The following is a 72089-nucleotide window of genomic DNA, read 5'->3' as shown; positions in this document are numbered from 1 at the left end:
CATGGTGACCAAGCTGGAACAGAACTGCAACTTCTTCCTCAAAATCCCACAGCAGACATTGTTTTTAGAATCTTTCGACTGTGAAAAAATCACTGTGAAGACTTTGAAAATATATTTGCCTCTGCCAGGGATCTTTTTCTAAATAATTGGTCTTAATTTGTCCATTTGTTGGAGAAGAACTCTCTCTGGCTTTCTACAACCCAAGAGAAAGTTATGATCATTATGCAATAGCTATGATCATTGTGCAACAGATCAACAGATTTTTTATTTTTTATTTTTTGGTCTGTCTGGAACATTTAATAATTCAATATTTCTATGACAGTTATAATTAAAGGTGAGAGATAGCCACCAGAATGCTGAAGAGGTTGTATAAATTAAGTAATGTGGACTTCTGAATCAGGATTTCACTTATAGACTCACAGTAAGTATTTGGAAATGTACTAGCAAAGATGTTTGTACTGTGTCTGCTTTGTTTGCAAGGCTTAGTCCAACAGGAACCTTCTGAAACAGCTTTATAATTGGATGAGATGGAATGGAGAACACATAATTAGTGGAACAAACATATAATTTATAGAACACAGAGAGAGTATATCAGAAAACAGCATGCACAAATAATATATCTAACAGCAAAAGGGATCACAGAGTGATAAAGTTTACAAAGTTTTGCCAGATGTAACAGCCGGTAAAGTTTTAATTACTTTTAAAGAGTCAGCACACCTATATGCTGGGGGAAAAAAAAAAAAAAAAGGAAAAAGAAAAAAAAAAAGAGTAATCTTACACACCTGAGTTTTAAAGCTTTTAGTTTAGTACTTCTCAATAACAGGCTCAGCCTATGCTAATCTCATTTTGTTAGTTAAATGCCTCAGGCTTTCACTTAGTCTAAAATTCCAATTAATCTAAAATACCACAAGATAGCATCAGGGTGGGAAAAGTTTGGCAAGGATCTAGTTTAACATACAAGCTGCACACAGTAATGAGTCAGTGGCAATCTTACCAGCTAGATAAAACATGTAAGACTGACAGGCAGACAAATGGAAAATGAGTTGTGGATCTCCTCTTTAGTGCAGTATTACAAATTGCTGATTTAGCTCAGAAAATGGCCAAAACACTTTGCAAATCAGAGAAAAACAGTAACTTGCATGGCAATATATTCAACAAAGAAAAGTGATGATTGTTAATGCGGATATTGGAAGGATACTTGTGGGTGTCTTCTTCCTGCCCCTCTTTCCCATATGTATGCTCCTCCCTGAACTTCTTAGGTGATGTGGAGTCTGGAGGTTGTGGTGAGATTGAGCAGGCCTCTTCAGAAGAAAGTCAAGAAGGCCAGGCCCAGCAGCAAATGGTCGTGGGAATCTGCAGCCAAAGAGAGGACAGGAAAGCCTCCTCCTGTGTTTCCAGTTTGATCAGAATAATCACAGTGGTTCCTGAAATGGAGTGGCTTCCCACAGTCGTCACTCCTACTTTCATCTCCAAAGTCCTTGCTGTTTGGACTCACTAGTGACCTCCATTATGAGTCACTTTCCCTTTTCACAATTTTATACTGCTCTTAGGTACATTTCTGTTGGAGGTGCACCATCTCCTCTTACTTGTGGGCTTGCTTATGTTGGCTTCAAAACTTCTTTTGCAGTTAAGTTGCTTCAGCTTTGTCAGGTAACATAACATGATGCTTTCTGTGTAAAAATTCCCATTTGTTCATTGTTTCAGAATCCTATTTAGTTTGCAGGGAAGATGGCAGGTTGCAAGGAAAGCCAGAAGCTCTCCACATAGTTTGTGGAGTCATAGACAGAAAGCACAATATTTTCTAAAGAGCTGTCGAAGGCTACAGAAAAGCATATCTATAGCCATCTTCACTCTGAAATCAACGGTCAGCATTTTCCATTGTATAATAACATGCATAGGCTAGAAGTACAGATGTTGTCAAAGTATGACTTCTAGTAAAACAACTTTGGAGAAAATGTCCCACAAGTAACCTGGAAGTCTACCTAAACCTTTGAAAGATGATGGGATCTTGAAGTTAGCTGCAGTGACATGTTTAATTCTACAATAATCTGCACTTGAGATTTCAGCAAAAGCTGTTTGACAAGTACAGATAAGCAGGTGAAGGACAGAGACAGAGTTATCCTTTCTGGGTTTTTTTAAACATCTCTAACTGGTGATTAAGAATGTTACAGTGCTTAAAGTACCTTTATAAAGAAGATGAGATTTGTGAAAGTGGCTGCACCATCCACTAATGCCCATCCTAACTGAGAAGTGATCTAGCCTAGTATGTAGCTGGAAATGCTTTGATGTGAGAGAAATATCCAAGAGGATTTGGGGGGATTTTTTTTTTTTTTTTACCAATGTAAGGCGAGATAAATAGCTTTTCTTCTTGCTGTAGCTGTTCTCTGTAATGGAAAGAATTTTTAGTTTGAGCATTTACAGAACTGCTTTTGCTCCGTATCATATAATCTGTTTCCTGTGGGAATAATGGCGGGGGTTGCTAGGACCAGTTTTCTTTGGCAGCTGTGGCTGCAGGAAAGGTGCACCACAACTATGCCTATTGGTCTCCGTTGGAGGGAAGCAGAGCAGTTACATTATCATTGTTGTGCAGCAGCGTTGCCTGGCTGGAGCTGAGCTATCAGGGAATAAATTTTGCAAAGCTGCCAGTTAAAGGGACTTTTCCTCCCGCTGATTGCAGATAGCACTAACATGGAGAAGCAAGGCAAGACAACTGAAAGAGCAGCAGGTTGGCATAAGGTGCTGACTGACACACAGTCTTATTCTTAAATCATAGCCTGTGTCCCTTTCCTGGAAATCTTTCCTTGGGTGGTGAAACAGGAATCATCACTATAAGATGCTCACCAGGACTCCCTTTGGGTCACAGAGCCTAGAATTTTGTGGAAGCTGTGGCCAGGGAAAAATGCTGAAGGATGGCCTACCAAGCATTTTATCGGTCTCAATCTCAGAAAATTATACTGAAAAAAGAATCCTAATTTTCATCTATTTCTGCTAGGATTCACATATTACAATGAGCCCATATTCACATGATATCAACAGATATTAACATGGTATCAAAGAAGTGTCCAAATCATGGCATTCCTCTGGCAAAAACATTGATTCAACTTGGCATACCGTGAACACACCGGATAAACTGGACAGCTTTTAGCTTTCATATAGGTAACTTTCATTTTAAACTCAAATTTGTCCAGGCCCTGTTTTAGCCATCAGAAGCATGCCACACATCAACCTCCTGATTGAGTTGGTTGGAAATTTTTCAAACAGCAAAATACTGTTTTCTCTCTTAGTATAGCCAGTTCAAAACAATGGAGTTCTCTGCTCCTGAGGTCATCCATCTGTATTGCAATTTCCTTATCCTCCTGATGGAAAGAAATGGTAAAACACACAAAAGAAAAGGTCCAAAAAACTCTGGAAGGACTACTTTACAAAATGTGAGACTGAGGCCTTTATAGTAGTTCTTGTGAAATGTAAGATTTTTTCAGGCAGTGCTTCTTTAGGAGGTGTACTGGGAAATGTTAGGGTGACTTCCGTGAGTCAGTAGGAAGGGAATATATCGGTCATAATACACATCCACATCACCTCCAGGACAACTGCAAAGAATACATTTTCAACAGTAAAATAGTGTTGATTAAACAGTGTTGTTTTGTCTGTTAGAAACTATTTTTTTGACTCCAGACAGTTGAATAGTATTCAGCACAAGGTTCCAAATACCGGGCAGTGCCACGCCACTGGGGACCTAGCTCATATTTCATCCTGGTTTTAGCTGTCTGAGCTGACTACATAGTTCTGAACTGATTTAAGTAATTCATTTTGCAAATTTTTTCAAAGGATAATCCATTATTTTTTCTTCTGTGTACAATGTCAAAGGAATGCTCCCCTGCTTCACTAAACAGTTGTATTTGCATAACTGAAATTTGCAAATGAGGCCTCTTGAGATTTTAATAATAGGAACATGATCTAAAAGTAGATGCCATCACATTTTTTAGGTAAAGACATATTTTGAGTCACAATTTCAGATGGAACAGTTGTTTGTTTGTTTGTTTTCTAATAACTTTCATTTAGTCTAAAGGTCTAAAGTCCTTTTAAAAAAATATATATATATATATACTTTCTTATAATTCATCATGAATATCAAAAAGAGCTATGAATAGCTATCACATTTTCTATGACAAGTATACTATCTGAAATGTTCTACTGATCTATGCTGATCCTCTGTTCTTCATAAATTAAATAAAAAAATTTAATTCCTTTCATCACATCCCAGAGAGACAATTGAACTGCTATTAAATTGATTGTCTAAACCTGAAAATTAGGCTTTTAGACAAAAGTCTTTTCTTTATTTTCACTGATATGGAAAACAAGAATTATTTAAGAATTCAAAAATTATTTAAGACTTTTATGTCATCTTTACTTTGTGAATAATGTACTGATAATGAAAAACAAGTTTAGATTTTAAATTATATTGAAAGTTAATGACTCAAAGAAACGTAAAGTAATTAGTATAATCTTTCAAAGGTTATAAAGAAGCACTGCTGTCAGATGGATTTTGTTTGTTAGAACTTGGTTACTTCTAAATGCTTTATTTTAACTGCATAAATAAAATTTCTTTTTAGACAAGGCAAGTCCTGAAGTACTAATCTACCTGCAGTGTAAGTACTTTTTCATTTTCTATGGTATGAAGAAGATACATCAGACAGTATGAAAAGCTAGTTAGATTAGGTCTAAATTAAGATGAGTCATGCCAAGAGAGGATGTCTTCTGTGTTTACATTCTTGCCTCACAGTGACTTGGCTGAGGAACAAGGGCATGTCAGACTGGGAAAGGGAAATGTAACATGTTCAGTTGTGTTCTATGCATTTTTCAGTGGCAGCAACCACTGAGAACTTCCTTTTCTGTGGAACCTCCTAAGCAACCACATTGCACTGGTCCTGCAAACGGACCAGCTGCCAAGAAGGTGGCCAGAACATGGTGGCTCTGGACCAGTTGAAATCACACTGAAGAACTATCTGAAAAGAACCCCAGGTAGCCACTCTTTTGAGGCCTGTACAGCCTCCATGGATGATTAAGGATGGAGGTCACAGTACAGGACTATCCTTTATGCCATGAAATCCCCAAATGAGAATGCCATGTTAGGGGCACAGTATGCCTAGATATCTGTTTGAGTTTGCTGTACAGATAGGGATGAAGTTAAGGCAATGCCCACATCAAAGAACAAGATCTGGCAGTGTACCCTTCTGGTACTCTTTCTACAACTCAAGCTGACCTTACCACCCCTGTGCCTTTATAATCTCCTGATTATCCTGGATGTCAAAGAAAAGAACATCTTTTAAAAAAAAATAAAAATTTAAACCTGAGAATTCTGATTAAATTTTCTGCTCCTCAGGAGTTTCTCAACTAGTCTATCTCTAAATTCAAAGCTAGCTCAGTCTTCTACTTCACTTTCACTTTGAGAAAGCTCTTAGTTTCTGCTGTGTTCTGGTGCAGACTAATGGCCTTTCTAAGCTTTCACTGGAGATAAGATTTTCAGACAAAGCTAGACCTCCTCCCACAATAGTAAAAAGTGAAGGTTTTGTCCTAAAATCACCAATGCAAGGTTGAAACACTAGCATGGCTTGCAAACATATGGCAAGTCCTGGGGGCTTTCAAAATATATTTTTAGAAGAAACATATGCTAATCAAGATATGCTCTACAGAGCCGAAACATCACGATTCACAAGGGAACCCTATTAGACCCAGTTCTGAGTAGTGTTACAACTCCTGAGAAATCAAATAAAGTAGGTGATTTTTTTTTATTTATTTATTTTTAATTGCTTTTGCCTAGTTAAGTCCTATGGGCTTCCAGGAATATTTTTTAGTTCTGTTCCTTTCCATTGCTACTTTGCTGTCACAGAAGATAGATTACCATCTCAGAAAAGAGCAGCAGTACTCTCCTCTCTGCCTTCAATGGACAGGCAGATCATTAATGCTATACTGCAGACTGCCTATGTCCTGCCTTCTGCAAACTAGACAGGCAACTCATCATCTGAAGGTGACTAGACAGGTACAGTCATAAAATACAACTGAATGACAAACCCAAAGGATTTAATGGAATAAAATTAAGTGTTAGTTTGCAGATAATTTGGAGTATCATTCATCAAACTCAATAAAATAATGTCTACCATCTCTGAACAATGATAACTAACTAAAAAAAAAAGTGTAAAAGCAGTATATTAGGATTCATTTTGTTCAGACTCCATTTCAAAAAGATGAATGATTGATAATTTAGTAATGCAACAGCTATTGTATTCCAGTTTATCCAACTTGTGACTGATATATATATATATTCTTTATTAAGAGGATATTTTTAGAAAATGGAAATACAACAGAAGGGAAAAACAGACAGAAAATGTTAGCATTCTGCCAGGCTCTGTACAGACTGTGAGTTTTGTCTTGAACAGAGAAGCCAGGGGGCAAAAGGAGCTGCTGTCAACTTGCACGCTGCATTTAAATCCTAGATCAGCCTCTGTGACAGGAACAAATTCTGAGACACCAAAGCAAATTCACTCCTGGCAAAGTTTCAGAGAACAGCCTCAGGGCACCAGCAGTGATTCACGCCTGCACCTGAACTGTGGATAAGGACATGTGAAAGCTATTAAGGAACAGCCAGTAGTAGGGCGAAGTCAACATGTCTTCACTGTCAGGGGTGAGACCGAACTGACTAACTATCCCTTCCTCATTTACCCTGCAGAGCTCTCTAAGCCCAAACTGAAGCACATTTATGGCTCCTGGTGTTCTCTGTTGCGCTGCAGCAGAGAGGGTTTGATTTGAATGTCCTTCCCATGGCAGGAGGTAGGTAGAGCTGGGCCCTGCTGGCTCGCTGGGCCTCAGGCCAGGAGCACCCAGCTCAGGAATGTGAGTGCTGAAGCCTATGTGGCCTCTGGCAGCGGGAATTTATCACGTACCCATGGACCATTAATCTCATTAATCCAATTCTCTTTAGCACAAACTGAAGAATTCCTCTGTTCTCAGACAGTAAGGTAGCTTTTCTGTACTTGTATGAGGGAATTAACAAGGCCTTCCCCTTTAGAATGATTAGTAAGACATACCTGAAGTATTTTAAGTTTCCACATGGCTACCTCTTCAAATCTGTGTGGGCATTTTTCCATGAAAATAGTCCACAACTGGAATCCAAACTGAAATCTGTTCGCTAATGCTAGCTACTTTTCCTGTGGTTCTCCACATGCTGTGTGTATTGTATCTTTCAATCTAAATCTTGTTTAGATTATAATTTGTATTTACTCTATTTATTTTTGAAAATGTGGACCATAAAGCTTCTTCTTTTTTTTTTTTCCCAACCCAAATAGTGCAGAATAAAACCTCTCTTGTTCATTTTGCTTACTGAGTGTAGAAAATAATAGTTTGCACCTTCCATTGCTGTTCACTTGAGAATTATGTTACAGTGTTATACAAATGCTTTATTGTTCAGTTATTCCAAATAATTTCTCACCAGCATCGATATTGACCTGTGTTGTATTTCATGAGTCTTTGACCTCATGTTCCCACTAGTTTTCACCTCTTATTACCATCTTCTCAGTGCCATTTCTTAGTAGTGTGTATTTCAAAGGGATTATTTCTCTAGTAACTATCAAAAATAAATATTACATGTTCAACCCACTATAAAATGGACCCTGCAATAGTAACATGCTGTAAATATACTAAATTTTCTCTACCCTTTATACTGGTTATTTATCTAATTTGGAGATATTTCGATACAACATATTATTAATAAAATAGCTATTTAAAATAGTTTTAATTAAATTTTCCCATTAAAAATCAATTTAGGTTATATTGCTAATGAAAGCTAATGACAAAAGCATTTAGCTTACACACTTACTAAGACTGTAGCACCTAGAAATGATGTTTTCTACTTCATACTGCATTGAAACTTGAAAAAGAACTTGGATGGGAAACAATAAAACTTGGTGAAATACAACCATATCACAGTGCGTAAGAGCTTTCTGGTTTGGAAAACTTTTCACAAGAATTGGGGGTATAGAAAAGCTACAGTTTGTAAGACGAAAATATCTTTAAAAACAAATACTTCACAAAATGAAATTAATCATAGAATCATAGAATATCCCGAGTTGGAAGGGACCCATAAGGATCATCAAGTCCAACTCCTGGCACCGCACAGGTCTACCCAAAAGTTTAGACCATGTGACTAAGTGCACAGTCCAAACGCTTCTTAAATTCAGACAGGCTTGGTGCAGTGACTACTTCAATGGGGAGCCTGTTCCAGTGTGTGACCACCCTCTCGGTGAAGAACTTCCTGATGTCCAGCCTAAACTTCCTGTACCTCAGCTTAACACCATTCCCGTGGATCCTATCACTGGTGTTTACGGAGAATAGGTCACCTGCCTCTCCACTTCCCTTCACAAGGAAGTTGTAGACTGCGATGAGCTCCCCCCTCAGCCTCCTCTTCTCCAGGCTGAACAGGCCCAGTGACCTCAGCCGCTCCTCATATGTCTTCCCCTCTAGGCCCTTCACCATCTTCGTCACCCTCCTCTGAACACTCTCCAACAGTTTAATGTCCTTTTTGTACTGCGGTGCCCAGAACTGCACACAGTACTCGAGGTGAGGCCGCACCAACACAGAGTAGAGCGGGACAATCACTTCCCTCGACCGACTAGTGATGCCGTGCTTGATGCATTCCAGGATACGGTTGGCCCTCCTGGCTGCCAGGGCACACTGCTGGCTCATATTCAACTTGCTGTCAACCACAACCCCCAGATCCCTCTCTGCGGGGCTGCTCTCCAGCGTCTCGTCGCCCAGTCTGTACGTATAGCCATGGTTGCCCCGTCCCAGGTGCAGGACCTGGCACTTGCTTTTGCTAAACTTCCTGTGGTTGGTGATCACCCAGCTCTCTGTAATAAACACAACTAGTCCACTGAGTATAATTTCTAAACACTCGTGTTTATAGAGGTCAAAGTAATTGTAAAACAGGGCAGAATTCAGCTTTTCTTTTTTTTTTTTTTTCTTTTTTTTCTTTTCTTTGGTTGAATTTTATACTGTTCTAACAGTACTATTTTCCTTACTATTGCTGAGTGTTTGAAGATTTCTGTGGAAGATTTTAGTTACAATACTGTTGAAAGCAAGTTAGCACCATGAGTTGCAGATAACAGAAACTGCTTCCCTGTTTACATGTACATTGAGATAAAGGATGGAGTTTCCTGTGTTAGATTACGTAAAATCCAGTCATTGTTAATCAAAGGAAACGTCTTTCCCTTGTATCTCAGATGAAATCTGATCGAAATATTTCAGAGAACCATTAAGGTTGGACACAGGTTTTGTGACAGTCATTTTGAGAGATTTCCTCAGGGATTCCTGGGAATGTTAGTCTTCAGGAAGTGTCCGCAAAGGCTGCAGAGCTCAGGGCTGGCTGGGCACCTCCTTGCAGCTCCCCACCCCTGGACATTTTCCCTGAGCCCCCTCATCTCTCTCTCTCTCTCTCTCTCTCTCTCAAGTAGTAAAATAAAATAAATGCTCTATTAAGAAACTGCATGTTCTACTTCCCACTCTTATACTGGAACGTCACAGGAAGGGTGAAACACTTCCAGAGTGGTCTGAATATAATCTGACTGACTTTCCAGGAAGTCTTCCACTTGATACAGATGAAAACACAATTCTAAAAACTTTTCTTTCTTTCTCTTTCCTTCCTTCCTTCCTTCCTTCCTTCCTTCCTTCCTTCCTTCCTTCCTTCCTTCCTTCCTTCCTTCCTTCCTTCCTTCCTTCCTTTCTTTCTTTCTTTTTGATTTGGTTACTGCAATCAGAACTTAAATTTGTGGCCATAACAACCTAGGAAAAAAAATCACATGACACTGGTTTTAAGTAGATAATGCATACTTTATGGAACCACAAAATTTCTATGAAGCTCAGATAAGAAATATTATGTACAAGCAGTATAATTATTCACATCCAATACTACAGTCAAACAAGAAATAATGAACTGTGAGGGTAATTCAAAGATGTATATATATTATGAAAAATATCTGTAAGACTGTGGATTGTTTTGGCCAATGAGATAGCTATTGAACAATTTAAATGCATACTACCATTTCCAATTTTATTAGGATTAAAGGATCAATGGTTTTATTTTATTTGTTTTTTATCTGACACCATAATGGCAGGCTTATAGAACATTAAAAAAACAATCAAGCAAGCAAACAAGCAAACAAAACAACAACAACAACAAAACAATTAGGGCCTGCAACAGGAAGCAGCACAAGGGATCTGCAGGAAGAAAATAACTCAATTACTGAAGACAGAATATAACTGTAAATTCTTCACCTTTTCTTAACGAAGAATTTTAAACTTGCTTATTTTTTTCCTTGCCTTGCTTTTCTGCCCATGTTACCTCTTTACCACTAAAAATATTTCTGTTTTGTTATATATTTGTTCTTCAGTTTCTATTCCTTTTTTTTTTTTCCTGAGAAATAACCAAGATCAGTCAGGCTTCCAAAAAGAATTTTGAACCCCTCTCCACATGGTGCATTTTCAGAGTGATATTATTAAAGTAGCTTCCCAATTTACAAAGTTAAAGTTAAAAAATATATTAAATCTCAGATAACTGATGGAAACGGGTTCTTTTGTTTGTTTGACTTTTTTTTTTTTTTTTTTTTTGTGTGTGTGTGAGTCTTTTTCCCCCACCAGAAAGCATCTCCAACAAGGAAAGTGTTCAAGCACATATTGAAATCTAAACACATATTGACTTCCCATAGAGATAAATTGAAAATATTCAGATATATCTGTTTTCTCTAGGTTAACAATTTCAGGAGATGGGCCATAAACACTTGAAAAATTTTATCTTTCACTGATGCCTTAAAAGTCTCAGCTGCATGATTTCGCTGTGATCTGTAAAATTCCCTCAAGTTTCCTGTGCTCACAAGCAATAAATACTCTATATTTTTAGTAGGTTTTACTGTATATAATAATTTAGTGGAAAATTTATATGGCATTCATTTCTCTTTTAGAATTTCTAATAATTCCTAATTTCTAATAATTTCTATTTTCTCTTTCAGCTGTCTGTGTGCATGATGCTGGGCCGGCTTTTGTTCATAGAGAAGTGAATTTCAGAACCCTGCTTGGCATCATCCAGCTACAGCAGTCCTCTATTAATGTTTAAGCACAGCAGGCCAAAGGGAAGATGTCTCTCCAGTATGCGTGACAGATCATGTACTCTCTGCTTAATGGCGGTGCAATAAATGTTCTGCAAATTAGGATGACTAGCAAGTGAGATACATTCCTATGTGCTTGCATGTGGTTTTATTACATGTGTTTTCCATGCTATGTTGTTAGAATATGACATAATTAAGGATGTTCCACTTGCAAGAGGTATGAGAATTAATCTTCCAGATTTATTTGTTACTTAGCAGGGCTTTCCATAAAAGGTATAAGCCACATTTATGTTTTCCCTACATGCTGTACTGCAGAGAAGAACAGTATCTGTTTTCATTATGAATCACTGAATCAGAAGTCAACATCATCTCTGCAACATAAAAGCATAAGATAGGAGTTCTCTTGCTATGTAGGAAGAGAGAGTTGCAGGATCCTGGCAGTATGTAAAGATAGTGATGGCTGGGAAAAAGCTTTTAGGCAAAAGAATTGGGAGGAGAGAGGAGGGAGGGAACCACCTGAGGATCAGCTTATAGAAGTGAACCGGCATTGCTCTAGGTTATTTGAACTATTCCATTCTATTGCAGAAGCAAATGACGACTGTAAAATCATCCAAAAAAGGCACCGCTATCTCAACAGTGGTAGCACTGTTGGGAACAATTTTGAAAGTTAGCACTTCTGAATTTCAATAGGGCATTTCCATAGAAGAAAATATAGTCCTGCACATTGTATAAGTTTTGGACCTTATGACAAAAGCTACTACACAGCTAGGAAAATATTCTAAATAGAACAAGAGGCCAACTATGAAAGTGCTGGCAATGAAAAAACAGGTCATGGCCTTTAAACAGAAGGCCAGCGTAAAATACAAGAGTCCTTTAAAAAGGCAACATGGAAATTTGTGTATCCAAAAGAAATATGTGGAAACATCAGAAATTATCTGGGCAATTTATAGAAGGTAAGTGGTGATTCAATTTGTATCCTGATACCTCAGAATCCAGAGTGAGAAAATCAATTCATAATTTGTCTAATGTAAGTAGGTCAACGTAACCTGGAAACAATTTTATTTGGCAGAAAGAAATCAACCAACATTGTACTGGGGAGAGTTCTGGAGGGGATTGTGTTCTGATTAATGAGAAAACAAGACACTACAACAAACAGAAAATGCTTTGGACCCTGTTCTGGTTTTAATTGCACCAATATGAATAAGACTAACCTTACTAATGAGTTTTCAGATGTGCCATGGTTTTGTCTGGGAAAGAGTTAATTTTCTTTGTAGAGGCTCATACAATGCTGTGTTTTGGATTTTTGATGAAAACTGGTGATAACACCACCAATGTTTTTAGTTGTTGCTCAGCAGTGCTTGCACAAAGCCAAGGACTTTTCTGCTTCTTGTGCTGCCCTGTCAGTGAGGAGGATAGGGGTGCACCAGGAGCTGGGGGTGCACCAGGAGCTGGGACTGGACACAGCCACAACAGCTGGTCCAAACTGACCAAAGGAATGTCCCATAAAACATGGCATCATGCTCAGCAAAAAAGCTGGGGTAAAGAAGGAGGAAGGGGAGGACGCTGAGAGTGATGCCGTTTGTCTTCTCAAGAAACCGATACATGTCATGAGCACTGCTTTCCTGGAAGTGGCTGAACACCTGCCTTCTGATGGGAAGTAGCAAATGGATTTCTTGATTTGCTTTGCTTGCATGCATGGCTTTTGCTTTACCTAGTGAACTGTCTTAATCTCAACCCTTGAGTTCTCGCACTTTTACCTGTCTGGTTCTCTCCCTCATTCCACCTTGGGAGAGTGAGAGAGCACTGTGAGGGAGTGTGGTGCTGAGATGTCTGCTGCATTAAACCACAACAAAATGTAACAGTCAGGTCACAAACAAGACATTCAAACTTCGAATTCACATCCTGGAAGAGATCAGGAGTGAGTAGTAAAAAAAAAAAAAAAAAAAAAAAAAAACACATGATATTCAGAAAAGTCACTGTGGAATTAGGAATTAAAAATAAAGACAGTTTATCGTACCCAAAGGGCATCAGTGAAAGTGAGTTTCCTAACAGGGGAAAAAAAAAAAGTAAAAAAAAAAAAGTCAGATACTATTTTTGCTATTCCCATGCCCACATAATTTATTTCTCACAATTACCTTGTTTATGGCATATTAACTTACAAACATAAAAAAGTGAAAACTAAGGTAAATGTGATTGTAAAGCAAAATTCATTTTATTTATTTATTTATTTATTTAACACTAGAAAGTACTAAAACAGCGTAAAGCAATATAGCTCACAGGATGATTTTTTTAGGCAAAGATAGCTCAAAATCCATAGACAACACAGCTAGAGATTTCATCACTGTACTAAAAAGAGGGAAATTTTAACTGTTATTTTCTGTGGACTCTGAGTTACAGATTGGGAAATAGGATGTGTACAGAGGGTTGTAGGACTTGAGAGGCTTCGCAGTGCAATCTCAAAAAGGACACTCTCCATCTACATAATCCACACGACCCACACAAATCTACCTTTAGTTTTGTGAACTCTGAACAGCCTGTGTGTCACGATCTTGCAGTGTGTTGCCACCATCTACTTTTTCTCCAGCTTCATCAATTATTTTTTTTCACATTTGTTATTTCTGTGAGGTCTTGTATCCTGGCCACATTGCCAAAGGCTACTACACTATAACTTACCCTGTATGAGAATTTCAAAGCATTGTACTCCACAGAAAAGCATGAAAGGGTTCTTCACAATTTTTGGATTAACAAATCAAAACAAAGGTAAAGGATCATGTTCCTCTCTCCCATGCTACTTGAGCATATGCTTAAAATGCTTACAAATTGAAATACTGCTACCCAATACAACCACAACAAAGAACAGTGCTTTCAAAACTACAGTAGAAAGCCATATAGAGTCTTATGTACATAAACAACCACTTTTTCAATTTTCTTCATTTTCCACAATCTTGGAAGTCCAGCACATGTGACCAAAGAGAAATTTCAAAAAGAAATTTCATACATTTCATGGTGTACATTCTTAAAATGGAAGTCAAAGTAGTAAATGCATATAGTATATTCGTGTTCATTGTAACTAGAGGTATATTCTCATTTGTAATTGTCATCCAATCCACAAAAGCATTTTTAGCATGTGCATGCTTGCTTACTATATTACAAAGTTTTAACATTAATGGTCCCATTGGGACTTTTACCATTGACTTCAAAGGGAACCAGATTAGGATTTATAAAGATTTGGCTAGTACCACTGCTTATTATTAAATACTTTCTTTTATGTTACATAAAACTTTGCCAGACTTTAACCATTTAGGCTGGAATTTCATCTGCTTCATAGCTGCCTCAGGCTGAACTCTTCTGGAAAACTCCAAACAAAACAATTCAGCTCTTTTTGAGAGCAAGGACTGACTAGGCAAGAAGTCTAGGATAGGGAAACCAGGAAATGTGAGTGGGACTGGGATCAACTGGAATAGGAAATTTGGCCTGGCATTGGCAGTAGTAATCTAGGACAAGGAAAACCTATGACGGAGAATCTAGAGATACATGTTAGAAAAGGACCAAGCTGAGAAACTGGGCATAGGTCATTACGGAGAGAACAGCATGACTAGGACAAGAAACCATGAGTGGGAAAGATGCAGAACTGGGACATGGGCAATAAGTTAGAGAAACTGGAACAGGAGGCTATAATGCTGGAACAGCTTGCGCTATTGCAGCATCATCTTCTTTGGAGCTCAGAGCAGAGCCCTGAGCTCTATAATCTCATTGTTCATTCCTCCTGTGGGCAAATAGCCATAAAAGCCACCAGCAAAATTGCTCATTTTCCTCTACTGCTTGTCCATGCAGAGGATAAAAATTTGCTAATCTTTCCCTTGACTTCATTAGTTTACATAATCATAAATCCTCTCTTTTATTCTATTGTCTTAGATGAGGGATATAAATATTACAACTTCAGTGACCTATACAGGTATCAATATGAAACCACATCACAGAATTTCATTTTTCCCCATTTCTTCTTTCAAAAAAAATTCTCACATGCCTTCTGAATTCTCTGATTAAATGAGTATTCATTCACCTGGGGAGTGTCAGATTTAGGGTCAGATCTAAGCAATTGTCCGTTTCTGACTATAGTATTCCTGCTGCTCACTAAACGTTTCTGTAGAGGAACAGTAGTTATGTACTTAATAGAGAGCACTGCTACCACAGTCACTGTAAATAACAACAAAAATTATTTGCAAACCAAACAGGAGACCTCAAGAAACTAATAGAGAACTGAAATCTGGGGTTATAGCCAGAAAATCCTACATAACTGTGAAAAATATGTGTCTGATTTATTTGCTTATGACTTGCATGCTATGTTCCCTCTTAGAGAGTGAGAGGGTCAGGTCAATTCTTCAAGAAGGTAAGAGGCTCCTTCTTCCCTTGGGAAAGAGATCATATACATGGGGGAAAGTCTCACAAAGACTTTTAGAGAAGGACAGAGGAAAAAAAGAAGAGGAATAACAGCAAGAAACTGGGAACACATTACTATAAAGATAAAGGAATGGACAAACATACCTCTAAGACAATGGAAAGAGAAAATCCCTAGGGACCAACATGGACTATGTCATTTTTTTGCATGACTGACTGGCAGCAGGCTAGAACCTGCCTTCAGGGACATGGTGGAAAAGGAAATGTGACCTTTTTATTTCACAGGCCAGAACCTGCCTTCAGGGACATGGTGAAAATGTGGCCTTTTTATTTCTGTTCATTTTCTATTTCTATTTTCATTAAATTAATAAATAAATAAATAAATAAATATATAATTTATAATCACAGCAATCCCTAGTAATCCCAAAAATACTTAGAGATTTGGTGGGGTAGCATTGAAGTTTGATTTGATTGGATAAGTAATATTATTTCTGTTTACTTCAAAAGCCTTGGGGAGCTCAAAATAAGCAAAAGATCTAGGCAGAGTTGCCTGAAAGATCAAAGATCCTAATCTGGGTTTAGGACATGATAATGAAATGAACTTTTCAAGGACAACTACTGATTTTGCACTCATTGCTATCTAAACAGACGGATTCCATAAGGAGAAAACTGATAGGTCTACTCTCATCCTGGCAAACAGTATCAACCCACCTAGTCCCTGGAGTTTGTGCTAGGTATCACATGCTGTGTTTTCAATGGTGTAGCTGCATTGCTCTTATCCCAGTCCAGCAGGAGCTCTTCTTAATCTGAGAACTGGAGATCTAATTTAGGGGCATCCTGAGGACTCAGTGAAGAGCAAACTAAATCAATGAAAGCCAGGATTTTGGACTTGTACCTGTCATTCTGTCATTGAGGGCTGTATAATCATAGCATGAGTGAAGTTTTAAAGAACTCTTGTTAAACACGCAATTTTAGCAGGTATGTTTGACCTTAAGCTCTTTCTGCTTCAGCCTCTCCTCTTGCCAGAGTGGTTTGAACATAAAACTTGTGAGTCTTTGTGAATCTTTTGCGAGTCTTTGATGCCATAGATGCATCCCACAGTGAACTCCAGGAGGGAATTATTAAGTCTTTTTAATGTCTGAATACTGTGCAATGCACAGAGCAGAAACCATACAGGAAACAAGAAGAGAATAATACCTGAACCAGTGGTCCATTACGTAATAAGTATTTTTCCTGCACTGAACAAAGGAAGGTCCTGCTGAAAAATAGCATATGTAAATGTGATTGGTGCCTCCACGTTATAATGCCTGAAGTCAGAGGAAGTGAATTCATTTTGTGAAAATAAACTAACCCTTACATTTGAGTACTTGATATTGAAGTTAAATAATATGTTTTTAAAGCAATTTTCTTGGAGAAAAAAAAAAAAAAAAACAGCTTCTGTAAAATCCATGCAGAAATGTTCTTTGTATTACTAACATAAATGAAAAAAAAGGAAGCTATTTACATACTCCGGATGTTGATGACTGAAGAAATATTTCCATTATACAAGTGAAGATGTCTCTGAAAGTTACAAATTTGTTTCCATATATTGCACCTGCATATGGACAGAGGGAAAAGGAAACACTGTATTTTATTTTTCATATAAGTGCTATATATTATCATTTAACATAAGTTTTCTGCTGAAAATGCACAATAAAATTTAATTTAAAAAAAAAAAGTGAAACATTTATGTCTGAAATTCTGGGTTTCTGTAGATATTACATATTATTTTATATAATCCTGGAAATCCCAGACAAGTGTTGTTGCCCTATTTGCCATTTTCTGTGTCTCTAGATTAGAAGGTAAAAGTCATATAGGAAAAAAGGCAAACTTAAAAACCTCTAGTGCCAACAATAACTACTACTCTGGATCTTTTCACTCACTTGAATAGGAACTAGTACAAAATAATGGATAGAGAATGATTTTAGGACTCAGTGATCTCATTAAAAATCCCAACTTGGCCATTGATTGACAGGCTTAGTGATGCTGGCCAACTCCATTATCTTCTTCTGCCTTGCTTCACCTTGAAAATAGTGTCATTAATGTATTTCATAAGGTGTAGTAAGACCTCAAGATAAAAAATACTATAAGAGCTTTGCTTTCATAAAAATCCACTATTGAAATGATCAGCTGTAGTTAAATTGCTGCTGCATGTTTTATCAAAATGTAGGCATTCTGATATTTACCTATTTACCTTTTTTTCTCATCCCTCCTCCCCAACATAAACCTACACATCATTTTGGCACATATAAAAATATGTTCATGAATCTATCCCCACACTCCTGCACGTCAAATGCTTCCCCAATACATAACTAAAAAAGAATCAGCTGTCTTAGCAGATGCTTGAACAATGTGGCTTTTCAGTTCACATGATATATGAGAAGGAAAACTTTCAAAATACATTCCCTAGCGTCACCATTTAATAGAGCCAAGTCACAGATACAAATGGCAGTGACACTAACACTGGTAGCTTTGTCTCTTGCTTTTGCTTTGAAACTATTTCAAGACATGATCCTATGGTGATAAAAAAAAGCCATGAGAAACTATTATACTTGGAAGTGGTGGCAGACCCTATGTCATTTATTGCCACAGCAGGAAACTCCTGAGTATGCCCAAGATGAGGTATCATAACACAGACAATTCAAAGTGAATCCTACGTGATATTTGTAACTCACATACACAGCACATCTTTTGCAGCGTGAAACTAAGCCATTTCACAAATATAACAGAGGTTGTTGCATAACTTTCACACACTTGGTAAAAAGCCAGCTACTATTTTTGGAAAATGACTGTTGGTAAAAACTTTGTGCAATAACGTCTTTGGCATGAGGAAGCAATGATCATCATTTCACTTCATACATAACTGATATTCAGTGCACAACTTTCCCGGGGCCTGTGGTAAGCCACAGTTCAGATACTGGACTCCATGCATGGAGAAATGCTAGCTTGAGTCCTAGGAATAAATAAACAAACAAACAAACAAAACTGCATGGGAGTGTCTCTTCTTCCTTTGAAGCATGGACACTCTTAGCTACCATGCACAGAAGCCTCTGTCACTGTCTCCCAGCCTCCTGTGAGCTGAGGGAGCCCATTTTAAAATAAATAAATCCATGTGCAACACATTAATTCACCTTTCCTCTTCCACACCCTCTTGGTAGCAGGAGAGGATGGAAAGAACTTCATCACTGATGGACACATCTTCCCATGCCTCTCCTTCACATTTCTTCTTTGCTGTTCAAAATCCGTTACTGACCAAAGAGTCGAACAGAGGTCTGCTTTGCTGGATGCCTGGATAATAACTGGTCTAGGTTTTGTAATCTTTGCACACTACTGCAATGGGTCTCAATGTGCTCTTGCTTCTGAAATTAACAGTTATATCCTTGTAAATCCTCTGGTTTGTTAACTGGAGAGAATAGCCAAAGAAGGATCTTGGCATATGAGATGCAGGTGAAGCAATATGAATTACAGTAGATGCTAACCCAAGCAATTTAATTAATTTATTAGTTAACTTAATGATTTCATTCAGACATGGCTTAAAAAAAATAAAAAAATAAAAAAGGCTTTAAAAAAAATGACATTGTAATTCTCTACTGAGAGTTGCAATGCTTCTTAGTAATGTGGCATTAGGATCTGAGCAAGCAGGCAGCGGAAACTGTAGACCAGTCATCTGTATACAGATAGTGGATTGCAACATCTTGATGTACTAATTGGTATCTTGGCTAATATGAAATATGAAAACAGCATGATTTTCTCTCTTTTGTAGCTTGACAGCAACAATAAGATTGTGATAATTCTGATAGCACAGCTTGTCATATGTGAAGTATTTATTAGACATTTTCCTTCTACACAATGAGTATTTCTAAAGTGAGTAGTAACTGATCAGGAAGCCATTAAACTATGAATAAGTATTTGTCAGCATCCAAGTTACTGTTTTTACTTCTTTCCCTTCTATAAAACCTTTTTTCTTAGAAGTCTGCATGCCATAACCACTTCTGAATATCTATTCCTGGTTCTGTTTTCTCTCTAGCACTTCCTCCCATTGATGTATTTATAAAACACCTTATGTTCCTTAATTCTTTTGACTGACAGGAATATTTGGCTATGAATTACTTCAGTGTCAACATTCCTGCAAAGTTTTACACTTCTAAGTCAAATGCAAATATCTGACATTTATTAGAAAAATCTATACAAATACAAGGAACTCACTATTAACAACAACAACAACAGAAGTAAGAAGAAAAAAGTTACCAGAGTTTTTCATTTGTAGGAAACCCAAAGCATCGATCTATCAATGACACAACAATCTCACAAATTACTTGTTTTGGATTATTAGCATCCTGACCTGGGACAGCATTGTGTTGTACACTGCAAAACACATGAAACTTCCACAAAGAATAACAAAATTGCTTTCTGATGCTTGTAACATATTACATTCATCATCACTGTATTTGCTGCAACAGTCCTGAAATTGCTTTAGGATGCAGAATAATCTTTGCTGAAGATTCAGCCCTACCTATCTGAGAACTAAGTGTACCAAGTTCCTTGCCAATTATGTGAAGTCAGATTACTATTTCTGCCTTCCCAACCCTTAAGCAATTCTTCCCATTTTTTAATGCTTCAAGTCTTTTGCAGGCCTCACCGTACAGCCGTACAGTTGGATTTTGAAGTACATCAAGGCTTTGAGAGACTATCAAAACAGTAATTCCAGTTCTCTTGTTTTTTGTTTATTTGTTTGTTTATTTTTTTCCCCTCTACTTGTCTGTTCCCAAGAACATTGTATCATTTGCCAAGTTAGCTGAGGAAAGGTGTACTTAACTTACTAGAAAGGAAAGTCATGCAACTCCATGTGAAATAGTTATTCTTTTAAGGGATAAATTGAGTCTAAATTGCAGATGTTCTTATGCTTTCACATGTAATTTGCTGCTCAGCATGAGTGTGTATATTCAGAGATCAACACAGTTTTGCAGGGAAACAGGCTGTTTTCAAATAACTTTATTTAATAAAAGGCTATTTGAAAAATTACTTTCCAGAGGCTGCTATCAGAAAAGCACATTTGCACCAATAGCCTGTCAACTTTGTTGTATTGTAAATTATCCAATTCCCATTAGAACAGATGGAGTGTGGCAATTAGATGATGCCTCATATAGGACCATCTGAATTTTATCAACTGATGCCTTTGCTGAAACTAAAAGCTGGAGAACGCACTGAAGCATTTCTGCTTAGTTTGATCACACCTTAAATGAGATCCTTCATCTTAGTTTTGTCATTCAGGGTAAATGCAATTATACTGAATATTTATTTTAATGAACTGCCATTATATTGAATAACTGAAGTGTTGAAACTTCTGTCATAGAATACAACATTTTTGTAAAGATTTTGAAAGAAAGATTTACCCTTCATAGTCTGTTCTTTTTAGTGACTATGTTGCATCGCCCATAGCCCCATCAGGGATCTTAAAGCATGTGGTATTAAAGTATTTTAACGTGGGGTGTTACAATTTCATGGTTCTGTGAAGGGACTTTATCAGACACTCCAGATTTCTTATCCTCTAGCATTTTTCCAAGTTTTCAGCCTCACCCAGACATTAGTTCAGATATCCTGCCTATTAAGGTTTCTGATCTGTCATTTTGTTTATCAAGGATCCATTTTCAGAGGCTTTTCTTCTGAAATGTACCTTAGATAGCTTTTCAGGCATAACCAGCTTGTAATGCAGAGATAGCTGGAAGGAAAGTAGTGTAGAGCAACAGAGGAAGAAATGGAGAATAGATGGAAGAACTCTTTTTCTACAGTTTTCTAGGGTGGGTTCATCAGAAGGGTCCATTGCATATAAAGTTCTGGAAGTATTCTGAAAAAGATGAAAACCCCTTTTTTCCTTGCTGACACAAGGTGTTAGATTTTTGTTGGTGGTGTTTGTGTTTTTCTTTGTTTTGTCTGGTTTGGTTTGCTTGCTTGCTTTTTATTTTATTTTCCTGTGCAAGTATCTGAGAGCACATCAATAGCTTGTGACTTAATATATATTAAGGCCTATGACACTGTGTTCTCATGTTTTTGACATTTGTTCAAAGTACATGTAATGTACATCTTGGTCTTCAATCTTACACACAACTCCTGAGAATTTACTAAGCTATTTAACTGGTAGTGTAAGACTAACATAATTACAGTATTTCTATTACAGTGCTTCATGATTTGTATTGAATACATAAAGGAAAAAAATGCAGAAGTCATTTTTGCAGGTATAGTTTTATCGCAGTAAGTTAAAGAGAATTGAGTGCATCTACATGACAGAAAGCTTAAATAGCAACAAACAGCTCAGATTCTAACCCTAATAAAGTAAGACCAGAACTGATTTTTAGAATTTTACTTCATATTGCCGCATGAAGCAAAACCATCCCAAACCTATAGAGAAATAGTGGATAGAAAATTAACAATTAAATTTGAAGCAGTTTGGAAATTTGTAATGCATACTTAAAAGGAATGTGGCATTTAGCTAAACACTAAAGGCAGAAGTAATACCTTTGGGCTATGGTATTTCAATTCTTTTGCACTGGTAAAGAAAAAAGTTGAAACTTACTCCGTCTTTTTTTTGTTTTGTTTTGTTTTGTTTAATATGGTGATTTATCTTCCCTTTGCATTCATCCATTTTCCCCATCTTCTTCTCACCGTTTGTCAGATGTCACACACACAGCATTTTGACCCTTTTAGCCCTGTGGTAGTATTACAATTTCAGCAGGAGGAAGTAGGAATGATTTACTGTGTGCAGATTTAGACTAGCTCCTCAGAACCTTCCTGCTTCTCTTACAAAGGTAAAGTGTTCCAGGATGGGAGAATCTAGATAGGAAGGAAAGCTGTAACATTGCTATCTAGACAGATAGCAAACCTAACTTTGTTTATTTCCTGGCTCTGACAGAAGTTTCACAACTTTGAATGACTCAGTCATTATGAGCCTAGTTTCTCACATGTAAGAGACTATTTCTTTGACTGTTTGTCATTGTGCTGACAGTTGAATCTCTGCATGTCTTGACATCAGAGATGTACATTGTGTAGGAGTGTAGGCAATACTTCTTTTAACTGCCAGATGGGAAAGCAGTAAAAGAACTCCCAGCTTGCGGGTTGTTTTTTGTTTTGTTTTGATGTAGTTTTGTTTGTTTGTTTGTTTTCAGATGTGGTGGGGGTGGCTCTTTTTCAAGTTTCGTGTGTGTGTGTGTGTGTGTGTGTATAAGAAGTTTTCAGTTAGGCTGAAATATATACAAAGTCCAGGGACATAAAAATTCCAAAACAAGTAGATTTGCCAGTTCTGGAAACAGTGGTACTTTTATTACAAAGAAAATATTTTAGGGCATGTTTCAGGCCTCCTCTTTCTCTTCATCATTTTTATATATATATATATATTTAATTTGTATATATATTTTTTTTCTGAGAAGCTGTAAATTTTAAGGGCCTATTTTAAGACATAATGATAATCTGGTTTGGTCTTTGCCTAACCCAGGTCATAAAAAAACACCAATAATTCTTGTAGTGGAACATATCATTTTCCCCTCCTATGTAAGTGAATGCTGTCAAGCTCATTAATTTGTACTTTACTAGAGCATAAAAACATCCTGTCTCAATTTAAGGAGTCCTGGAGATGATGAGTTTCCTTCTCCTTGGCAATGGATGATTACTATCACTGCATAACAGGTGTTTCTAATTTTCATTTTCAACCAGAAACAAATCTGGGGTTGTCATATGATATGGATGACTACGGCCTAAGATTTTGTCACACCCACAACAAGGGACAAAATATTCTACTTTATATCTGTGTGTACGTCTTTGCTCTGCTGGCTTTTATAAATTTGTGTGTTTTGTTGTTGTTGTTGTTTTGTTTTGTTTTTAATGGATGGCTCCACTTCAACTCTTACTTTTATCCAATTTCATGGTAAACCACACTTAAATTCATCCCTTTTTCAGACCTCTCAAAAGCTGTCCCAGGACACAGAAAAAAATAAGGCAGAAATTATCTAATATGTCTGTGATATAACAGCCAATTGTGTGTTGATGTTGTTTCCTACTCATATAAGAGTATGTGTTAGGAGAAAAAATATGGCAGCACAGTTCAGTTCTGAGATTCATGATTATCTGCCTTGTGAGCTAAGCATCTGACAAGCATAAACTACCCACCTCTGCAAAACTCACACTGGGACCTCAACTACCAGATGCAACTGGTCATATCTAAGTCTGCCTTGACAGCATTAGGCACATGGGATCATGGAGTAGGAGAGTCTCAGCACATTAAATGCCAGAAATATTAGTGCTGTAGCAAGGAAACTTGAAATGGGAGAAAGACACATACAAATGCATGAGTCATAACAAGCCCATTTTCAGTACATTTCAATACTTTGGTGTGTTAAAAAATAAAATAGCAACCTCTCCCACAAAAAAAAAAAAAAATGTCCTACAGACGAAGTTTCCCCATACTCTTTATTAGTTGGTGGTTTTCCATTCTCAGTGACAATCTTTTCTGTAATTCATAAAATCATGCATTTTTCATAAATCCATTTCTAAAAGTATTGATAAAAAATCTGTCTCAGTACTGTAGTAGCTGCATTAATAAACTGAATCTGTGTCTATAGCTGTTAACACTGATTGTGAGTCAAAATGCTACTTGGGGAGTGTCATAGCCTAAAAACAAAACAGAACAAAATGAAACAAAACTATAAAAAACTACACTATCACTAAAAAAAAAGGAAGTAATGTAGACTGTTAAAAAAATGGAAAATTAGCTGGGAATCAGAACAAAATGTTTTACTTTTATGCAGAAAATAAGGAATATAAGGATATTAATCTACTTACTTGATGGACACATTTCTTGCATACTACTCTGCAGTACTGTTGTCATTCAGTAAATTCAGATGTGAAGAGTTTTTTGAGGCCAAACCGTGATTTAAAACTACAGCATTACCAACCCAATAACTAAAAGACTTTAACAAGACCTCTTCACCATGACATTAGCTTAAAGACCATAAAAAGTTATTGGTTCTGAACTAGCTTTTCATGTTTGGAAAAAAAAAAAGGGGGGGGGGGTCTTTTTTCAGGCAGTTCTGCAAAATCAAGAAATTTATTCCCTTCCTCACTCCTGAAAGTAGAGAGTCCCATGTAATCACAAAACTCAAGAAGTTAGATTATCAGAAGATTACAGTTCATAACACATTCTCTTGCCATCCTCACCAAGGTTTTGTTGAAGAACACTCATCTTACAGCAGAAGCTGTGAAATGGCTTTGCTTCCCCTCCATAGTCATATATAAGCAGTCTCTCTTCCCTGAAACTCATGGAATTTTACAGCAATGAAACAGTTACACAAGCACAGGACTTGGCCTTTCCCTAAATGCCTATGTTGCATAGCTCAAATATTGACTTAACTACAAACACTCTTGGCCTGTAATTTTAGACATTGAAACCAAATACACGAAATATGTCTTGGAAAAGAATGCTGAAAACAGCAATGATATAAAAGTGGTTAATCTTTCTAGAAAAGAATTGTACAATTTTTCTTCAAAACACTTGAGCTAAAATTTATTTATATCACCAGACTTTTGTTAAGAAATGAAAAACAACTGAATAGCTGCTTGTTAATATAAAATCCTTCCAACGAAAGGGAGTGTTCGAATTTACAGAACAAAATTGTTTGCATAGTAAAATAATAATCCAGATGGCAAAAATATGCAGCCCTCAAAATGGTCAATGTTACAAGGAAAGTTCTGCTTCTTGGGGTCATCATCAGTAACAGCTTCATGACTATTTCAAGCTCTTACCTTTACACATATTGAACAGTTTAGTGAACATTAGCAAATCCATGTATTGCTAATCGACTGTTCTAGAAATGTGTGACTGTGCAGTACTGTCACAGTTTATGATTGAGCTGGCTCTTTTTGACATGAAAAGACCAGAAAAGAAATAGTACCAGTTCATAATTTTGTTGGCAGAATTCAGTGCAACTATAAATAATTTAAGAAATACTTCAGTTAAGACTTATGTTACATAAAAGCACCTTCTGATCCACTTAAACTTTTTCATACATAAAGCAGAGTGAAGGTAAGGGCAATTTACTGTATGCAAACTATTATACTAAAAGACTTGGTGAACTGGGATTTAACCTCCTCTCCAACAAAGTCTATATACCTGTTTTATGAATATTTGAGCAAAATAAAATGTGAAGTAACTGCAGTGTAGCTACTTAATCTGCGGTTTAAAACAAATACATGCACTCAGAAGTCAGAAATAAAGCAGATCTGATGCAAAATAAGAATGAACATAAAATAAAAGCACGATATTTTATGTTGGAAAAATTCTAAAAAAATCTGATCTAACCAACTGAATAACTCAAAAAAAAAAAAGTACAGATATGAACATAATGGAAATTGCACAGAGCTGCAAAAAAGATAAGACTGATATTTAGGTAAAGTATGAAGACGAGTGGAATCAGAAATGGGGAAAATGGCAAAACAAGCTTTATGTTCACATAGTCTGTGACAACCTGCAAAAGAATTTAAATTACAGTGAACACTGCATATATATATATATTTTTTTTGTCACTAGATTCTAATACAAAAGGAGTATGTACTACTTGTAGGTCATGAGTGCCAAAAGCTCTCTAAATCAAAAGGTCCCTGTCTAATATTATGCCTAACTACTTTCTCATGCAAATAACTCCTTTTCCCTATAATCTGTAACAGAGTTACTGACATATTATTCTCAGGACTGCACTGGTAAAGTGCTCAGATGCCCTTGTGTACTCTTCTACTTGTATGCATTGTGGAATGAAAAAAAAAATATAGAAAATAATTGAAGTAACTGCTTGACTTTCTTCAGTTAATATTATAAGCTCTCTCCAACCTTCATAGGATCAAATGGAGCTTCTGGCTGCCAGCAAACTTTTTGTACCAACTGGGCTTTTTGCCTTTATTCTTTCTTAACTGGATCCTAACAAGAGTTATTCTTAACAAAGTAATCTCCCTCTCCCCCCAAAAAATATTATTTCCTGAAAAATGCTTGCCAGTGAATGGACTGAAGATCACAAATTAAGTTTTCAAATATTTACATGAATTAAAATCTCAACCAACAGGCTAGTCAAGCAAAATATGCATACAGTTATTGCATAAGCCAAAACCTGCATTTACATGTAGAAAGACTACATTTCCCACCTTTACCGGGGATTCAGCTGACAAAGCTAGCACAGTCAAGAGTTTCTGTCATTCTTACAGTAAATGTTTTTGAAAATGGAATGATAATTTGGTTTTTGAATGAATCACTGATATGAAAAACTTCAAATTCCAGTCAAATAAGATAGAAAACTAGTATGAATACTAAACAGATTTGAAGTTTGAGATTTTTTTTTTTTAAAAAAACAAATGTATCATAAAATGTAAGCACTTAATTCATAATTCAGAAAAAGCAAAATACTGCTGAAACCTAACTACATGTTATTATTTGGAAATGTTTCCTGGGTGAAACCTGAAGGCTAGTAAAACATTACAAAGAGCTCCCATGAAAAAAAAAAAAAAAAAAAAAAAGTGACTGGATTCCAGTTGGACCTGATCTATTGGACATGAAAGGCAGCCGTAAATTTGACTCCAGAAATTCAGTCTGCAGGCATCTCTCTGAAAATCTCTGTTTGATGTAGGGCATATAAATGAAATATTATAATCTGTTAAGTATTAGAAAGAAACTATTTCTGTGTGTATTTTCTATCCCAGCAAACCATTCTTTGTAAGACAATAATTTCAGTCATGGAAAGTTCTGTTTGAGAATGGACTATAAGAGTTTGTTATAGTGTAACATAGTCTGGGTTTCTTGTTAAAATAAATAAATAAATAAAATGACAACAAAATAACTTTGGAATGAGACTATTACATTTTACAAAATGTATCACAAACAAAATAGAATCTTAAAAAATAAACTACATTCATTTGAACACATTTCAGATTTTATAAAATGTCAAATAATTTAGATGCTTTTCAAATACGGTAGTAAAATACCCAAAAAGATAAACACCACAGCTCTAGGAAAAGAAAATATTATGCATATAATCACGCTGAGCATGCAACTGCAAGCTTACTTAACTTGCAAGACCAGAAAAGATGGTCTAAGGTAGGTTTAGAAAAAAGTCCTTTGGATTAGAGACTTCTGTTCTTATGTGCATATACCACTTGCACTATTAATGAACATGTTCATCATTAGAAAAGATATTTTATTAAAAAAAAAAAGTTTCATGAGATGAAAATGGAAAAAAATATATGTATATTTAAACAGAATGAACAGTTGAGAATATAAAAAAGTTAGCAAGGAATGCTCACGTATTACTAAAGAAAATACAACATGCATCACACACAAAATAATTCAAGTTACTATTTGCTTAAAGCTAAATACATCAGTACATTGCTGAATTAGGTTCATAAATCTAGATTTCTGTCTCTCCAAAGCAATGAACACATTTAGGCAATCAGAAGTAGAAATGATATGATTTTGTAATAATGATTTGTTACATTACATCTGTTTATGTCTTTGCACAGTTGGAAATATGCAAAAACTAACAAATGATGATTCTGGGCATGTAGAGAAATGAAAAGCTTATTAATCTTAGCAGCCTAAAGCTGCAAGTTGAAATTCACAGACATGAGAGCTTCAATCTGTCAGTATCATATAATAGAATATCCTTTGTCAGCAATCTCTATGTATATATGGAACATAAGGCAGCCAGCAGAAGAATCCCTGAATGTACAATCTGAAGATAAAGATATTATCTATTAGTCTGAAGTAACAGAATTTCTTGGGGATTGCTCAGTTTTCCAGGGGAAAAAATAAAATAAAATGTAATAACACTGTAATTTTTAAGCATATAAGTGGATATTAAATACTGTAAATTTATGTATAATAAAATAATTGTATTTTATATTTGCCTTGTAAATGAAAGAGTCATCATCAAGGAACTTAAGTAGGTAATTAAATTGACTCACTTGCTTTCATCAAATTTGTAAAAGTATATAGTAAGTTGTGCAGAAACATGAGATTGGGGTATATACTTTGTTCCATGGAAATTTTCATAGTTATATTGGTTACAAATATATATGTGTTACTATTTAGGTATGTAGGAGCCAGTGCACTTTGTATTAGCCAAGTGTCAGTACTGTTTCATTTCAGTATTGTTAGCCCAGATGACAGTCACTGAAGATATCTGCCTAGATTCATCTCAGGAACTAACCTATCCCACCCCAAAACAATCAGGCTGAGTCTGACCCTACTCACTTTTTTATTCCTCTCACTCTGAAATAAATATTTTTCTTTCAAAACCCCATTGTACAGATGAGTGTAAAGTACTGGATTTCCTTTCATTACACTTTGACGTTTCCTGTTTTCTCTGCCTGGGTATAATTTTTCTTTCCTCTTATGTAAGACTTTTTTTGAACTTTGTCCATAAGTATAACATACTCCATGGAATTTTTTTATAAAATAAACCTCAAATGTTAAGATGGAAAGAGAATTGGCTTAAAAGAATGTCAGAAAATGAGACAAAATATTTGGGTTTGCATTTCCTTCTGGGAATTATTTTAAAAAAATGTAGACAGTTAAGGCAAAGTAAAAATGGTTAAGTAAGGAGCATAAAGGATGATAAATTCTACTTTTAACAACCTAAAAACAGGTTAAACGAGTGCATGAAAAGTGTATAAGCAGATAAATAGCAAAGAGTGCATATAGTATTTCATTATCCTGTACATTCATTTAAATTCAGAAAGAAATAAGTTTTTATGAAATATCAAATTATAAGCTTCAAAACATTGTGAATTGTGTTATTTTATTTTATTAAGAAATACTCTCTCAACCTATTTTTCCTATTTTCTTTTAAAACACAATAATACTCTTAAGATCTACACGTTGCAGGGGATGTACAATCAAGCACATATTGTGGATAAAGATCACATCCAAAAACCAGTACAAGTTCCTATGCGTAAACTAACTCTGGTAGAGTGTGATTGGAAATTATTTCCCACACAGGTCTTGTACTGGCCTGCATAGGTATGAATATTATTCTGCTTGAATTTTTATCCCCTAAGTATTTATAAAAAAAAAAAGAAAAAAAGACTCAGTAGAAATAACTATTACCTACATTCACAAGAACTCAGAGAATACATTAGCCTACTCTCAACATTCAGAGCTCTGCACTTTCTACTTGTCAGAGCGATACTACAGATTTCAAAAGATGCTGACTTGCATTAATAAATTATTACAGAGATATTTGATAAATTTCCATCAGGAGCTCATGAGTCTACATATGACATATTATTACTGAAGTATTCAAATAACATTGTATGATAAAAATACAACACAAAATATATTAAGGTAACTAGCACATATTCCTGGAATAAAAACTCTATAATATCCAGGATTCAAAAATCTTTTTTTAAAAAAAGAAACATGAAAACTGACTTTTTATACTTTTTTTTTTCCTGTATCAAATATGTGTTAATCAGCAGTCCTAGCACTTCCGTCATTTTAGAATACAGATGGTTGACAGCCATTTAAGAGGAGAAAAATATAGGAAAGGAAAGCAGTGCTCCTGAAAGTATATTTATTCCATCCAGGTATTGTCCTTTCATTTACTTTGAAGGCTTTTAATTCCAGTATCTGTTTGAACTTTGTTCGAGCTAAACTTCATTTAGAAATGCTGTAACTCTTTCTCCATTCAATTCATTTAATTAGATTTACATTATGTTTTCAAGAGCCTTAAACAGATTCATCTGCAAAATAGAAACATGGCAACCCTCAGTGTGCAACCCAGAAATTATTCATGTTCTCTCTGTTAGCAAAGTCTCTAGCTCAGAGTTAGAAATCTTGTTCGGTAACTGGGAAGACATATACTTCAATTCTGAATTTACATGTGATCTTAATGACTGCTTCCTAAGTGAAATAATTTGACACTCTCCTCTCCCTCCCTCATGGCCCAATATTTAAATTGGAACAGTTTTAGTTGTATCCTAAAGTTATCACCAAGGAGATAACATAAGGGCCATATTGCTGCTCCAAATCAGTACTGGACAGGATTGGACAACCTATCTGCTGTTTGAGAAGAGTAACTACCTGGCTCTTGGGAACCAGTAGCCAGAGCCAAAAATGTCTGGCCCCTGTCTGTCTCTTGGTTTATGTTTGATTTGGTAGTCATGATCTGAGGAGGCCCAAGACATTGGATCTTACTGGTGAGATAAGCAGGAGAAAGCCTTCCTGAAAACGCCCTGGGGCTAGGTGTGAGCTTGGGATTTGATCAGCTCACAGAAACAGGAGGTAGGCAGTTCTGACATGCCCGCTGGCAAAACTGTGTGTCCGTATAGCGTCACCACGGCAACTGCAGGGTAACAGCAGAGGAGCAGGAGTTTTAAAGATCTTAGTAGCAGTTAGACTTGCTGAAAGACAATGGAAATTAACTACCTATGTGTGTAAGGTCATTTTTATATTGGGATAAAGGTGGTTTTGAACCTACCATCCTGTTAACTCAGCACTAAGTTTAAATATATAGCATAAATGCAATTGCATTTTTTTGTCTTACAGCATCATAAAAACTAATTTTTAACAGACTACATGCTTGATTATATTATATGCCAGGGAAACTCCAGCTGAATAAAGCTTATGTAACAGAGCAGAAAATCAATCTCTCCATTTAGTTGGGTCTAATCTCTAATTCACATTCCTTAACAGTTAGGGAGATGTAGATGTGAAATCAAAGGTTGCGGGATATCAAAACTCCAGGCGTTTGGTTCAAGCTAGTCAGAATGCTGCTGTTTCACTGAGTATCAATTTTACAAGGTCTAAACGCTATGTCCTGATTTTTTTTTTGCAAATATAATAGGTGCAACTTTGCACCTATTAGCAGTGAACCCACAAGACTGCCTGTGCATTTAACCACAAGTATACTTTTAAGCACATAGACACTGTTTACTTTGCTAGAGCGGTGCCACAGTTGTAACATCTTAAGAGGCTGAACTCTCAAGACAATATAGTCTACCTATTCTTCTATGTATCCCTCAAAATATAACTTTTCAAAAATGCATGACTGTTTTCAACTATGTTGATAACAGTACCATGTCCCCAGAAGTTATTTCAGAGTCCTGACTGTGTGTAGAGCTGATTCCAGTGTCAGAGTCTGTATCGTTTATATCCAGATTAGTCACTCTGTGAACAAAGTCAGGAACTGCAATGCTGTTACTGGAGTTGCCACTGCCCTTGGGTGGCTCTTCATTCAATGGAAGCCTAGTTTCGATGTTGTCTTTAATATGTAGTAAATTAAATTCTTCTGTAAGAAGTTCATACTCTTTTTCCTTCTTTTGAAGCAATGAGTCCCTGTAGGTAAGCTCTTTCTGAATGCAGCTCAGGTATGAATTGATTCTCAGACCATCTTTCATACTTTTTTCCAGCTCATACTTTACACTTTCCAAATTTGAGTTTTCTACTTGAGCATTAGAAGCTCCTTCTGTGCGAATATCATCTCCTTTTTTTTCTGAACATATACCATATACTTCTTTTTCAATTTCAGCACACAGCTTCTCTATTAATTGTCTGTGATGTTTCAGTCTCTCTTCGACCTGTAAAATTCCCTCACTTTTGCTGAAATATTCATGCATCTCTTTTTGATCATCTGGCCTACTCCCTTGCTGCTCAGCCTCACTTGGATTGATCATTAAATAGGAGTTCTGCACATAATTTTCTCCATCATTGGCTACACGGTCTAAATGGAATTGTGCTTCACATTTTTCAATTTCCATATCTAGTTCCTTCATTCTAAGGACTTGCTGATGAATGGTATGATCTTGAGATATGATCAGATGAATCAGTGTCTCCATATTATCTCTGTCTTGCTGAACACTGTCCTGTTTAAGTTTGGCCAGTTTCCGGAAAGTCTTCCTGACAATTTTCTTTTGCTTGTCTATTGGCAACATCTTCATGTAATTGGCTGGGCTGAGTTCCCACTGCTTTTCTACATTTTGTACTACCTTAGCTTCAGCTGTTTTCCACAACGGAAATGAGAGGAAAGCATCAGACTTTACCAACACAAAGTGCAAATTGGGCTGTTCTTCCCCCCAGGCCTTCCAAAGTCTCAGAATTTTTGTCAATGGAGGAAGGACTCGCTCAGAGCCTCTCCATTTTTCTACAATACAATAATCACTAGGTTTTCCAAAGAGGACCTTTTTCTCTCCGAATGTTGCTTGATGTTCCTCAAGTAGTGCTTGAATCACTTCTGCACAAGTTGTGCGTTTTGTCAGGCCACATACAATCTTCTCTTCCTGGCAAACCCACACCACAATCTCTCTTTCATTTGAAGCCATCTCCTTGCTGGGAGATCTAAAAAAATAAATAAATAAATAAAAATGAGAGAGAGAGACCAAATTTAAATAGAATTTAATTTTGTTACGGTTTAACCCAGCAGGCAGCTAAGCACCACACCGCCATTCACTCCCTCCACTTCCTCCATGGAAAATATCTGAAAATACTGGATAAAATTCATGGGCTGAGATAAAGACAGTTTAATAGGACAGCAAAGGAAGAGAAAATAATAATTATATATATATATATATAAACAAATAAAGCACAATGCAATTGCTCTCAGAATCACAGAATCACAGGGGTTGGCAGGGACCTCGAAAGATCACTGTGTCCAACGCCCCTGCCAAAGCAGGTTCCCTAGAGCAGGCTGCCCAAGTAGGCGTCCAGACGGGCCTTGAATATCTCCAGAGAAAGGGACTCTATAACCTCCCCGGGCAGCCTGTTCCAGTGCTCTATCACCCTCACCATGAAGAAGTTCTTTCACATGTTGGTGTGGAACTTCCTGTGCTCCATTTTTTGACCGTTGTCCCTTGTCCTAACCCAACAGACCACTGAAAAGAGGTTGGCCAAATCCCACTGTATCCCACACTTAAGATATTTGTAAACATTGATAAGATCTCGTCTTCTCTTCTCAAGGCTGAACAGACACAGGTCTCTCAGTCTTTCCTCATAAGGAAGATGTTCCAGGCCCCGTATCAGCTTTGTGGCCCTCCGTTGGACTCTTTCCAGAAGATCCCTGTCTTTTTTTGTACTGGGGAGCCCAGAACTGGACACAGTACTCCAGGTGAGCCCTGACCAGGGCAGAGTAAAGGGGGAGGATCACCTCCCTTGACCTGCTGGCTACGCTCCGTTTTATGCTCACAAACTGCTGACCAATCCCCAGCCCCTCTCTGAGCAGCTGTCCCATACCTGGCCCACCATACCAGTTTTATAGTTCAGCAGGACACCATATGGTATGGGACGTCTCTCTTTGGCCAGTTTGAGTCAGATGTCCTGGCTGTGTTCTCTCACAGTTCCTTGTGCGAACACAGCCTCCTCACTGGCAGGCCAGCACAAGAAACTGAAAAGAACTTGACTTATTGTAAGCACTGCTTGGCAACAAATAAAACATCAGTGTGTTATCAGCATTATTCTCATCCTAAAACCCAAACTCAGCACATACCCCTATGAAAACAAACAAACAACAACAAAAAAACTCTATCCCAACCCAAACCAGGTCAAAATGGCAGAGACCATATGAATAACAGCTATAATCCTGATATGCCTACAACATTGAAAAACTCCTGTTTTCTTGTATAACACAATATACTTTTTTAAATGACATGAAGAAATACTTTTGGAATCAGTAACAGAAAAATACGCCAATTTCAGCTTCTTCTCTAATATTAATACTAGCCCAGGTAAATGTGCATCTCCCACAAAAATGTATTTCATCATATTTATTTTTTGTACACTTAGCAAGTGTTAACTACCAATAAGTATCAAAGTATGGCAATCTGCATTAAATTTCCAGACTGTCCTAGAGTAACATACAGATCCACAGCAGAGTAACTTTCAGATCTGCATATCTGTTCTCATCACACAAACATTGCACAATTTAGGAGCTCTTAATATCACCCAGGCTTCTGTAGGGTAGAATCATGCTTCCAAATAAATACTGAGCATAAGTGGACTTTGAAATACTGCTGAAAATCAGAAAATATAATAGAGCTTGATGGTAAGATAGATCTCTAGTTCTTCTGCCACACCTGCATTTTCAAGCAATACAGAAATACAGAAGTTTTTCAAAATATAACTTATATGAATGCAAGAAAATTTTAAAAGCTTTAAGATACATTCTATTTATGAATTCCAGTAAATGTGGTATTAATCTGACCTTACCAACTGGTACCACATTACAGATAGAGACATCTGAATTAAAATATCTAAGATCCCATTATAATTGTTGTAGTTGTCTAATCAATATAATCAGCAGAGCCTAGAGTGTGATTCAGATGACAAAATGCAGAAATTTTACTTTATAGCGAACTTTTATGTTTGGACTACCATAGGCTGTTCAATGACACAAGGCCACTGCCAATGTAAGAGATGTAGCTGAAAGGAGAGGAGAGTGTGATGTCCAGGATATTCTTATCTTCTAGCCTCCACATGCATAATTTTTGCTTGCCCAGACCCGGTGATATGGCTTCTTGCCTAAAATGATAAAACAATAAATTCTCTGAGCAAAAATGCATATCTTTAGATTTTCTGGTATCAATTCCAGTTCATTTTAATGAATGGGATTTAACCCAGTCTGATGGAGAAAGCCTGAAAATGATAATGACAATTTTGACAGTATTCTAACGGCTCAATACCACATTTTTTTTCTACCTATAATTAAATATTCACAAGAGATTTCTATTTTTTTTGAGACTTAGGAGTTTTGCTTGGGTTAATTAGGGTTATACCCTATGATTATTAAAGCAATCCAACTTGTTTCTTTTTCTTGTTTATTACACAACACAGGAGAAAAACTGTAATCCAAAAAATTGAACCATGATTGACTCAGTTCTAGGTGCCACTCTGACCACAAGGCAAGAATTCTCGAAAGACTGGAGACTGCAAATAAATACAAATAAAACGTACAAAAGTGACTTTTTTATTACTACCACACAGCAGAGCTCTGTCCAATTGCTCCAGGCCTTGGAACATCCTTCCATAAAATTTGTGTTTTGCTAGATTACTCTAAGTGATGACATCATTTTCCCACTTCAATAGCTCCTTCTTACAGGCTAGCATTTTACCACAATTAGTTTTTAAAACTGGTGTTCAGAGATTAATACATTTTTCCTAGACTATGAAAATAAGAATATGTCACAGACATAGAAAATGGCAAAATGCATAAAGAAACAACTATTTGAGTTATAATATCAGATTAAATAGCATTACTGTTAGGTATGCCACATGATAAAAAGTCAATATCTGTAAATTCTTTCAGGTTCACGGTATACAGGATGCTATAGAAAAATTTTTGTCTGTTGAGAGATTAGTAGTTAAATGAAACATATAAATAGACAATTGCAATTTAAGTCAGCGGTGACTGTTAAATAGCTCGGTATTTGTTTTACACTACAGATATAAAGAAAAAAGAAACTACGGTTACATTATACATTAAGAATAAAATAATGGAAAATGAATTATCAAAAGTAAGTGTCTCAAAAAATGCTCACCATTTATACATAAACAATAGACATAGAAATAAAAGTATACTAGCAGTCATTGAATTTCAACTTATAAAAGTGCTGTCAGAAAAAAATAAAAATGAAATAGATGTAAAAATGTAAGAAATACTAGGCTGGGACTTTGAGGCAGTAAGTTCAGAACAGGTATTTCCCATTGCTTTTCATAATCAATACATACATTTTAGAGAATGTGTGTCATCTCAGTCTTTGAGCACTCTTCTGAGAGACTTATGTAATGTGTTTGCACATGGAAATTCCTCCTGTTTTTATCATTCTTGTTTTTGCCTGACTGAAGTATCATCTCCTACTCAGTATTTTCAGTGCGCAAGAGCTCATTTGAGTTATGCAGAAGCTTACTTTCTCTTTTAGAGATTAGTAAACCTTCAGAAAAAAAAAAAAAACATAAAAACTCCTTAGATACTCCATTGCATTTGTGTACTGATAAGTACTTATGTTATACGTGTTTTTACATGGACTTCCCACTGACTATTTTTTTCAGTTACATTGCACTTGTCTACTCAGACTTTACATTGAGTTTTCTTGGGAAGGATTTTTCTCTGCTGGTCTATTTAACATGCTAAAGTCCACAACTCGTAGTAGTGCTGCAGGAATGGAAAATGTATACACATGAAGGTACACAAAGAACTCAAGTAGCTTGTACATACATATATGTACTTTTACATATATATGTGTGTGTGAATGTATAAGTATATATAATATACATCTAATTATATTGTCACCTTTTGGAGAAAAGAAGAAAAAACATTCTGTAATTCTTGAATCAAAACAGATCTGTAAAGTGCAATTTTTTTTCCATGTGTTTGTCACAACATATATTATCCTCTTTTTTATTCAGTAGCCTTACTATATTTTTTGCTTTTGCTTTTTAATTCAAAAAGAATTAACAAATCACTTATAATCTTATTCATAGAGTACCATGGAATTCTAATATCTTTAAAAAAAAAAAACGTTCTAAGTGTTCTTTATTATCTTCCCACTATAAAGAGGTAAACTGATGTGGCCTACCATGGACCTTTTAAGTAAAATTTATTCTCTAATTCTTTAATGGTAGTTAATCCAAGTTATGCCAAACAAAAACGAGGCTTTAGCTTGTCAGGGACACCATAACAATTATTAAAGACCTGCTTTCAGGATGCAAGGAGATGCTAATACTAGGAACCATCCTTCATTAAGTAGTGCTTTCTTTATAGAAATAGGAGACAGGATTCTGCATATAAGTGGAATTCATCACACTTAGACATCTGGAAGTTAAGATTTCAGTATATATTTATCATCAAAGCTCCTCCTTGACATGAGAGGAGAGTAGATCTCCAAGAAGAAAGTCTCCATATTCTAAATCATTTATGATCTTTTGGATGAAACCTCAAATGAAGCTATTCCTCTCTTTCATTAACTACAAGAAATTTGTCAACTTCAACTAAACACCTCATTTTCAGATAGCTAAATACAGGTGAGAATAATCCAATCACATTCTGGTTTATTGACCAAGAGAAAGGTAACAGGAATGGTTTGGATAGTATTAGACTTACTACAGATAACTTAAACACGGGACCTAAAAAATTGCTGTTTAACATGTTAATGTCATTTATAAGGAAATCCAGGAAGTAATTTCAATAGTAAGGAAGAGGTAATCCAGTTTGTCACTCCTTAAATTGAATAAATGTTGGTCATGGAAAGCAATTTTTTTTTTCCTCTGATATGTAATAATAGAAATGACAATCTTCAACAAGATCTAGTTTTAGATGGTCACTCAAACAAAGGGGCAAGCTTCTCATATTTACTGATTCCTTGGTCTTTGCATCCTGCATTTTTTTAACGAAAGCAAAAGAACTGTTATTTTTGAATAACACATCAGTTAATGCGTCTGTAGCAGCTAAGATGTTTTTCCAGTTTAAATATTTGGCTTTCTTGAAAAACACTTTCAGAAACATCTTCTAGTAGCTTCAAAACTAGCTGGGCAACTTCTCTTTTTAAAAAGAGTTTATTGGTGTTGATGTAAACAATCTTTAAAGCTTCCAGTTCTGGTTTGAATTCTATTTCTTTGAATTGATCACTGAAATGTTCTATCTATCTAACCATGATTTTAATGCCTTGATGATAACAGTAACATGCATGTCTTTTTTTTTCTTTTTTTTTTTTTTTCCTTTTTCTTCCAAAGTCACTTTTGTTCTGGAAAAGATGAGCATTTAAACTTAAGAATGGTCAAAAGTCCTTCGTTTTCTAAGTCCTTCCTTTCCTAAGAATGGTCAAAAGTCCAATCCTTTTTGTTTGTTTTGATTTCTAGTTTCATGCCTTCTATATTTTGCTTCTCTTCATTATCACCCCCCAAAAAACATATTAATCATATCACAGACCTCACACAAAGCCTTGATTGTGTCAGCACAAGCTGATTGTTGCATATCAGATATACGCTTCATTAATTTATTATTCAGGCCTAGGGGAAGAAAGGTAATACATTCCAGCAATGTATAGACAAAACAAAAACACATACTTATGTTGCACAAAGTCAAAATATGAGACAGCTTGAAAACAACACTTCTAATATTGACTAATGTAAGGGGTGACTGGCACAAAAACATACATATCAAAAACATAATTCTTTGCCTTCCTGAAAGTTTTAGCACTCTTACTACATATGAAATGTATAGCTTTAGAAGCAAACAAACCAATCAAATAAAGGAATCCTCCTACTTTTACTAATTTCAGTAAACATTATGCTAGGGCTAGATCATTTATGTATGATATTGATAGCAGCTCAATATGATGTTCCTAAAATATCATTGACACTAAAAGAGTTTTTTTTCTTAAAAGAGTTTTTTTCTTTTTAAACAAAAACAGAGATAAAATAATTCTCTCCCTTCACCACATTAAATTTTTTGTATACTTTCACTTGAAACTAAAATGGAATTTTATTGACATTCCTTTTTTTCTTTTTTAAATGTATTCATCCCACGGAGCTAGTCAAACTGAGTAACTCAAAAATACCCGGGTAACGGCTAGAAATTTCGCAGCCAAGACATATTTGTGAGCCCATTGCTAGCACTACTGTTTAATGCTTTACTATTTTTAAGTCAGTATGACCAATTTCCTAGACAAAAGTTTTTGTGATAGTAAAATTTGAATATGTTGATAATCCAAACTTCTATTAACTGTCTCCTCCCAATCACTGAAATAATTTATATTGAATAAAAAATCTGCAGGTGAACATAAGTAACTCACAAAGAAACACATTAATCCTTTGCTGGAAAATATACAAAACTGTTAATATTTTATAAATTTACCACCAAAGAGTTCATACTGGAAAGCCATCTGTGTGAAATAGCTTAGTTTTATTGGTAAAAATATATTTTATAATCTTAATTTTCAGAAATGGAAGAGCTTTTATTTATTATGTATGAATTTAATTACTGTTAATCAGACTCTATGAAGTTGTGTCTACCTTTTTGGGTTGGAATATTATTACACTTCTCAGTGTAATAATGTTACCTTTATTTCTTTCATCATTGCATCTGCAAGTGGCACAAAAACTGTAATTCTTGATGTCAGAAGGATAGTTTCTGGGATGCTCGCAGATGATATATATAACTAATGTAGCCTGTTTCACTGTAGAAAATGAATCCAATTCTGTATTTATCATCTCTTCTTCTATGTTTTTTTCTTTTTGATGCTGTACTTTTACAAATACATTTCAGTATACCTAAGACCCAGAAAGCCAAACACCATAACATAGATAACATTTGTAATGAAAACAAGCAAACAAACAAAAAACAGAGCAATAATTTATTAACAGTCTCCTATGTTGCCGCCTCAACAGTGCATCTGTGCATATAATCTAATCTGCAGCAAATCAGATGATAATTTGTCGTTGACTGGCTGCTTTGATGGGGTTCTCAGGTGGCTTGAGCTCTCTGGTAGGTATGCTGTTATCATGAGCTCCCCAGAATAAGATTTATAAACTTCTATGAAACAAAACCCTATATTTTGTCAAGATAGCACCTAGAGTAATTCTCTCTCTCTTTTTTTTTTTTTCTCCTCCCAATAAAGAAACCAAAAGCAACTATGTGACGGAACTGAAATAAAAAGATTTTAGAAACAACCCTCTTGCTGCCTACTAAGTACCTGCAGTCGAGTTCTTGCCTATAGTTTTTGTGTCTGCCATCTCAGTGCCCTTCGGGAGTCCAGAATGATCTGCAGTCCTCTAAGAAGGAGGTAGCAGTGTCAGACAGGCCCAGGCAAGGCTATGCTGCCCACATCTCTCAGCAGGCTCTCCCTTTCCTCTCCAGCTGCACACTCCCAGCTCCTTGCCAAGGTATTCTGTGCCTCTTTTGCTGCCTGTCACGTTGGGCAGTGGGGAAAGACCTTATGGCCAAGTGAGCTCAGTCACTGAGACACTTGCTATCTTTTGAAAAGGGCACAACAGAGGCATAAAACATCCTGAGAAAACAAGAGACAACTGCCACAAAAGTATTTAATAATCTGATGTGTTCAACGGTCTTTGAGTATGTTGCTGGTGTGTGCAAATCTGCCCATCTGTATTTGGGCAAATGTGCATTTGTGCTATGGTCTTCTGCACCCTTACGTGCTTCCTCCATGTGCACGATGACAGAGAGCACATACCTTGTTTAGGCACTCGATAATGAACCTTGTTACCTCTGTGCCTCAGTTCCAAGCCATAACTAACTTATCAAAACAATCTGATGGCTTTTAATTATATTTACTTTTTGGAAGTATGGAGAGGCCAATATTACAGGGACACATCTTTGATACAAACAACTGCAGATACCTCATGTCTTCATATTATAGGGCATGCTGTACTTGTCATTTGAGAATTTCTCTCAAAGGTTATATAAGAGCTAAGTAGTTTATCAGTTTATATTTAGAAATTATAATATCGCTTTTATTATTCATTTTTCAAAATATCAGCATATTATCATATATGTAGAAAGCATACATGAAGCAATGGACAATCACTGGGAAGAAAAATATATTTTGTCTCTGTGGGACTTTTGTCTGTGAGATTTGCAACAAGTAAAAGCCCTGCTTGTCTGAAACTCTAACAATTTGATCAAAAGGGATATTTGACTGTGTAAGTTTAAACACTAAAGCTATAGAGAATACACAGCCCATATGAAAAATGAGTTCAAGAGTCTTTCAACCTTCTGGGGAACAAATGGATCGTATTAAAAGTTCACACTAAGTTTAATCAGACCATCCACATTTAATCCACCTTTTTACTCAACTTTGTATCACCTTCTGAAGAGTTATTCAGAAACTAATAAAGGTCAAATCCTACACTCAGTATGCCTCCTGTCTAAGTAGATTACATGCTTTGAGTTTCCTAAGGGAGCAATGAGGAAGTATCTACTCTCTCACCACCCATTGAAGCTGGAAATATTCCAAATCCTTAGGGATTCAAGACAGTCTGTTAACTAACTACATTCCCATTCCCCTTCACCTATCCATAAAAATAAAAAAATAAAAAAAAAAATCAAACAAATGCATTTATTTCAGAAATACTAATTTAATGTTACACAGTTAATGTCCATAGCATGTAGGGGATATAAATTCCATATATGAGGTGCCAGATTCTTGCTCTTTCTTCTCTTTTGCATCACACAAAAGTAAGGGCAATGTCTAGCTAAGAAGTATCTTGGCAAGACAGTACTTTAAGTATGACAATAAAATATATATATATAATCAGATTATTCCTGATGCGGCAGGAACATTTGGAAAGAACACCATACAACTTGTGAAAGCAAAATAATTCTTTCAAAATACATAACTTAAATTTCTCTTTACCATCTGTTTCTGTATCCATTTAATTTTGTTCTATGACATAGCTTCCTCCTTTACAGAAATCCACACAGGCATTTATGAAAAATAAAGGAGAAAATTAGGCATCTAGATATTCATGTGACATTTTTCAAACACGTGCATATACAAGATAATTTGGATGTTCTAACTGAAATATTTCAGATATTTAAAATAAGAAAATTATTTAAACAAAAGTTATTTAAAACAGCTAGCTTTGTACAACACGTTTCTCTTATTATCAGCTTATGTATATTTTGCAATTCCCTTTTAAATGTGTAAAGTTTTAATTCAGCAAGATTTCCATACTGTCAGGAAGTCTTTATGAAACATTTTAATTAGCAACAGCTGTTGAGAATTATGGCTTATATCAATTATCATTTTTGCACTGAAAAGTATAACTAGTTCCTTGGCCCCTCCTTCAGAGGAATGCCATCACCTCAATTTGCTACTGAATGCTATAAAATTGCATTCATTATAATGATCTATGATTAGAGTAATGATTCTACCAATGACCTATGGTAGAAATTTCTGTTTGCTCAGTCATTTTACACTATATTAGTGCTCTACGACAATTTAATTAAATACCTTTGAATTGGTATGGGATAGTACTTTTCTGTCATAGATAAATAACATGACATTTATGATGATTTAAAAAAAATCTGTAAGATTTTTTTTTATTGTGAATAAGTCATTCAAAACAGAATTCTTGTTGACTTTAAATGCCAAACTTCAGTGAAAATCCCATGGGAAACTGTGTGTTTTTTCTAATAGCTATACCACTTGGGACACAGGTACCTAAACAAGGACAAATATTTAAGAAAAATAAAAAAAGAGAAACCCAATCCAACCAAAATAAATATTTAAATAAATAAATAATCACCCCATAATACTTAAATCAGACATAAAGGAATAAAAGCAACTCACAAGGACCAACAAGAACTGAAAGTAATAATTATATCATCTGATAAGTGGATGGATAGCAGGGTTTATATGATATAAAAATGTAAGCCAAGAAAAATGCACTAAATCAGAAAGTTGCACTAATAATAGACATAAAGAAATAAAAAAGAATTTATTGTGAGAGGAATTATCCACCTTACTCACTAGATAAAAGCAATAGTTATAGCAGATTATCCTGAGGAAAAAAAAAAAAAAGCTTCTCTGTCATAGCGCCAGTGGCAGATCATGTTTTGCAAAATCTCCTTTGCAAATTCCAAGTACAGATTTTCATCAGAGTTGACCAAAAGCTACTATGTACTCCCCTTTGCTTATTAGCTCTGCCCTATACCATGTTTACACTTGCAATAACTTCAGCTATAGGCAAGTGAAACGGCTGCAGTCTCCATTCAGATGAAGACTGCATCTGCCCCTGCCTTTTTCTACTGTCTTACCTCTGAAATTATTTCCCTCTCCTGGAGGCATAGATTCCCTATAAACTACATCCACACTTTAAATCTTCCTTCCTGTGAGACAGATCATCCTTTCTCCATTGTATATTCAAAGTCATAAGGTTGTTAGTGGATATTATGCAAAAAAATGTTTGGAATTTCAGTGAGTAACATTAGCAAATTTGCTGTATACACAAAATGCCATGACAGACAACATGCATATCATATCAGGTCTGTATTTGTGATGGCCTGACACAGTGAAGGTTTGAGAAGAAAAGAGAGCTAGATGTCTGCCAAAATATTTTCCAAGATGAGCAACAATAACAATTTGCTTTACTGGGAAAACATGCTTTGATGTGTATATTGCAACTGCTACTGAGGAAGCAGCTGTGATACAGGAATGACAGATCCATGAAGAATTGCACAGCCAAAACAAACACTGACATATCCAGTGGTAGGTATTCTTTAGACCACGATATGGGAAATAGGCGTTTTCAAATTCCTTAACGTTAGTAAGCCACATGCAAAGCTTAGGAATATCAGTATAGTAAATGCTACATCTCGATTTTGAGCAGTGGCTAGTTCTCACTATATGAGAAGTAAAGATGCCACTGCTTTTTTTAGCTAGCACAAAAATTTGCTACATTGCAAAAATATAATTCTCTGTAGAGCTCCTATATGTATTTAAGTGTTTGTGCTTATTTAAGCACTAGTTATACTATACAAAACCTATGGGGCTCCTACTAATAATGTACAGAATGTATCTAAAATTCCATCACTTGAAATAATACAGAAGAATCAGAATTATGTATAGCTCATTTAAAATGTAGGCTTCAAAATGGCAAAATTAGATGTGTTATTACAGCTAATAGAAATTTAGTTTATCTAACTTCTCCCATCAGAATTTTTGTAACCGTCTTTTAGAAGCACCTTGGTTATTTATGAGCTTTCAACATTAAAAGAATTGAGGGGAATTCCATGGGTTGTAGGTACTATTTTTGTTGTTGTTCTATGAATTTCTGTTCAGCTCTTGTTGAAAGGCCAATGTATACTTTTTCCCTCCTCTAGGTTTGTTGATATCTTGCTATGTGAAGAAATAAACACAAAGCATTCTGAGGCTGGGTCTGGGCTGCCAGAACATGAACAAAGTGCACTATACTTAGACCAGTGATAATAAGGTAAGTTGAATAAAGGGAACAAGATGCAGACAAGTAAATTATAAGATTAGCAGTGTGCGCTTGCAGCCCAGAAGGCCAACTGCATCCTGGGCTGCATCAAAAGAGGTGTAACCAGCAGGTCGAGGAAGGGGATTGTCCCCCTCTACTCTGCCTTTTTGAGACCCCACCTGGAGTACCACATCCAGATTTGGCGTCCCCAGCACAAGAAAAATGTGGACCTGTTAGAGAGAGTCCAGAGGAGGGCCACAAAGATGATCAGAGGGCTGGAGCACCTCTCCTATTAAGAAAGGCTGAGAGAGCTGGGGATGTTCAGCCTCAAGAAGATAAGGCTCCAGGGAAACTTTAATGTGGCCTTTCAATACTTAAAAAGGTCTTACAAAAACAACGGAGAAGGACTCTTTACTCAGGTAGATAATAATAAGACAAGGAGAAATGGTCTTAAACTAAAAGAGGATAGATTTAGACTAGACATTAGGAAGAAATTCTTCACTGTAAGGGCAGTGAGGCACTGGAACAGATTGCCAAGAGAAGTTGTGGATGCTCCATCTCTGGAGGCATTCAAGGCCAGGCTGGATGGGGCCTTGACCAATGCGATCTAGTGGATGGCATCCCTGCCTATGGCAGAGGGTTTTAACTTAGATAATCTTTAAGGTCCCTTCCAACCTGAGCCATTCTATGATTCTATGATTTCATGCTACCTTTCCGATACTCCCTGGGCTAAAGAAGACTGTTATGATTACCTCCTTGTGAACTTTTAAACACAGAGCATGGCTCAAACAATTCTACGCTTGATGACACCATACGGGACATATGCAAACCTCATTCATGCTGAAAGAAAAAAAGTCCACATGGACTTGATTTCTTTTCATCAATTCCCCAAGTTGAACTGAGGCTCAGCAAAGAACCTCTTCTGTTCCTTACAGTCTGTTCTTTATGACTACCTATTGTCATCACTGCTCTAACTGCTCTAGCAGCAGCCTGTGGCGTATTTCATGGACACTGTACTCTATGATTCCAAAAAGGAACATCGAAGGAATCACTATTTTTATCTACTGTTTTTAAAACACCCCTACACCTCCAAGCTCATCCCCCAAATATACAAAATTGCTTACATCTACCTTACGCAAATTATGATCCTGAATACTATTTTTACAGCTAAATCCAGCTTTATAGGTTAGCAACTACAAAACTTAGGAATTCATGAAGTGAAATATTTATGTATATAAGTATATTTGAGTATTGCTCCCTCGATGATACACAGGATAGGTCATGTGATGTTGGATGAGAATGAATGTCAATGCAAAGATGACTGAAAGTGGCAAGGAGCCAGGAACGGAGGCTTAGAAATGCCCTTTCTGAAAATGCAAGCCTTTGGATCTGCCCAGTCATCCCATTAAATACTATCCTTAAAGCTCCCCTTTATTATTTCAAATCTCTCCTATTGTGTATTGTAAAATTAAAGAAACCACATATCATTTTTTTCAAAAGATCCAAAGCCTAATCACATCAGCATCCCAAATCCAGCATTTGCTATCTTTGCTTTCTTAATTTTTGTCATTTAATAATCTTTCAAAACAGTTTATATGTATGTATATAAAGATACATTTCTTATATAAATAGACATAAAAATATCACGTATTATATGATACATATATATATGATAAGGTACATATCATATCATATATACGTGTATATACATATATATATATATAATATATATATACATATAATAAAACCTAGTTTGAGTATCTCTTTACAGTTTGCCAGGAGTGAGAATGGCAAGATGAGCTTCAATTTTCTTCTGTATTTATTTCAATAAATTTTGCAGACTATGGAACTCCTGTTAAAGTATTCTGTGTGATCTTCCCTATTTAGTTTGCTTTCATTAAAGTATATTGAAGGTGTCTCCTCAAAAGGGGTTCTATCAAGACCTCATTTACAATCATTTTTTTCTTCCTTTTTTTTTTTCTTCTTCAGATTTCTCTCTTGAACTTTCTGAAACTTAACTCAATGACAAATGTGTTCCATTACTTACAATATTTGAAGAGCTGAAAGGAAAAAAAGGATGAGATGATGAAGTGGACTTACAGAAATCTCTAAAGAGCTAAATTGAGTAGTAGATACATAATTATGCTAACAAGAAAAGTGGCCAAAGCTTTTTCAAAAAGAAACTTGAAGCATTTTACTATCCATTAACAATCTGGGAGACTTGTGCAGCTTATGCTTTCAAGTAATTTTCTAAAATTGCCTATCAATGAATGCTTCAATATGTGCTTAGTCAGGGACAGGTTGATGGGGTCTCTGAAATATCACTGCATCCTCTCTGAAGAAGCTACTGAAAAAAATGAAATAAATTGTTAACCTTACCGGCTGGGCTCTGACCTAGCCAATGATATGCTAAAGATGGCACAAAAGTTTGCAAAACTAGTTCTAGACAGCTGAACAATAGAGATGGGGAAGGCAAAGAGGGAAGAACTCTCATCTGGAAGCAAGGTCAATGCTGGATCATAAAGATCAAGAGGAATGGGAAATTCTCTGGATTAATGTAAAGAAGAAACTAGATGTGACAGACAGAGAGAAGAAGAAGGAAGCTGATTGCAGAGGGAAAATATTCCATGACTCATAAAAAGCTATGTGAACAAAATATTCAAACTTAATCATGACCTAAGCCCAAAGTCTCTTCCAGAACCATGAGGAAACAGAGATAATGAGTAAAGAAAAAAAAAATCAATCTGTTTTTCAACTTTTTTTCATATGTTCAGTTTTTCTTTTCCTTAGTTAAAATTTTTTGAATCCTCTTAGAAATATCTCTTCTGTATCCAGCTGGGGCCATCTCACTCTAAACCATGAGTCAAGATGAATTATGTCATAAAGATAAAGGCCTTGGAAAACTCTTTGAGATAACACCCCTGAATTTGACTGAACACTTTAGGAAAATTACATTTAAAAATTTCATGCAGCTGAAAAGATGTCACACAGACATCATAAAGTCACACTTTGTGGCCAAAGACTAAGGCAGGTCCAAGAAATCATGAGGCTAGTTTTACAAGACGCATCTCCAGCGGGATACTGACTGTCCCAAGAGGACTGTGACTCCAGAAAGACACCACAAACTACGTGTTGTCTTCAGTTCACAAAAAGGCAGACGTGAGTCAACATTCAAATTAATCTGATGTTTCTTTACTTCATGTATCCAAATGTCTTTGCAGCTAGGGATCCTTTCAACATATGAGCAATGTGGATGACTTTATAGTTTAGGGAGGATAAAAAGACAGTTTAATTCTAATAAGACACTTCATAAGCTGAAGGGATACAGCAGTGACAGCTAAATGAAGGCATTCTTCCTTCTGCCATGAGAACAATTCTGTCGTGTTTGGAGAAACATACATATTTAGAAGTTTTCCATGACACATTCACATTCTGTTTAGCACTTCTGCATTTAAAAGGACTCCTGTAGGTACTCAGTTTAGTAATATGTAGACGTGTTTGAATGCAATCTACAGAAATGTCTATTTCTGTACATATTATTTATACGTATATGATGAGTTGGGATTAGTAATATATTTTATTTAACATTAGATATAGATGATACAGGTTAAATCTGTAATAATGTATGTGACAGCATATTTTATTAGCTAAACATATGCATTACAAGATCATATATAACACAAATTGTCGTATGTGCATTTGTGTACTAAACATGGGACGCACCTTAATAAAAAGAAATATGCTCAAGAGGCAGTCAAGCACTCAGAAACTTTAGGCATCACAGTTGAAGTTTTCCATGCTACTTAGTTCAACCAACACAAATTAAATTCAGCATATCCATAGTTAGGTGCCTTCTCTCCTTTACATCAGAGCCCATCTCCTGAATGCGTACAACAAATGCTCAGTTTTGCCAGAGTCACAGAACGTACTGAGGCCTTACTGGCACTGAGTGTTAAAACTTTCAGGTACTTTCCCTGTTGCTGACGTTCATAATCTCCTCTTGGGCACCTGAACTTCCACAAAAAGCAACACAGAACAGTTCAACACCTAACAGAATTTGACAGCAGCAAGTTCAGGAGGAACTGACGTAGCATAGACAGAAACATAAATTGAAGGGTAGAACTTAAATATTTACTGTTAGTCTACATTCAGATGTTCACTGCATAACACATTACAAAGTTAATTAGAACAACAACCAACAGTCTGATCACCTTCTCCCAGTAAAGCCTTCAACACAAAGCTTTGTCTTTCTCTGAGCTACTGTAAGGAATGTGTGCAAGCCAAGACAAAATGGAACAGCTTCAACAAGAAATACCAAGAGAATTTCACTTTGGAAAACTTGACAGGACTTCCCTGACAAATACATGTTGAAGATGCCAGTATGGGTTTTTTACAGGGGTGTTCTGGACACTGGGTCACCTGGCTGCAGTTTGTGTGCCATCACACATGCTCTGAACAGGGCTCTTAGGTGGTAACTCATAGCTGAAAAAGGTGAAAGACTAATCTTTTCTTAATTTTTTAAGGGTGTGAAGGAGGTACATAACTACAGTTTTCAGGGTGGATGTGAGACCTGATGGTAGTACAGGTAGCTGGAGAATGCTGACAGTTAAAATGTTACTACTGAGGGTTTTAATCATAATTTAATGGACATCAAAAGTTTTTAAAGCTAGTCTTAAGTGACCACAATGACATCTAGGTATCAAAGCCTCTTTCATAAATTTAACCTTAATAACTTACTTTTGTCCAGTATGTGTCCACTTTATATCTTCTCTTTTATGTATGGTACTATGCTTTACAGAAGAAAAAAAATCAGTTTTTTATTACTTTTTTTTTTTTACTATGCCTTTTATCACTAGATATTCAACTGCTTCATAAACTAACAAATTACTTAATTTATCTTCACACACTCTTCTATTGATAGAAGAACCCAAAGCTCAGAAAGAATTAAGTCAAACCATTCACCTGTTCAAGCTCCCAGTATGGTTAAACTGAACTGATATCTATAAAGGTGTCCAAAGGAGGACATCCGTAAATTCCCTCTGCTCAGCCCTTGTACAAAACAGATTACAGGACATAGAATTATAAAATGAGTGACATGCAATGAGTAACCACTTCTGTAAACTGTGTTTTTTGTGACTTGACTAGCGTCACGTAGGAATTTTGCGGCGGGGCAAGGAATAGCATCCCTTCTATTAGGATGGTTCTCCCTTAATCATACATTACCCATCTATAATTCACCTCTCCATTCACTATTCCCTTTTTAATTACTAAAATGAATGGTGCAAAAGATGGTTAAATAGGTGTGCTACAAGGTCTGAGCATGCTCTATGAAGATCTTCCCTTTGAAAATGACTGGGGTGGAGCTCAGCTCATCTACCTTTAGCTATTTAAAATGTAGAGGTATAGTTAAAGATAATTTTCTGACCTTCCTCTGTAATCAGTGGCATAAGATAGGTACCTCCAAAGGGTTGACTAATCCCATACTAAAATGGATGTCTAAGCCTGAATGAATTACCCTCTGGGAATGTTTAGATGTATCCATTAACTGCAAAGAGCACTTAGATGAATAGATACCTAAATAGATACCTAAATGTTCTAAAATTGACTAATATGAAATTCACCTTTTGTGCTTTACTGTGTACCTGAATCTTATGAACAGTCTGAGAGTCAGTAAAACTAAGAACTGTGACCATCCACAACTGCAGTTCCAAAAATAACTCAGGTCTTTGTCTGACACCTGTAATGGCCTTCAAGAGTAAATAAACATGATTAGTTATCTACCGAGACCTTAAAGTATGAGAACCAGAAGTATGATAAAGTGCAATCCTAAATTTTTGTTAGGAGACTGGACTTGTTAAAACAGGATACTGTCAACAAAGTGGCCCTGAGAGATACAGGCAATAATGAAGTTAAACAAGCACACTTAGTACTTTAGCAATCAGTACAGAGGAAGTCTGTCAACAGGTAATGTCCAAGTGAAACAACAGTTCAGCACACCAATTTGCCAATTCTTAAGCCAACAGAAACAAGAGTAGCTGAAAATCAGCATATGATCCTGCATTTATAAATATCACTAATCAACACTGATCAGTAAGCAGAATCCAAATCCGATAACTTCCAAATGAGGCATAAAATGTCATCAAAACAGTGCTTTGACTGTTACTCTGATTTTTGTTGCTGTTATTGTTGCTGTTGTTTAAAGAGTTTTAACAGTGGAAGCTACTCTCGAAATAATTAATCTTATTTTGAATTTGGAGGAGGCTGGGGAAAACAAACTAAGATGTTCCCTATGGATGAAGGAATCTATTAACACAGAGTAAATTGCAGGTTCAAGACCCAAGGGCAGACTGTCTTAAAAATGAGTAGTCTTCACTCAAGTACATTATTCCACTGAAGTCATTCATCCTTACAAGTTAAATTAAGGTAAACATATTTATACCTTAACAAACCAAAACTTGTTGTAATAGATTATTACGTTTTTATAAACTTGACTTTTCCCCTGAACAAGAGAATGTTATGCCTTTTCATATTTAATTTAATCCTTACCAGTTTTGTATTATTAAAATAAGGGTAAAATCAATATATTTTGCTTGTCTAGAGAGCTGATTGTATTTTCCATTATGATGGGAAATTCATAACTCATAATTCTTTACAGTAATGAATGAGAACAGATGGGGTGGGGAATAAAGAAAACAAATTAATCACATTGACAGGTTTTACCCTCTTTCATAGCAAATACCTACCTCTATATAAATATATCTTCTTCCTTTTGCTACTCAGCAGTTGAATAACAAATGTGGAAAAAAGAAGAAAAACAAGAAAATAATCTGAGGAAAACAGAAGTTTACATCATCTACAAGTTTACAACATAGGTTGATAGCCTATTTGATATGGGCTGTATAGGTTGATAGTATCTCACTTCTAATACTAATGTTCAAAAATGTATGTCTAGCAACCACACAAGCACCTAAAACTACAAATGAGATGGCTCAAACTAGCAGATGCAAATGTACTCAGACAGACAAGTATGAGAATCAAAGTCAGCGAAAGAGAAATGCATTTTTAAATAGCACACGTTTGAGAGGTCTGCCAAACTTACAGTGGAAAATTTTCTTTCAGGTGTAGTGTCTTTTATTCCTCTCCATGTGATAACAGAACATAAGTTTCATAGAATTAAAAATATACTCACAAGACAACTTTATTATCTTTACCAGTGAAGACTTTCCATTCTGATTTGGGGTTTTAAAAGTTGCCTTTCTTTCCCCTTTTTCACCTCACAAAACCACCTCACTCCCCACAAGGCATATTTAAAATTATGAAAAACTTTAGACCATTGAAAATTCCTCAGTGAATTATGCGAAATAAAACCTAAACAATCCACTATGTATTCTCATTTCTTTGTGCAGCAGCCAGCTCTAGTGAACTGTGCAAGGATTAGAAACAAGGAACTCCCAGATTTTATTCATATCTCTCCTGCTAACTTGCTTTCACACTCTGCACTTCTATAGAATTTTTCACTGTCTAGTCATGCCATACTTACTTTCCTGAGGCATGTAAATATTATCACCTAAATTACAGCTAAGGAAAGCTAAGTGTGCTTATCAGTTTTCTGAAGTCACAAACAAGTCAGTATCATTATCGCTATTACAACATGTGCTCCTTAAGTGCACATTTCTGGATAGGCCAAGACAGGAAAAGGAGACCACTTGGTGATTCCAGGCACTCTTTGAGGTTCCAGAAAGGTTCTCAATACTTTCAAACATTGTTTTCTTTTGGATAAGGGTCTCCAAAATGTGTAAATTCAAAAATCATTGCTTGGCTCTTGGCTTTTATATTTGTGTAACATATGTGTATGAAAAAAATCTCATTTTTATTGTAAGAATTTTGCAGTTCCGTGGAAAATTTACAGTCCTTGGGAGGTAAAATGGCATCACCGGAATTTGCATGACAACTATACTGCACTCAATTCTAACTAATTTTTGTTAATGAGAGACATAGGCATGGAATAAATGATAAAAATGAGATGACACAAACTAATGAGAGAAACTTTTAGAGAATTCTGTGTGATGCTTGTCTGTAACATAGTGTTTTAGCTACCTTAGAATTACACTGAACTGTATTTGATTAGTACCTACATTCTGTATAGGACCTTGGTTCAACAAAATAATTTAGTCATCTATTTTTCCTTCTAATTCCATTTAGTTTCTCACTCTTTCTTTATGTTCATCATCCTGAGCCCATTTTACTCTGTTTTGTTCTATGTGATGCTTGTGAAATTGCTAGCATAATAACATTGCAGAACACAACAGAAAGTTACCATTTTAGAGTATCATAACACATAAAAGAAACAATAGAAGCAACAATGATAACTCAGTTACGTATGCATACAACTGGGTACCAACATGTCCAACATTCAATTCCAGGCTTCACTACATGTGAATATGGTTTTAAGCAAAAAAAAAAAAATCTATCTTGTATCTCCCTTTTTGTCACCATTAATTTTTATCTACATATTAAATACAGAAGTTGGAGGAACTAATTCATGTTTGTACAGCATTTGTGCTGTCAATGCTTGCAAACAATAATGTTTAAGATCATAATTTTAAGTTATTATTCATCATATGAAAGCAAGAAAAATTAAGATATTCTGAGCCTTAGCATCTACCTTTGTAGGTTAATCAAGAGGTTCTAGTATGTGACTAATTTTTCTTAAAGTTATTAGAATTTTAAAGAAGTAATTCCCCATCTCTGAAAACCTACATCTTTCTACTGATATCATTACACTTAGCAACATATCTGAGTTTTTCTCCCTGCATGGAAAATATTCACTTTTCATTAGTAAAACAGAAAATCACCACTGCCCAGCAAGATTTTTCTTCTGTATTAATCAAAACATTTTTCTTTTTCTGAGGTGTGCTTTCTCAGCCTGACTGACTGTACACTGTTTTAGTGTTTCAGATTAGCTTCAACTTAACCTAAGTAATGTTCCTTCCTTAGATAGTGTAGTATTACATACATCTATTAGTCATTTTATTTACTCCACTGGAATGAAATTGCTGTCTGCCCTCCCAGAATAGTAGATAATTAACTCTTTAGAAATAAGGTTAGTGTTTTGCTAGACAAAAATCTCTTCCTGAAAGTGAAGTGAACAAATATGTACAAAGATTACTAGAAAATGTATGCAATCAGTTTGACCCTTGAGACAAAGCTGACAAGTCTGACCAGAAAATAAATTATAATGTATGAACTGCAGCTCAAAGAATAACTTCTTTGATAGCTCACTAACATACCTCACATTCAAGAAAAAGTAAAAATAAGTGTATGCTCCACCATTACCAAACATACACCATATTTTCAAGTTAAAAATTGAACACAGATAACACCACTGATACAAAATAAGCTTTTATCCCCCACCCTGTGCACCCCTTCTCCTCCCTTCCACGTCCACACCCCCCTTCCCCAACATACATACCAAATGCCTGGTAGTTTTGGATCAAAAAGCACCCTTACAGCTTCATATAGACTTTTCTTCAGGTATGCTCATCCAAGAAGAGTAGTATTAGACATCTCACATGATCCCTTACATGAGACTTACAGAGTGGGTCACACACAGTTCATTCAGATAAGCACCTGATCTCCAGTATAGTTTCCAGTCCAAACCTTAATGCTGAGCAATTTCAGTTTCACTTCACCAAGGCTTAAAAAGTACAGCATCATACTCAACTGTAGAGCAACAGAAGTGTTCTGAGTAATACTCAAATCACTGTGCTAACTAGGTACAATGCAAAACTACTAAAGGGAGGGAGGAAGGGAGGGAACATGGCAATGTTAGCTCAGTATCACATGGATGAAGTCTCTAATCTAATTCATTATCCTACACTGTAATCAAGATTCTGAGAGAATAATTGAATGTTACTCTCACTGAGGAGGGGCATCTGACTTTCAGGACAGGAAGAACTCCAGCTATATCTATACGAATGATATATATGGTCTTTCTTTCTATGTCTGAACCAGAGATGAGATTAATGAGATGCAAACAAAAAGAGTAGGCAAAGTAAATGATTGTCTTCTATATAGACACACTATGCTAACTGCTGTGGCACTGAGAAATTCATGGTAAAAGGTGGAAAAAAATCCATAATGAAGAGAAGAACAATAAATACATTTAAATAACAGATTTATAATACAACTGCTTCATCGTAAAATAGCACTGTGGGTTCAGATGTGTAGTATTGTCAACAGAGCATACATATATTTGTGATAAACTTAGGATCAGCATGAATTACACTGGCAAAAATATTTCTCAATCTATTTGTGCCTAACAGGATAGCCCTGAAGAATCAAGGACAACTACGTGAAGAGAAATTCTCTGTATGTTCTCCCTTTTGGATGGCTACTTTCCTGACCAACAGCTTGCATGGAACTGTAGGGCTTTGACAAATTTGGGTAAGGTTTTTGTGAAAAACCCAAGTGGCCACAATGAAAGAGAAGCAGCAATGGAATCAGCTATTGTTGTGAGATCACTGGGCAGGTTAGACAATGATAGATCCAGATATCCCTGATATGATGGGTAAAGTCTGAAATATTTAAATGACTGATAAACCTAAAGACCCATTCCCAGAAGCGACCAAATCTAGCACCCAAGTGTAGAGAAGTCCTAATCTGACAGAAAACTAATGGGGCATAGATTCCTCTTCTACTTAACAAACAGGAAATTGTATACAATGTGAAACACTGGTATACAAACACAGTAAGCATTTATGTTTTGTATATGTTGCTCATAGTTGGATAGAGGGTTGTTTTGTCTCTGTGTAGTATAATGTGTTAGATCAATACTAGACCTTATCTGCAAAGAACTCAAACTATGTACCTCAGCCTTTGGCTGAGCATTTCCTCAAATCACACACTTCCAATGAGTAGTGTTCTTAAGAGCTCTGTATAAAAATTTATCCTCTTGGGTTTATTCATGTTACTGAGGCTTAGTCCTGCAGGAAACCGTCCCTCTTCCTTTATTGCTTTACAGCATACAGCTGTCCCTACTGAGCAGAGTTGGATTTGTAGGTGGGTGGGGCATAGCCTTGCTACCTTTTGGGCACATTGTTCTCCAAGGGACAATGCCGACAAGCACACACATGTTCTAGGGACTATAATTATTTCTTGATGTCATAGGAGGTTGAAGAATAGCATAAAAACTTACAATTCTTGGAAAAAATATCAAGATATCACCCTCTGGCCAAGAAAAACATGCTGGCGCCACTTTCCTAGTGGCTGCTCCTCTGAAATCAAATCAGGGCTGACTTAAACCAAGGACTTGTGTTGTCTCTCTACTGAGCTAGAATTCAGCAACCCAAAAAGAGTAACACCAACAGATCATCCACATACTGGAAGCAGTTCTGCACAGGTTTTGTCTTCCTCTGAGGTTTAATCTCAGTTTCTTTCTGTAAAGGCTTATGACATCACAGCCAATATCCCCCCTGTTTCCTGCTCAAATACTTCACACATACAGGTAAAATTAGAGTAAACCCTTTTTTAAACTCTGAGTTCTTTGAGATAGAGACTGACATTTTATGACCTGGATGTGAAGAGTCTACTACAAAACAGGGCCCTGATCCTGTACTGGGACCTCTAGGCAATGCTGCAAGACGAGCACTAATTATAGAGGTGTCATCTTGTTATCTGAGCAAATGACTCTAACTCCTTCATTTTCCTTCTGGCTCTTGTTCAAACTGCCTTTGCTGCCTTCATTAAGCCATTTAACTTAGTTTTATGTCCTCCTACTGTAAACAGAGAATTACTCCTCATTTGTTTATCTCTAGCAGTTATATTTGCATGTAGTTAATGGTCATTACATACTTTCAGAGAAAAAGCAAAATGGGAAGAAGGGCAGGGGAAGAGCACTTGCTCCTCCTATACTCCCTCTTTATGCAACATTTTTTTTCTGTTACAACTGATTTTCTCAAAGTGATGGACAAGCACTAGACCTAATAAACAAAGCAGTAGATTAAATATATACATATATATGTGTGTCTCTTTTTGGTTCCTCTTTACAGGTATGCAAACTAAGGCAAGAAAATGAGCCACAGGTTCTAACTCCCCAACTACTGCTTTTGATTTTAAGCTCACTTGACTTCCTTTTCAAGGTTTCAAATGAGTTGGCAAAGATAATATTATAATGAAAAAAGAATTATTTCACAGTTCTTCAGTCATACTACAGGATCCAATTAATAATTGGATAATCAAAGTTTCACTCTCAATATTCAGTATCATATGTTAGCTTTACATACACAAAAAATTAAATATTTGAATAGAAAATAGTTTTAAGAATTACGTATTTTGCTTTTTTCTTGATTTAATCCCCCTCAACTCCCACCTTTTCTGTAGTCACAAGACTTTCAGACCCTTCTTGTTCATACTGCCACAACACCTCTTTGCCAGTAAAGGCCTTCATTCCACACACACACACCTTTTTTTTTTTTTTGGGGGGGGGGGGGGGGGGGCAGGAAATGAGAAGAAAGTACTAGATGTTCACAGCAATGGTTCCTTTGGTATTTTAATTTTTATTGCCTCTTAAAAGCTTTGGATTATGACTTTCTTTTCCTGAGGAATAGAATGTCACATCAGCAAACGCAGTGCGATTAAGGCAATTAGTCTGAAGATATTTTACAAGTCCAAAAGAGAAACAAATTCACTTGAACAGCATGGAAGTATGCTTTGTGATTTAACACAGTTATTCAGGTAACTGACGGCAGTAGCAAATTTTCTATTTTAATGGGAACAAATGTTCAGGTTTATGTAAAAGCATTTCATGTCAAAGTTCACATCCACCTTTCTAAATCTTCAAACAGAGTGTATCCCAATTTGAAGTGCTTCAAAATATTTCTGTTTCTAGACCTATTATCAAAATATACTTGTTTATGCAGTAACCTATGATATCAATAATTCTAAAATGGTATCTTACTTTTTGAACCTCAACTGCTACAATCTTTCTGATTTATGTTCTGTATAATGTATTAGTATTTTCACGTAATCCCACCCCAAGAATAACTTTCAGTATATCAAATGGGAAATTCAAAAGTTAAAACTTGCCCTTAGAAAAAAAGCAAGATATTTTTATGCGACTTTTTAGGGCCCAATTTTATTCTCATAGGAAAAGATTTACCCCCATGTACTCTTAAATATGACCTAAATTTCAGTCGAAGCATCAGTCGAAGAATGAAGAGATGGAATGAAGATTGAAGGAGAACCATCAATTGAAGAACAAAGAGATTACAAATGAGTTTTGAGTTTCTCAGCAAGTCAAAATTTCAGTGCTGCTTCTGTTCAAGTTTATCTAAAATGGGTTTAGCCACTGTAAATTCCATGGTGTCCGAAGTAGCATATTCACTCCAAGCAAACTTTAAAAACTTTAGTGGCGTCCTACCACTTAAAATGATTATATAACTCTGCTCTATGCTATTTTTTTTTCTTTTTACAGTTCATGAGTGTGGCATGTAGAAGTATGCGAAATGTGAGGGTCAAAGTCCCTCTAAAGAAACTTCGCAGGAGCCAGCCCAGAGATCATAGCTGTCACCCAGGACATTTTTATAGGAAAAAAAAAAAAAAAAAAAAGAAAGGAAAAAAAAAGGCACTCGAGTTCAGCTCAGTCTAAAGACTAACAAAAAAAGCCTTCACCTTGCCCACTCTGGCTCTCATGCCGAGCGAGGTGATGGGGTTGGTGCTTAGGGGCTGCAGCTTTCACCCCAGTGAGGGAAAGGAAAACGAGACGCGGAGGGGCCCGGAGCCCGGCGCCCCGCCGCAGCCCTCCCGTGAGAAACTCGGGGAGTTTCTTCCCAGCGCAGGCAAAGGGGGGCCAGGTCGCCCCGACCCTCACCGCCGGCAGAATCCGCACGGCAGGGCCGCCAGCCTCGCCTCCCAGCCCCGGCCGAGCCTCACCTTGTTAACACGGGGGGCTTCAGATGTTCGCGTTGGTTAACACGGGAGAGGTTCAAAGTCAGGAAAAGCTATGTTCCCCTCAATGGAAATAGTGCCCAGAACTCAAATGTGCCAGAGCCAAGAGAGGGAAGAGTCGGGGAGGAGGGGGGAGACTGGGAACAAGGGCCCCTTCCCCCACACACGCCGACTTGGTGCCTCCAGCCCGACTCCCGCTCGCAGGTGAGCCCCGAAGTTACAGCTCCCGGCAGCTGCGTGGGACCGGAGCAACATATCCTTCCCCCAGAACCAAAAAAAAAAAAAACAAAACAAAACAAAAAAAAGTGTAAAATCCATCCCTGAGCCCCATCCCTTTCCCTCCACGTATGCACGCACTTTACCTGTTTTTATGCCGGGTTTTTAATAAATTCCTTCCAAAGGGAGCCATGATTCCAGCGGCAGAAGCATAACATCAGCGATACCCAAACAATTCGAGGGTGTTCCCTTCTCCCCTGTTTTTTTCCCTGAGCTCCTTCCAGCTTGTTAATAGTCACTGAGCGTAGCGATGAGCTGGAAGTTGTGCAATTTACTGCTAACTTTGAACTCCGGCTTGTTGCTGCTGCTGCTGCTGCACCTTTGGAGTCCTGCCCAGCTGCAATCTTGAAGGAGGCGTTTAGGAGCAGGAAAAAGAAGGGGGGGGGGGGCGCGGGGGGGGTGGAACACTTGCTTTTGTGATATGAAGTTATGCTCAGAACTTGCTAAACTTTCAGCCTCGTCACCCTCAGGGCACCAGCCAGCAAATGGAAGAGAAGGGGAACTCTGCAAAAACACACAACAAAAGGATTGAAAACTTTCCCCGGGAGGCTCCAGCCACTTCAGGTCAAGTCGTTCAGCTAAACACCGACGTTAATGAAGGGCAAGCAACAGTTGCCACACCAGTTCTCAGTACATAATAACCTTCCTTTCAAATCAAGGAGCAGTACCTCTTTAAAAGGTGTTGGATAAGTAATGGGAAGATGAAGGGAAAAAGCTAGACCTCTGTGGCCCCTCTGCCCTCCCTGGATTTTGAAGTAAATTATCTGTTTGCATGACAGCCTTTGCAGACCTTTGTGTGGCTAAAAGCACCTTAGTCAACTTTGTAAGTGTGGCCTAGCAGAGAGCAAAAGAGGCAGCAAAACGAAAGATTCAGCTCCTCTCCTACTGGGATGTTGCAGGTCCTTTTGTGTTATTCTTTTGAGCCGGCTTTGGCAGGAGGGAAATGAACACACACTACAGTTCCTGTCTGTTGGAACCCCATTGGAATGAGGGATTTGTAGTGAAGTTTCAGAAGGGAAAACTTTTTTAAGTTTCAGAAGAAAAATACTACCCCCTCCCCCCAGCAATTTGGAATGGAGCATGGGAAAGAGGATGCATTGCACCCCAAAGGCTGGTGGCTGAGGGTCCTGGGACAGGAAGGCTCCAGCACAGCCTACCCTAGCACTCTACTTTGTGCAGGTAATTAGATGTAAATTCCCCTCCCCTCCCCTCCCCTCCCCTCCTCTCCTCTCCTCTCCTCCTTTTCTCTCTCTCTTCCCCCCACATATTACAGGGCAAATTCTTTATGTGGCTTACAGAGTGTGCAACATAATAGGGAATTGTTTTGTTAACTTGAAGGGGTGGGGTATGACTGGACAGTAGTCTACCAGACTGAGTGCTTATCTGAAAAAAAAAAAAACAAAAAAAAAAACAAAAAAAAAACCTTTTTCTAAATTCCCTTTTCCTCCCTTAGTCCAGATAGTCACAACAGCCTGAAGAAAACAAAGCAAAGGCCCATTCCATGGGTTACCTATTACTGGCAGTGCTGGGAATGCCCCACATATTTTCAGTTCAGTCCCACGCCTCTAAATTCTCTGAGCTGTGACCACAAAGAGAGTGACCCGAGACTCTTAAAAGCCTTGTTGGTGTAATCATCCAAATAACACAAAAATAGGAAAGCAGAAATGAAACAACTTTCAGATTTCTCATCCTGCTGCCAGGGGAGATTTTAAGCAGTCTGTTTTTGGCATTATGAACGTAAGCCCAAACCCATTAAGTCTGTAGAAGTCTTTCCTTTTGCTTTCTCAGGTTATATGTGCCACGAAGAGGGGATTTTCTCATATTTAAAAGATAGTGGAAATTTTTCAGTCCCTAAGAGAAGTTCAAGGCATACTTGGCATAAAAATCAAATCACTAAGACTTCCTGTAAAACAATTAATATTCAAATAGCTATTTTTATCAGCAGAGGCAAAATGAAATAGCTTTATCTCCAGAATAATATTAACTTTTCTCATAATTACAAAAACAAATGGGAATCTAGCAATATATGTAGCTGTTTTTATTATTCATAAATAGTCACCTCACAGTTTTAATTTATTGAAATATGAAAATATGATGTAAATTGTTCTTCTTTTACTAGAAAATGCAAAATACTTTTAAACCAAACTTATGTAATGTGGGAACTGGATCCCTCTATGCAAGTAAATCACAATGCTACGTTCATGTAGCTAAGCAAAGAATTGTAGGAAAGATTCCAGTACTAATAAGCAGACATTTTCCCCACAGCTGAGGGAGAAGAGAAGGTTCTCAGTCTATTCAATTTCACAATTAGGCTAACCAAAAGCAGGAAAACAGTGAGTGAGTATATGATAAAGTTTTAGAAAACAATAAAGGAGAGAATCCTAAGAAAAAGAACACTGCTGTTTGGAAAAAAAAAAAAAAAAAAGACATTTAGTAAACCATAAAGAAGAGAATACATGCTGTCTCACTTGGTATACAATTAATCTATAGAACCCAAAATAAATGTATCATAGACAGCAAAATGACTTAGTGAGTTTATACAAACATATATACAGAAACATAAGAAAATGCAATAGAAGGGACATGAACTTCCATTCTTCAGCACATAAACCAGATTCTCAACAGAGTGGAAATAGTAGCAAAACATGTCAGAGGGACAGGTTAATTTTGTAGGCAGTGTTGACACAACAGTTTAGTTAGCTTGCCCTTAAACTCCCAAAGTGCCTCAAACTACCCGCATTTGTATGTACATGTCCTTAGTTTTCTTTAAACTCCAGCTCTGATCTTCCAAGAATATCAGGCCAACATTCCAGACCTGGGCCCTTCCCAGCGTGCCATAGGGGCACCAAAAACAACCACAGGTCAACTTTTGAGCATAATCACCTTCTAGTCATTCTCTGTTCGTGTGAAAACCTACAATGTAAAATAGCTGGTAACATCCCATTTTTCACCCATGAGGTGCTAGGCGTAGCTAAATCATTCTTCTATACAATATCTTCCCCCAACAAGAAATAATGAATGCAAGAGAGTTTCTAGGACTTGCTGTTTGTTTGTTTGTTTGTTTGTTTAAAAAAAAAAAAAAAAGCTCCATAAAATGTGTATGTACTGGACTTAAAATCATCAGACAGACTAGTCAACAATTCACTCTGGTATTTAAAGAAGAAAGAAAAGGAATTATAAATTTTAGAGTATCACTTCCCACCTGGATAAGCTTGATGAATAATAAATCTGGATGCAAATATTTGGTGCTTGATCAGAAAGGTTAAGGTTAATAAATTTAAATGTTTCTTTTGCCATCTTCCAAAGCAACTCACATGGAATATTTTGCTCATCCCTTTGACAAAAATACTGCAGCGTAGAGATGTGCAATCCAGCTTTAACCATAGCAGTCTATGGGTATAATTTCACAGAACGCAAAGAGCCAAATTAACTTTTTGCATGCAACAGGGAGCAGATGTGCTACTGTTCTCCCCTTCCGTTTCTTCCCTCATACCTACTGCTTGGTTCCAGCACCTATCTTACACAGTGTTTGGGATCTCATGTGATCTCCTGGTAAGCAGATAACTCACTCAAATTCCAACCCAGCAACAAAAGTTTGCTCCATCTGTTTTGGACTGATTGGTGAGGTGAGTTGACTTACCTCGGGATCAGAAAAGACCATTCAGATGGTGTGATTTCCAAAGCTGGTGCAAGGGAGGAGTTGAACCAGAAGCAGGACTAAGAGAGTGAAAGAGAGGAAACACAGTGAAAAAAAGAATCAGAAACAGGGGCAAGGCACAAGACCTCCCCCTTTGGCTGTGTGGTAGGACAACTTGGCAGCTCAGTGAAACCCTATGTTAAGAGTGGATTCACATTAAATGACTTCATCTAATACAATGACTTGCTGTCCTCTTTCCTCTCCCACTGGGCAGACTCACGACCATTTCCTTGTGCCAGGTCTGGTTGTCAACAGGCTTTGTGTTTACACCATTCAGCTTCTTAAATGGATGGAAAGTTGATGTGACACAGAAAAGTGAATAAACTTTTTTTCTTTTTCTTTTTTTTTTTTCCTGGGCTAGGTAGTTAAATTGGCTTATTGGCATGTCAAACAATTTGCAGGACTGGCAGGAGAGTAAAAGGACCATGCAGCCAAGAGATGTGGGAGGAGGACAGTCTGAGCAACCCTGAAAAGCTGGATTGACTCAGCCACATTGTGTAATTTCATTCTGACTGCAGCAGCGAGCAGCTTGATGGAGGCAGCAAAGGCTCCCTTTGAAACAAGATAAATTACCTATTCCTTGATCTACATCACCATACGTAGTCTGATCCTAGTACACTAGCAACATCATTTTACAACATCGTAACTATTTCTGTCTGCTTTAAGTGCAGCCAAGTTTATGAGTATAAAACATGAGACTAAATAATCTAATAGGGTAAGAAGGAAAGCTCAGTGCTGGGACCGTAACTGGTTAAAACATAGGAAACTGAGAACTGAGTGATGTATCTTCAGAGAGGTTGTGGATTTGTGGTGTTCAGCTTCCTTGAGAGGATTTTGAAGAGGGACTCAGAAGACTGGTGGGTGATGATAAACTGGCAGGTAAAGGTCATGTTGATGACCTCAGCTAAACTTTTTTTTTTTTTTTTTTAAGTAGAAAGAAAAGGAGAGAGACAGTTAACAATTATTCAGAAAGGAATCCAGAATGAAGCTGAAAAGCTACTATAAACATTCATTCTGAGCCTACAGTTTGAATACCCCTGGTATCCCATATGAAAAATTATATAGCACCATGAAGGGACAGGGACAGCAAATGGCAGAGAGAACTTTTAGATAAAGAATAGCTTAATATACAATGAGAAAATAATTAGAGTTAAAACTTTTAAATCTGAAAAATGGTGAATATTTGATTACGATGAGAGAAGTCTACTGTCGTGTATATCATGGAGAAAAAAATAGAAAAAATGATTTATTACAGTGTAAGTACAAGGGCGTGTTGAAAGAAAAATCAGCAAGGTTAAAATGTATTTTTTAATAATTTGCATTTTTAATTAAATTACAGAACTGCCCTCTGACTTAAAAATACCATGGAGAACAAAACTATGAATAAATTCAAAAAGAGGTTAGGCAAAACCATGGACTCTATGGCCACTAGCAGTCACAAAAATCATTGTGTTCTTAGGTACTTATTGACTTGGTGCAGCTGTTTCCCAAACCTCTTTTTCTGCTACCCTCCTTCCCCCCTACAGTTCACTAGCCATTGGCATAGCCCTAAGCACAGGAAACCTTTGGGTTACTATTGAGTTGCAGATTGGATCTGGTTGAAACTTCACTTCAGCCACTGTGACCTTTGTAGAGGACTTCCATGTAAGAATTTTCCTGCGCTGTAATACAGCAGTAAGCAAAACATGCAGTTTGTCCCTCTGTAAGCATGTTATTTCAGATAAAGAACTACTTTTATATTCTACAAGCCCCAAGTGCTCCTAATCACATATCTCATTCAGTCTCCCCAGATGTGGAGACAAATTCTTTGTCTCTGCATGACTTCCAGTCAGCACATTCCTAATCCAGTCCCAAATCTTTCTGTCTTTGCTTTCATTAGGTACTGAGACAATGCCCTGTGACTGGATTTACCATTTTTCCATTTACAACACTCTCCTCCCTTATGTGTTTCCACTTTTACTGTAATGGTGTAAATGTTTGTCATCAGTATCAGGGTATATGAAAGAAAATTTTTCAATCCACTGTAGGGAGTATTAGATATAATGGTCTAAACAAGCTTTCAGCTCAAAAAATACTTAAACTGTTGATTACCTGATGTGGGTAGTAAAAAAAACTACCTTGTATTTGGCTTGGTTTTGCACTCTTCCCTAAACATCTGCCAGTGCAGGATGAGTATCAGATACAGGATGTAATGCCAGCAAAGCATTTGGTGTGATACAGTAAAGCAGCTCTTCTGTTAATGATTGGATGTAACAAAACAATTACTCTTTTCCTTGTGTCTTTTCTCCACCAGTCTTGTAGATCCTTTTTCTTTACTTTGTAATTTTGATTAAAATGTGCTAAGAGATATGAATTAAATTCTCAACTCCTCCAGAACTGCAGGGTAATCATGGAAACATCAGGCAGGGCTAAATGATCCATCTAATACTCTGTTGTTTTACTTTTTTTTTTTTTTTTGGTTTATGTTATGAAACATATAATTACTTTTCACAGAACTTCAAATGGCATGCTACAGTAATGTTTTGTGCTTATATTCTTTGGTTCAAGCATATAAGTGTCTGACTTAGAAGTTGCTCTGACTATTGTGTCATCTACATCAAATAGAGCAGTTTTGGTGAACTACTGTATCCCAAACTGCCATATCTGGGTTGATAATTGATGTAGAGGCCTTATCAGAAAACCTAAAATGGATCTGAGCACAGAGCCATAGTCAAGATTGCATCCATCACAAAAAGTATGTTGGAAACACACCCGATACAAAAAATAAAAATAAAAAAATAAATAAAAATCCTATTCCTGGAAGAGTTTACATTTTGAAGAGAAAAGACACATATACACACACAAAATATTTTTTCTTATTTAAATATATGCTAAAAATACTTTTTTTTTGGGGGGGGGAGGGAGGCAGATATAGAGTTATAAATGTATCTAAATAAAGTTTTTCTATATAGCATTTTTTTCTTTCAATAGATATATGTTAAATTTTCATAACATACTACAACATACTCTCATGTTCTAAAAAAAGAAGGTTCATTATTATGCTGCCCACATCCAATGATGGGCAATGACACTCTTTGTAGCACTAAATGAGAAAAGATGAGCCTAGGATTTTTAGATAAGCAACAGACAGTACTACGTTCAGTGCTTGGAGGACTTTAAATATATATTAAAGCAAAGGAATATGGGAAGAATCCATGAGAATGGTTCTCAGGACAGTCATAGTCATAGAATGGCTCATGGTGGAAGGGACCTTAAAGATCATCTAGTTCCAACCCCTCTGCCATGGGCAGGGATGCCACCCACTAGATCAGGTTTCTCAGGACCTCATCTAACCTGATCTTGAACACCTCCAGGGATGGGGCATCCACAGCCTCTCTGGGCAACCTGTTCCAGTGCCTCACCACCCTCTGAGGGAAGGCCTCCTTACTTTAAACCTCCAGTAATGATGATACACTTCTCTATGTGATTAATAAACGTAGTATTAATTATATGCCTTTTGTTCTGCAACAGTTATGTCCCATTTATTTCATATTTAATGGTTTTCTGAGGTTTAAGTACAGTAAGAATTCTCCCAAGATATGTCTTTACACAATAGAATAAAAGCTTTCAAACCACAGTCTGTCGAACTTTACCGTCTCTCTTCCTTCCACCCCGATTTTTAACCGTGTATGCTTTAAGAAGGACAAGGACCATGTATTCACCTGATCTCAAAGGTAAGGAATCTTCATGCCCTGACTATCAATAATTTACCTTGTATGAATGTTATATTTAATTTACATTTATTATTATTTTTTGAACAGAGTGTAATATTCTCAGTGGAATTGAAGATAAAATCTTGACACGATCATGGCCAGGTTTGATTCCTCAAATATACACATATTCTAGGGTTATATATATATACATATACATTTTTTTTTCTTGTGACATTTCAAAAACATATCACTCAATTGAGCTGTAGCAATTATTTCATTATTCAACTCGGGGCATTATTTGATATTAGAAAGAGAAACTCATTTTTAGGTAATTTAAGTAAATTTTACAGTATTTAGAACTGATCTTTGCAATTGAAAATGTTTTTCAGAAAGAAACAAGCCTCTGAGTGTTCACTTGTCTGATGAATGAGAACATTTTTTAGAGACAAACATCTGAAAAAAAAATGCTCCCTGGAGGTGTACACTACTTCAGTCATTACAGATGGAGTTATGTTCTTTAATGACAGTTCCTGAAATCCTGTCAGTACCTGCACCCATTAAGCCTATCACTTTTCAACTTTACACCAAAATCCTTGATATTGTTTTCCTGATGTACATTTCCAGCATGCCTGTTCTTGTCTCTGCACAGGGAGAAAGATCTCCTCCAGATGTCAGCTCACATGTGGGTCAGACACAAGCTTTCTCCCTTGCTAGATACCAGCCATACATGGAAAATACACAAATCTTGCTTAAATAATAAAATACACCCATCCCTGTAGTCTACTCTCATGCAGGACAGAAACAAACATTTAGACCTTCCAATCCTGTATCATCTAGGGGAGAACTGAAAATATCATTGATAATTCCACAGTGGCAAAAAGCTGCTGTTTCACAATCCTATACTGGCACACTGCCAGTACATGAATTACTTTTAAAGGAAATTAGTGTACCATGAAGAATAAGAAAGCTTCTAATAGACAACATATGAAAATTCTAGGCTAAAACAGCTTCTAAATCTTTCTCTCACTCAATTTCTAAGGAAAAAAATAAAAAGAAAAAAAAAAGAACAGAAAAAGATTTTTCAGTACATTTGGAATCTGCATATGATGTAATACTTGGAGACAACTAAATTCATACTTGTAGGGTTGTTTTTTTTAAGCTTCTGCATTGAAGCCAATGGGAGTTTTGTCTGATCAAGGTCTTCTTACACAAATGAACAACTGCAAATGTGTTAGTAGAGACTGGTCTCTGGGACAGTGAATAAAGCATGTTTTTCTCCTTTAAGAGGTAAAAAAAAAAAAAGAAAATTTATGAGTCTGGTCAGAAATTCACATCCAAAAGAATTTCTTACTTTCATCCTAGCTAGAAAGCAGATTTATTAGATGAAACATCAACTTAAGAATCAACCTGGTGTTAAGTTTAAAATAAAGTAACACAAACAGGACCAATTAGGAAAGAAAAAAGGGAAGGGAAGGGAAGGGAAGGGAAGGGAAGGGAAGGGAAGGGAAGGGAAGGGAAGGGAAGGGAAGGGAAGGGAAGGGAAGGGAAGGGAAGGGAAGGGAAGGGAAGGGAAGGGAAGGGAAGGGAAGGGAAGGGAAGGGAAGGGAAGGGAAGGGAAGGGAAGGGAAGGGAAGGGAAGGGAAGGGAAGGGAAGGGAAGGGAAGGGAAGGGAAGAAGAGACTATTGAGACTACTCTCTGGAATGAGCAGAATATCTCATATTGTATTTTCTAGGGCTTGGTCAATTTCAAATTTAATAACATAGAAAATTATCTAAGTCCTTTACAAATCTAAGCCATATTTGCTCTTTAACAGATTTAGCATTAGATCTAATAAGGAAAATAGATCTCTAAAGACAAGTTTAGGAAGATTTGACATGTCTGAATGTTTATGACCTAAATTCAAACTAAGAGATGGCATTGCAAACCAGCTAATACCAAGATTTTCAAATGGCACAAAGCCATGTGGGATTCATGTTTGCATCTGGCAGACCAAAAGAAGCCCCAGGAGGAAAGAATTTACATAGCAGAGATATGTATGTCAAGAAATACATTTTCTGAAGATGTTACCATGGATTGAAACAGGGTAGAATTCCTCATAATGGAGCAGACTTGTCTCCTTGTAAACGGTCATTTCTGTGGAAATCTTCTGTGCTTCTTGGTCAAGTATAAAGTCACAGAATCACAGGATCACAGAATCACAGAATCACAGAATGGTTGAGGTTGGAAGGGACCTTGGGAGATCATTAGTCCAACCTCCCTGCTCAAGCAAAGTTTCGTACAGCGTATCACCCAGGATTGTGTGCAGATGGCTTTTAAATATCTCCAGGGAATGAGACTCCACAGCCTCTCTGGTCAGCCTGTTCCAGTGCTCTGTCACCCGGACAGTAAAGAAGTTTTTCCCTATGTTCAGACAGAATATCCCATGTTTGCCCATTACCTCTTTTCCTATTGGTGGCCACCACTGAGAAGAATTTAGCTGCATCCTCTTGACACCCTCCCTTCAGATACTCAAACACATTGATCAGATCCCCCTGAGCCTTCTCTTCTTCAGACTGAACAGGCCCAGCTCCCTCAGCCTTTCCTCATATGAGAGATGTTCCAGGCCCTTAATCATTTTAGTAGCCCTTCTCTGGACTTGCTCCAGGAGCTCCATGTCTCTCCTGTACTGGTGAGCCCAGAACTGGAAAAGATACTCCAGGTTAGGCCTCACCAGAGCTGAGTAGAGAGGAAGGATCACCTCCCTCAACCTGCTGGCGATGCTCTTCCTAATAAAACCCAGGATAACATTGACCATCTCGGAAACAATTGGCTGCACATTGCTGTCTTGTGGTCAACTTGTTGTCCCCCAGGTCTTTCTCCACAGAGCTACTTCCTGACAGGTCAGCCCCCAGCCTGTACTGGTGCATGAGGTTATTCCTCCTCAGGTGCAGGACCCTGTACTTGCCTTTGTTGAAATTCAATAGGGTCCTCTCTGCCCAGCTCTCCAGCCTGTGGAGATCCTTCTAAATGGCGGCATAGCACTCTGGGGTTTCAACAACTACTCCCAGTTTTGTGTCATCAATGAACTTGCTGAGGAGGCACTCTGTCCCTTCATCCAGGTCACTGATGAATAACTTAAACCATACCTGACCCCGTATTGACCCCTGGGGGACACCACGAGCTACAGGTCGCCAACTAGTCTGTGTGCCACTGATCACAAAACTCTAAGATCCACCATTCATCCAGTTCTCAGTCCATCTCACTGTCCACTCATCCAGCCTGCACTTCCTGATCTTGCCCACGAGGATATCATGGGAGACAATGTCAAAAGCCTTGCTGAAGTCCAGGTTGACATAATCCAATGCTCTCCCCTTATCTATTTAGCTCATTTTTCCATCATAGAAAGCAATCTGGTTGGTTGAGCACAATTTCCCTTTGGTGAATCCATGCTGACTACTCCTGATCACCTTCTTGTCTTCCACGTGCTTAGAGATGGCCTTCAGAATGAGCTATTCTATCAGCTTTCCAGGGATTGAGGTGAGGCCAACTGGTCCGCACTTCTCTGGGTCCTCCTTCTTGCCCTTTTTGAAGACTGGTGTGGCACTTTCTTCCAGTACTCAAGCTCCCCTCCTGATCACCATGATCTTTCAAAAATGATCAAGAGTGGCCTAGAAATTATATCTGCCAGCTCTCTCAGCACTCATGAATGTATCCCATCAGGGCCCATGAACCTGTGGATGTCAAGTTTCCCTAAATGATCTCTAACTGATACTCTTCAACAAAATGAAAGTCTTCCTTTCTCCACATTTTCTCCCTGGTCTTCTGGGTCGGGGATTCCTGAGCGCTGGCTTTAGCTGGGAAGACTGAAACAAAGAAAGCCTTCGGTAACTCTGCCTTCTCTGTGTCCTCTGTCAGGAGGGTCCCTGCCCCATTCAGTAACAGGCACATATTTTCCCTAAATTTCCTTTTATTATTAATGTATTTGAAGAAGCCTTTCTTGTTGTCCTTGATGTCCCTAGCCAGATTTAATTCCAAATGGGACTTGTCTGTTCTCCTCGCATTTCTGCTTGCTCTGACAACATCCCTATGTTCATCCCAAGTAGCCTGTCCCTGCTTCCACCTCCTGTACAACTGCTGCTTATGTCTGCGTTTTTTCAGGAGTTCCTTTTTTTATCCATGCAGAGATCCTGCTCCCTCTGCTTGATTTCTTGGTCATAGGGATGCACTGTTCTTGAGTCTGGAAAAAGTGATCCCTGAATATTAACCAGCTTTCTTTCTTCTATGGTCAGTTCTCATGGGATTCTTCCAAGAAGATGCCTGAAGAGGCCAGTTAGCTCTCCCAAAGTCCAGAGTTGTGATCTTACTTATTGCCTTGCTTCCTCCTGACAGAATCCTGAACTCAATGAATTTGTGATCGCTTTAGTGTGTATTTTCCCCAGCCAATTTATTAATTATTATTTCAGCAAGAAAACTCTCAAGGCCCAGGCACCTCACCTCTAGAGAATAAAAGGAATTAACTCCATTGACTTCTTCCCCAACCTGCTGGCAGCTAGCATCCTAAGTCCTGACAAGCATTATAAAAGGAATATATTTATCTAATAAAGAGGTATTGATGCTTTTGACTTAGCATTCCCTCAGGTCCAAATCCACAAAGTTGCTAAGATAATTAACTCCTACTACCATTGAAGCTTATATGCAAAGGTGCAAGTTCAGCGCTGCAAACATGAATGACATCTAGCACCATTGTACTGTTACTCATGGCAGAGAAGTGTCCTCTCCTCTTATCTCCTGCATAGTGAAAATTATAGTCAGAACCATGTATTGAATCTATCTCTGGAACTAGGCCTCTATGCTGTGATGATGCTAGTGTCTGCACACTGCAAGCATTTCCAAACACAACTGCAAGCCCTATTCCACCTAAAAGAAAATATACAGAATAACCCAACACTGACTACCTGATGAAGTCAGCTTTATATCTGAAGTACTCATTATAAACATATACGTAAATAATGGCCAAATCATTACCCCTAATATTTCTATTTCTGAGAAACTTCGGAGGTGATTTTTATAGTGGTAAACTTGGTCAGTGCTATCCTGTGTTCTCTACTAAGGTCAGTAAGAGTTGTACAGTTGAAAACCTATAGAAGGGGTTAATCAAATGCATCTGGCGTTTTGACTGAGGCCTCTGTCCATGATACACATTCTCCTGTTGCAGCTTTGGACTGCAGATAGTAGGAACTACCTATAGTTGCTCTACCTGTATAAACCTGCCACAGATAAAATGCCACAGACGTTAAGTTTTTGAACTCCTTCACACTTTCTACATCCCCCTTAGCTCTATAGTGATGCTATCTAACATTATTCTTTCTGCATTAAGACTCAGATGTCTGTTCCCACAGCAGAGGGGCCTTTTCTGTATAAACAAATCTTTTTCCTTTGATGATATTCATGGAAATAGGCGCAGAGAGGTTTACTTCTAACACCTTACATTGCTCGTAAAGGTATGGCCCTATGGAGTGAGACCGTTGCAGGTACATCTCTGCAAAGCTGTGCTTGTTGGTCCTAACAGGATATCAATCTGTCTCATCAGTTACCAGTAACTACAAGTACAGCACTTGTTCATCCAGGGGAGGCTGGGAACAAAAACAAAGGGAAAAGAAACTGAAATTTGCTGTTTTGCCCTAAATTTTTATTCACAATTTTCAAAAATTTTAGCTTTCCGTAAACCAACATCGTGAAATATTACAATGGACCACCAGGTAAATGTGATGCTCTTTAAACCTACTTTCAATGTTGTACTGTTAATATATGTTCAGTTAATGCTTGAAGTATTTCAGAAGCATCTCACTAAAATCAAGAGGTGCAATCCAGTCCTCGCTGTTTAAATAAACAGTTCATGTTCCTCACTGTGGATATATGAAATTTACAGATACAGACAAGCTTATGTTTTAGCATT

The 72089-nt window shown here is 36.9% G+C and overlaps 1 protein-coding gene across 11 annotated transcripts; it reads right to left on the bottom strand.

The window, feature by feature from the left end:
- Positions 1–22164: 22164 nt before the first annotated feature.
- RASSF9 (Ras association domain family member 9) lies at positions 22165–59286 on the bottom strand. 11 transcript variants are annotated; one of them, XM_080588278.1, is made up of 5 exons: positions 58851–59132; positions 51285–51313; positions 49279–49331; positions 34978–35124; positions 22165–32949 (listed from the first exon to the last, which is right to left on the bottom strand). In XM_080588278.1, exon 5 carries the CDS (start codon positions 32931–32933, stop codon positions 31674–31676), a length of 1260 nt encoding a protein of 419 aa, XP_080444404.1. In that variant the 5' UTR covers positions 32934–32949; positions 34978–35124; positions 49279–49331; positions 51285–51313; positions 58851–59132; the 3' UTR covers positions 22165–31673. The 11 variants fall into 11 exon arrangements, with proteins under 11 accessions (XP_080444404.1, XP_080444406.1, XP_080444403.1 ...); XM_080588280.1 differs by lacking the exon at positions 34978–35124; XM_080588277.1 differs by lacking the exons at positions 49279–49331; positions 51285–51313; positions 58851–59132 and adding exons at positions 36331–36533; positions 38528–38607.
- Positions 59287–72089: the final 12803 nt, after the last annotated feature.

This window comes from Anser brachyrhynchus, assembly GCF_964034855.1.
Source record: "Anser brachyrhynchus genome assembly, chromosome: 1".
Classification (NCBI taxonomy): Eukaryota; Metazoa; Chordata; class Aves; order Anseriformes; family Anatidae; genus Anser; species Anser brachyrhynchus.
The sequence above is the reverse complement of the archived record's forward strand: the minus strand, read 5'-3'. Positions and strand labels throughout refer to the sequence as shown.

What these genes read in the sequence shown, in the direction of transcription:
- RASSF9 (XM_080588270.1), bottom strand. Translation starts at nt 50,234, where the DNA reads ATGGTCACAGTTCTTAGTTTTACTGACTCTCAGACTGTTCATAAGATT. An exon ending in TACACAGTAAAGCACAAAAG is followed by an intron (nt 49,332 to 50,162) that starts GTGAATTTCATA and finishes TCTTCTGTAAAG; the next exon opens with CATAGTACCATACATAAAAG. An exon ending in TGGACACATACTGGACAAAA is followed by an intron (nt 32,950 to 49,278) that starts GTAAGTTATTAA and finishes TTATTTTTTTAG; the next exon opens with ATCTCCCAGCAAGGAGATGG.